The 72,089-nt window shown below is 41.1% G+C and overlaps 1 protein-coding gene across 1 annotated transcript; it reads left to right on the top strand.

Annotated features, from left to right (window-relative positions):
- Window positions 1–47,813: 47,813 nt before the first annotated feature.
- On the top strand, window positions 47,814–67,890 carry PAX1 (paired box 1). Its single transcript, XM_058178470.1, has 5 exons — window positions 47,814–47,961; window positions 49,604–50,257; window positions 53,081–53,226; window positions 54,193–54,418; window positions 66,692–67,890. Exons 1-5 carry the CDS (start codon window positions 47,958–47,960, stop codon window positions 66,790–66,792), a joined length of 1,131 nt encoding a protein of 376 aa, XP_058034453.1. The 5' UTR covers window positions 47,814–47,957; the 3' UTR covers window positions 66,793–67,890.
- Window positions 67,891–72,089: the final 4,199 nt, after the last annotated feature.

Here is a 72,089-nt window from a genome sequence, read left to right as displayed (position 1 = left end):
TATGGTCAAAATACTCACTTGGCTAATAATTGTGCACACAGTATATGTTAGTAAAAGCTTATTTTGGAGGGCAAACCTAAAATAATTTTTGTGAATTTGATTCTGCAAATTCCTCTTTTGCCCAGGCCAAATTATTGGCCTTTGTTTTAATATATAAGAAATAGCAACAAAATGAATCTTTGGAATATAACCAGAGCTCAAAGATTTCATTTTTAAAAAATGGAAAATGTATGAGGCAGCAGGTGACAAAGATACTCAGCCAAGCCTCCTTGCTGTTCAAACAGAGGGAAAAAAGCCAAACAATCCCTTTTATCCCTTCCTTTGCTGAAGATTGTGACACTGCCTGGTATTCTCCGAATGGGGGGATGGGCTTCTCCTCACTATGCAGAACTGCAGCTTTTCATTTTCTTTCTACATGATGGATCATTTCTATATCTTGGAGACAGATGAGAAAAAGAGTCTGAGTAAAAGTCTGGAAAGATCTTACATATCTCGAAAAGCCATTAAATTCCTGGTCCTTCCTCATTCATGCACTGAAGAAGATCAAAGGCAGAAATTGTCTATGATACCATACTGATGGGTCCTGGCCTCAGTGTTTGATGGGACAGAATTTCTAAACAAATCATATTGTGCTAACCTCGCCAACCAATTCAGTGATCTGAGAACTCACTTTTGACAGGCACCTACTTGTTTCAGTATCAAAATGGAGATAATATCTAGTTTTCTAATTACCAATCTATCTGGAATTTCATTGGATTAGAAATTCATGCAACCATGAAATGGCAGTAAAAAGATACAGAAAAGTCTAACCATTCATCACCATAAATTTCATAACTTGGAGTTTTCCAGTTTACATCTAATGGCTTTAATCTAGCGTAGCAATCCATCTCTCTTTAACCAAAACAATATTCAGATGGGAAGCCCATAAATCCAATATGAACCAAGTAACTTCTGCCCTCTGGTTTGGTAATGAGTGTTATGATACTGAATGCAACTTATTTTCATTATGACTTTTAACTTGTAGCTTAAGAAGCATAATGATGCTTTTAATTAAGAATTTAGATTCAGGAGGGAAAAAAATCCATTGGGGGGGGAAGTCTGTTTTACCATATATAATTCCTTGGTTTATTTTGCACATTTGATTTATCATTATCAAAGTCTTGCACACCCATGTATTTGAAAAAAAAAGAGCATTCTTTGCAAAACTACCGGTACTTTTTTCTTTAAAAAAAATCATGCCAGCCTTTAAGCATATATTTCCTAAAGACACAAAAGCTGAGTGTTTCCCATTTACACTGTGCAACAGGGCAGTCTCTCAAAGATTTTAACCAAGCAGATGACTTGATGTCTTACTCAGCTCATTTGTGCTCATTTGTGACATGAACCAATAAAACATTGTTTATTCAAAGCTCAGAGGGGCTCATGATGACTCTAATCCCTCTGTAGATAGCAAACAGATAGCACAGACAATCACATTTTCCTTACATGAGAGAATCGACTGCAGAATAGAATGAGCACACAGCAAGGGAAGCCTGTTACTGTGCTAATAGGAAAGGAGCAGGGTTGAAATGCTCCCGGTTCAGACCGGAGCGGCTGATCTGGTAGCGATGGCGGCGGGTGGTTCAGAGACCCTGGAGCAAAAATCCCTATCCCCCCCGCCCATGCCCACCCAATCGCCTGGTCACCTGCTTGCCCGCTTGCTGCTTCTTTCCGGATTGCTCACTTTTACTGCCCAAATAGTAGAATGGGTTGTAAAAGATGCTTTTAAAAGGTAAAAAAAGAGGCTCTGACGATCACAGCTGAGCTGCACGATCGTGAGAGCTTTCTTTTAACTTTTAAAAGCATTTTTTAACAATCTATTCAGCCGAATAGGTTGTAAAAAATGCTTTTAAAAGGTAAAAAAAGCTCTGATGATAACAACTGAGCTGCACAATCATCAGAGCCTTTTTTTTACTTTTAAAAACATTTTTTAACAACCTATTCAGCCGAATAGGTTGTAAAAAATGCCTTTAAAAGGTAAAAAAAGGCTCTGATGATCACAGCTGAACTGTGTGATTGTCAAAGCCTTTTTTTTTACTTTACCGTGTGCTGTTCTATTTACCCGTGTCTCCTTTTGGCATGCACTGCACGCGCACAACTCACATTTGGTGCATGGTGTGCATTGCGCATGCGTGAACACAGCATGGATGCATAGCCAGTGAACCGGTAGTAAACCAGATTTCACCACTGGAAAGGAACCATTTTAAATGGGTAACTCAAGTTTTGATTCCTCTACTGGATATAAAAACTGTAAGATGTTAAAAAGGATCATGAATACAATGCAGCTGGGTTTTGAAAACTCATATGGATAAAGAAAAGTTATTTGTACCAATGCATACCATTTTGACTCTTATGAGCACCTCAGTTTGGTGCAGCATAATTGGTGGATGAACAAACAATGCATTTACTGTTTTGCCATTTATGTAGAGCAGTGGTGTCAAACTGGTGACCTGTGGACCAGATGTGTCACGTGCAGGCCACGCCCACCCCAGCTCCGTGAATGGGGAAAACGTCATGAAATGTCCCGTAACGGCAACGTGATGCAGTGAGTTTGACACTTGTGATGTATTATTATTATTATTATTATTTATTCGATTTTTATACCGCCCTTCTCCCGAAGGACTCAGGGCGGTGTACAGCCAAAAGTAAAAAACAGACAATACAATATACAATTTAAAATACATACAATACAATGTAGAGCATTTCACACTATGTTGTTTTAAAATATGAAAACAATCCATGCTTCCCAGTAAAAAAAATTCCAAGGTATGATATAATAGCATTATATTTGTGTTTTTTCTTCTTCCCTCCTTTTTCTCTACCTGTTTTTTTCATTTTCACTTCTTTTTTCCTTTCTTTAATTTTTCTTTCTTTTTCATTATGTACAGGTATCCTCATTTAGTGACTACCTCCTTTAGCAACTGTTCACAGTTACGGTAGTGATGAAAAACTAACTTTCTGATCAATCCTCATATCTATTACTTTTGCAGGTCTATAAAGCAAAGGAAAGCTGAAACAAGATCATAAGTATACTTAGTGACCGCCTCATTAATTAACTGTCCCAAATGTAGTTGCTAAATAAGGACTACCTGTAATGGAAAAAATTATATTTTCTTAAAAAATATCAAATGGATTTATATTCTGAATGCCCCTCTACAAATAGAGACATTAGTTGTGAATACAGCCCCTGGCACCTCAATAGTAATTACTTTTAATCAGACTGACCTTTAGTGAATTTTTCAGCTGCGGTTTTAGATTTTACTGAATTTATGTTGGGTGTTTATATGTTTTATCAGATGTTTCCCATGCCTTGGGAGCAATTATCAACCACTGGATACATAACAACTTACCTCAAATGCAGATCATTTATTCACCAATTCGACAGCATGATTGCCCAGAAGCCAAGTGCCTTTATTTTCTAAAATCTTTCCAAATCACAGCCTTTTGAAATGCAACTGCATAGAAAAAATCAACATGTAATCTTTAATTGAATTAAAGCTAATAGAGAGTAGTTATTTGGCTGAAATGTTGAAGTCAGAGGATATTTTAACAAAAGGCTAGAGTGCCATCTTCTGGCAGATTTCATAACTATGTTCATCATGTAAAGTTTTAGCATCTAATACTACCGGTAGTTGGATTGCTATCTGTGACTCTTTTCTGGGTATCCACATTTTCTATTCCTTGCTGAGTAGCTGCTTCAATAGAAGGATCAACTGCCAAAGTGTGCAGTAACTTACAATTGCTCATATAATTTAGTCCTCAATGATATTCTAATTATCAACTGAATAATATTTTCTGCTGTATGAATTGGCACACTGCATCATAGAATAGAATAGAATAGAATAGAATAGAATAGAATAGAATAGAATAGAATAGAATAGAATTTTATTAGCCATGTGTGATTGGACACACAAGAAATTTGTCTTGGTGCATATGCTCTCAGTGTACATAAAAGAAAAGATACGTTCATCAAGGTACAACATTTACAACACAATTGATGGTCAATATATCAATATAAATCATAAGGATTGCCAGCAACAAGTTATAGTCATACAGTCATAAGTGGAAAGAGATTGGTGATGGGAACTATGAAACGATTAATAGTAGTGCAGATTCAGTAAATAGTCTGACAGTGTTGATGGAATTATTTGTTTAGCAGAGTGATGGCCTTCGGGAAAAACTGTTCTTGTGTCTAGTTGTTCTGGTGTGCAGTGCTCTATAGCGTCGTTTTGAGGGTAGGAGTTGAAACAGTTTATGTCCAGGATGCAAGGGATCTGTAAATATTTTCACGGCCCTCTTCTTGATTCGTGCAGTATACAGGTCCTCAATGGAAGGCAGGTTGGTAGCAATTATTTTTTCTGCAGTTCTAATTATCCTCTGAAGTCTGTGTTTTTCTTGTTGGGTTGCAGAACCGAACCAGACAGTTATAGAGGTGCAAATGACAGACTCAATAATTCCTCTGTAGAACTGTATCAGCAGCTCCTTGGGCAGTTTGAGCTTACTGAGTTGGCGCAGAAAGAACATTCTTTGTTGTCCTTTTTTAATGATGTTTTTGATGTTAGCTGTCCATTTGAGATCTTGCGATATGATAGAACCTAGAAATTTGAAGGTTTCTACTGTTGATACTGTGTTGTCAAGTATTGTGAGAGGTGGAAGTATGGAAGGGTTTCTCCTAAAGTCTACCACCATTTCTACGGTTTTGAGTGTGTTCAGTTCCAGATTGTTTTGGTTGCACCACAAGGCTAGTCGTTCGACCTCTCGTCTATATGCGGATTCGTCATTGTCTCGAATGAGACCAATCACTGTTGTGTCATCTGCGAACTTCAGTAGCTTAACAGATGGATCATTGGAGATGCAGTCATTGGTATACAGAGAGAAGAGAAGTGGGGAGAGCACACAGCCTTGGGGGGCCCCTGTGCTAATTGTACAGGTATTTGATGTGATCTTGCTTAGCTTCACCTGCTGCTTCCTGTTTGTTAGGAAGCTTGTGATCCACTTACAAGTCTGTTCCGGTACCTGTAGCTGGTTTAGCTTAGTTAGAAGAATGTCTGGAATGATGGTATTGAATGCTGAACCTTCTTAGTTATCTGCACTACATATTTTGTGCCAAGTCAAATAGCATTACATTTCATAAACGAGAAAAAACAGACAAAATACTGTCTTCTGATATTTTGGGACTATTTAGAAAAATATTACATCATTGTTTGTTTTGCCCAAGGATGTTGAGCTACTCTGCATGTCACTGGGTCCTCTTAATTTATCTGCCTCTGCATAGCATCAGTTTTGTTATTTGTGTTAATGGTTGGAATCGTGTACTTCACAGAATCCTAAAAACCTTTGTGCTTAGCCAATGGGTGCAAACTGATAGAAAGAGTATCTCACAATCCTGGTACTCCCTCATTAGAAATTGTGATTGCCAAGTGACAGCTGCCTGTTAGCTCCCTTGGAAATCAGTTATTATTCCTTACCTTGATTAGAATTTCATCATTCCTCATTATTCTCAGCCACCAGGATATGTTTTAAGGGGAAAATATATTCATTTACATTTCTGCTCTACATGAATCAATCCCATTACTACAAAACTACTATGAAAGAATATATATATTTTGGCTGTAAGCCTGGAATATTTTCAGTTCAGTTGCCTGTAAATAAAATTCAAGGCACAGAGAATGTGAGAACCAATCATGTTTGAACCAGAATTTAGGATGCTGCATAAATCATCTTTGGAGAGAATTGTATCCTCAGCTATGATCAATCGATTTCTTGCAAAGAAATCTTGCAAAGTATTGTGGGAAGAGAAAACTCGCTATCCAGAGGGAAAAAGTATTCTGGGATTCAGAGATCTGGTGCTGCCTGGGAAGGGGGATAAAGACAACCCCACCCTCTCCTTAGCTGTAGAGTTTGTCCCATAGAAAAGAACAAAAAGCAAGCTTGAGGGTGGGTATGGCAAGAAAAGGTGTCAAATCTGGGAGACAACACAGAAGTGAGAAAGGAAACCCCAAAACAAGCGCTTCAACTGCAATCTTTGGACAACAAAAGAAAAAGCTGCAAGTCTTGGAGCTGCAAAACTAGCTCTGCTGAGAGTTGGAGGAGGAAGAGAATCTCCAAACTCAAAGCACGCCTGAAAGCCAAACCAGGCCCACTCCATGCAGCAGCCCAGCTGCAGAGTTCTACAAGCCACTTCCAAGAACAGGGAACTGGGAGTGCTGGGAATGGGAAGGAGAATGAGAAAAACCCACTCACAAGTATGTTGAGGAGCAAAAAAGGGTTCACTGCAAATAGACTGAGACGGCCTACAAAAGCTGAAGGTGGGAATTTGGGGAGGGGGGAATGAAAAGATTTAAAGAGCTAAGAAATAGCTGGGGGAGGAAACCATAGTGCTACAAATGTAGATATAGGAATATAAGCATAGAACATAGACATAGAAATTACCTTAAATAAGGTACCTTAAATGTGATACAAACAGTTATAAACTTATAATAATAGGAAGTCAGTAAAATAAGATATGTAGGAAAATAGAAGCACCTAGAATTAGCATTACATTTAGAAGTAAAGGAGTTCAGTTTTGTACATAAAAGCAGTGTTTGTGAAAGAAAAAAAATACAGTCTTTATGTTTGATCTGCAGCATATTAAGAAAAATCCTAACGTATAGTATTGCAACATTGTCACCTCAAGAAATGATCCAGTGCATATTTGCCCCTAAAACATCCTAAGAACGCAAGCCATCATTGTTGATTCTTTCCCCTAATGACTCGGTGGTGCTAGTGATGGTGACATGGATGTAGTTGGCTTAGAGTTCTGGAGAGACTGGTTGCCATAAGGATGCAGTAGCTTAACTGTTTAACTGGTAGCTGAGTTGGATACTAGCTTTTGTGGGATTTATCACTCTTTACTTGTCACATTGGATCCCTGAACCTGTGGATTTCTAACTGTCTTTACTATCTCTAATAATGCCTTCTATATTATCAATTTTTCTGTTATGAGATGCACTTGGATAGACAAGGACTAAAATTTATATTCAGTGATTTTGAAGCAATAGCACCAGGGGTGAAATGCTACCGGTTTGGATCGGTTCGACTGAACTGGTAGTGGTGGCGGGTGGTTCGGAGAACCGGTAGTGGCGGCAGTGCGAGGCTCCGCCCAGGCTGTCATTACTTCCTGATTTTTTATCCTCTGCGCATGTGAAGAAGGCTTTGCGTATGCGCAGGGGGACCAGGTGCACAAGTGATGCTGAGAGTGCACTTCTGAACCAGTAGGGAACGTAAGTAGATTTCACTCCTGAATAGCACTTAGAGTTAAATGCCACCTCATAGAGCTTTACAGCAGTTTACAATGTCAGCATATTGCCCCCAACAATCTGGGTTCTCATTTTACTGACTTGGAAAGGATGGAAGACCCATGGAAGATGGGTCAGCTTTGAGCCCCGTCAGGATCAAACTCCAGGCTGTGGGCAGAGTTTGTCTTCAATAAAGCATTCTAACCACTGTGCCACCAGGATCATGAATGGGTTTCTCAGGACTTCATGATGGATAGCTGGGCTGACTTGACATGTGTTACCAAGAACTTCTTGGGCTCAGAGGGGAATTCCCCTTTCATACACACACTTGTGTTTTGAATGTGGCATCAGACATAGTCTCAAGGCAAGTGTTGTCCTTGGGTTAGAGCTAGGTATTGTTATCAGTGAGCCTCTTGTGGCTTCCAGAGGTATCTGCAAATAACTGAATGTGAGGCCCTATTTGTGTAGCTGAGCTTTAGCGAACAGATGAGATTGTTTCTATTGACTACCTTCTGTGTTACACACTGACTTGTTGTCGTGTCCCACTCCTCCGCTGACGGCCGGGTCAGGGAAATCCGAATCAGGCTTGCCTCTGCAGCTCTGCCCAAAGTCCTAGCAAAGTCCTCAGAGCAGGCAGGAGACCAGTAAGTGACTTCAACAAGATAAGTTCGACTTTGCCTGACTCAGAGACTGCCAGAAAGCAGATCCTTTATATAGGCCATGGGGTGTGGCTCCATGACTCAGCACTCATTAAGGCCTGCCCCACCCTTCCTTCTGTTGCCTCCGCCTATCCAATCTTCTGATGCGAGGGTCACTCCAATCAGCTGTTGGAAGTAAACTTTCCTCAGGCTCACATGCTGTGGAGGAGGGGGAGGGGTCTAGCTGCTCCGTTTGCCTGGGCATGGAGCCAGGGCTGGGGCCGGGGGATGCTCCCTCCTCTGCAGCCTGCTTGGGCATGGAGCCAGGGCTGGGACCGGGAGGTGCCCCCTCCTCTGCAGCTTGTCTGGGCATGGAGCCAGGACTGGGGCCGGGAGGCATACATTCCTCCGTGTTCGGGAGCAGATAAGCAGACCCCGGCTGCGGTGAGAGCAGACAAGACACAACACTTCTTTGCCTCAGCTGCTCAGTTAAATGGCTGGGCTTGGAGTGGAGTTAACTTATACTACATGGAAATTTCAATTTGCTGTCCCTGTGATTTTTCTCCTTCTTCTTTTGCCCTTTCCCAGGAGTGGGAGGAATGGAGATTTTGCCCTTTCCCAGGAGTGGGAGGAATGGGATTTTGCAGTATCCTTCTCCCAGTAGTGGGAGGAATGGAGATTTTGCAGTATCCTTCTCCCAGTAGTGGGAGGAATGGAGATTTTGCAGTATCCTTCTCCCAGTAGTGGGAGGAATGGAGATTTTGCAGTATCCTTCTCCCAGTAGTGGGAGGAATGGAGATTTTGCAGTATCCTTCCCCCAGTAGTGGGGAGGGAATGAACATTTTGCAATATCCTTCCCCTGCCACACCCACCAAGCCACACCACACCCACGATGCCATGCCCACAGAACCAGTAGTAAAAAAATTTGGATTTCACCACTGACCAGCTGCATTTTTTTCTGAACCACAAAGCTCTACTCACAGTCATTCATTCCTTGGTATCTCTTGCTTGTCTCAGACACCATGTTGGGCTATCCTTGAAGGCCAATTGAAAGCTCCAGCTGACCCAGAATGCAGCAGTGCAGGTAATTATAAGCACTCCTCAATTTGTCCATATAATATTATATCACAAGTTCCATGTGTTAAGCAATAGTCTTTGTAATGTATTTGAATTTTAGGAAGGAAATTTGGGCGGGAAAATGCACGTTGCTGATTGGCTGATGCCTCAGCCAAAATACTATTTAAAGAGGGGTTTTTGCCTGTTGGCTTTTGCTGGGATCACAATAAACCAAAGAGCTGTTGTCACTTGTATCGTCTCCTGCCTCTTCATTGCCCGAACTTAACAGTCTTCATCCATTTGTATATTATATACAAAGTCAACTTTATTGCCCCCCCCCAACAATCTGGGTCCTCATTTTACCTACCTTATAAAGGATGGAAGGCTGAGTCAACCTTGAGCCTGGTGGGACTTGAACTTGCAGTAATTGCAAGCAGCTGTGTTAATAACAGACACCAGAGGTTCTGACAGGTTCTGGAGAACCGGTAATGGAAATTTTGAGTAGTTCGCAGAACCGGCAAATACCACCTCTGGCTGGCCCCAGAGTTGGGAGGGAATGGAGATTTTGCCCTTTCCCCAGGAGTGGGGAGGGAATGGGGATTTTGCAGTATCCTTCTCCCAGTAGTGGGGAGGGAATGAACATTTTGCAATATCCTTCCTCTGCCACACCCACCAAGCCACACCACACCCACCATGCCACGCCCACAGAACCAGTAGTAAAAAAATTTGGATTTCACCACTGACCAGCTGCATTTTTTTCTGAACCAGAAAGCTCTACTCATAGTCATTCATTCCTTGGTATCTCTTGCTTGTCTCAGACACCATGTTGGGCTAGACTTGAAGGCCAATTGAAAGCTCCAGCTGACCCAGAATGCAGCAGTGCAGGTAATTATAAGCACTCCTCAATTTGTCCAAATAATAGTAGATCACAAGTTCCATGTGTTAAGTTCGGGCAATGAAGAGGCAGGAGACCAACGAGTGGCAACAGCTCTTTAGTTTATTGTGACCCAGCGAAAGACAACCGGCAAAAACCCCTCTTTAAATACTCTTTTGGCTGAGGCTTCAACCAATCAGCAACGTGCAATTTTCCCGCCCAAAATTCCCTCTCGAAGTTCAAAATACATTACACTCCTTCCCTCCCAGAACGCTTTGTACCTCTATTTACATAATATCTACATGCTATCTCTCTACGTAGTCACGCAGGTAGACAGGGCGTCTCCTAACTCTTTCTGACCTGCGCAGTTCATTTTCTGGGAGAGAGTCGAGCTGGTCGGAGGGACTGTTTGTTCCTCCCCGCTCCTCCTCTAGGCCGTCCGCCCTGGATTATTGGCTGAATCGTTCCTGTTGCCTTCAGGAGGAACCGGTTGGTGTCGCTGGACTTCATCGGAATCAGATAAGTCCTCCGCTCGCCTCGGGTTTGAGTCAGCTGCAGATTCAAACAATTGGTAGTCAGGGCCTGGTTGTTTGGTTTCTAATTTGTTTGGTATATGTTTTCTTAGCTGGTCTATGTGGCGTTTCCATACCCGGCCGTCCTCCATGTCTACTACGTATGATTTGGGTCCGGTTATGCCCAAAATTTCCCCTTTTAACCATGTTGGGCCCTCGCTATAGTTGTGTGCCCATACTAGGTCACCCACTGTCATTTCCCTGGTTTTTCCTTGAATACCCTTGTACCCGTCTGGGGTATAAGTTGGGTTTAGTCGGTCTAGCGGGCACCTGAGTTTCCTGCCCATTAAAAGTTCTGCTGGGCTGCAGCCAGTTGTTACACAAGGGGTCCTATGTTGGACGGCCAGGAAAGTGTCTATTTTCGTTTGCCAGTCGCCTGGACTTATCCTAGATAGCGCTTCCTTGGTGCTCCGAACGAAACGTTCTGCAAGTCCGTTCGTCGCCGGGTGGAAAGGCGCCGAGAGGACATGTCTGATACCCTCTCCCGCTAGATACCCCTCAAACTGATTTGCCGTGAATTGCGGGCTGTTGTCAGAGACTAGGGTGTCGGGCAGGCCGTGTGTTACGAATAGATGCCTTAGGACTGTGATTACTGCTTCGGCCGTTGTGCTTTTCATGAGGATTATTTCCAACCATTTTGAGTAGGCATCTACCACAATTAAAAAGGTCTGCCCATGGAACGGCCCCGCAAAATCTATGTGAATCCTGGACCAAGGCCCCTGGGGTTTCTCCCACTCTAACTGGGGCTGTAGGGGGTAGCGACCTCGATTCTTGGCAGGATTGGCATTTCCCTACCCTGTCGCTGATGTCCTTATCCATTAAGGGCCACCATACATAACTCCTCGCTAAACTCTTCATCCGCACAATCCCTGGGTGGCCCTCATGCAACAGTTCCAACACATTTTCGCGTAATTTTTCTGGGATAACTACCCTATCCCCCATAACAGACACCCCCCTTGAACAGACAGTTCTGATTGTTTTTCGCAAAGTCTTTGAACGCTCGCGCAGCGGGCCAACCCCTTTGCACCCAACCGATCACAGTCCGAATTGTAATGTCTCTATACGATGCCCTAGCCACCTGCTTGGATGTGACTGGGCCAGAGTCCAAAGAGTCAATTAGTAAGACGGGTGTCCCCGGGGTGGGGTCCTCAATTGTCTCTGGTAGAGGGCATCTGCTCAGAGCATCCGCATGCCCTAAGTCTTTTCCTGGGCGGTAGAGCAATTTGTAGGAGTATGCTGCTAGGAAAATAGTCCATCGGGTCAGCCTGGGAGAAAGTGCCACGGGTGTTGGGCGGTCACCCGCTAAAAGCCCTAGAAGGGGTCTGTGGTCCGTGACTATCTCGAAATTTCGTCCGAATAAGTATTCGTGAAATTTCTTAACCCCGGAGACTATGGCCAACGCTTCCCTATCTAACTGGCTGTAGTTCCTTTCCGCAGAGGACATAGTCCGGGAATAATACGCTATAGGGGCTTCTGTTCCATTCGGTAACCTGTGGCTAAGCACTGCCCCCACCCCATATGGTGAAGCATCGCAAACTAGTACTAGTGGCAACGTGCCATTGTACTGGATGAGGAGGCTATCGCTGGACAAAAGGTTTTTTACCCCCTCAAATGCCCTAGCCTCTTCTTTTCCCCATGACCACACAGCTTTTGCTAGCAACTTATGTAGCGGCTCGGCTACTGTTGCTTTATTCTTCAAGAATACCGATAGAAATTAACAAGCCCCAAGAATGCCTGTAATTCTGTTTTATTTTTGGGGCTGGGGCCTTTCTAATGGCCCGTACCTTGCTCTCCGTGGGTGGATCCTTCCTGTCTATCCTGTATCCTAGGAATTCTACAGATTTCACCCCAATATGGCATTTGTTGAGCTTAACCTTAAGCCCGCAGACCTAAAATGCCCAACACCTTCCTTAGTTTTACCCCGAGTTCCTCTAAGTTTTCAGCTGATACCAATACATCGTCAAGTATGGTACCACTCCTGGCAGGCCCTGTAATAATCGCCCATTAGGTTCTGGAAGAGCCCTGGGGCCACGCTAACTCCGAACTGGAGTCGCGTACATTTGAAAGCCCCACGGTGCGTGACGATTGTCTGCGCCTCAGCTGTGCTGCTATCTACAGGTAGCTGCTGGTAGGCTTGGGCCAAATCGAGTTTGGCGAAGACCTGCCCTTGTCCTAATGAGTGTAGCAGATGTTGCACCACTGGAACGGGGTATGCACTTTTCTGCAACGCTTTGTTAAGCGTTGCTTTGTAGTCAGCGCAAATTCGGACCGAACCGTCCGGTTTGACTGGGGTTACTATGGGTGTCTCCCATTTTGCATGGTCGACTGGGACTAATATTCCCTGGCTTACTAACTTGTCCAATTCTCGGTCAATTTTAGGTTTTAGGGCGAATGGAACCCTCCTAGCCTTTAACCGGATAGGGGCGACTTGGGGTCAAGGTTGAAAGAAATAGGGGTCCCCACGTACTTGCCCAGGCAATCCTTGAATCGTCCTCGAACTCCTTCAGTAGTTCGTCTCTGAGGATGACGTCGCTCCTGTGGACCCCGGTCACTCCCATACCCAAAGCTCGGAACCAGTCCAACCCTAGCAAACTCGGTAGAGTTCCGTTTACTATGGTGATCGGCAGGGTCTTTGTGAATTGTCCATATTTGACTTGGACGGCTGTAGCTCCTCGAACAGGGATCCGATTCCCCTGGTAGTCCTGCACCCTCAGCTTCTGGGTTTGTAGCTGACGTTTAGCGATCGCTGGCAAGTCTCTCACGATGGTGTCCCAGGACATAATTGTGATTGACGACCCAGTGTCTACTTCCATGGGACACGGCACCCCTTCAACGTAGACTTGGGTAAATATCTTCTTCTCTAGTCGTGTCGATGCGTGGCCCACTCTCACAGTGGTCTGGTTTAACTTCGCGCCCTTTTTAAATGGACCAATCCCTGGCCGCTTCGCTGCTCCCGCGCTCTGATTGGTCGGTTTGAATTTTTGGCGGGAAGGTTGGGGGGCTCGGCAGGCCCGAGCTATGTGTCCTTTTTTTTCACACCGCCGACAAACCGCATCCTTGAATCTGCAGTTTTGCCGTTGGTGTTGCCCCCCACAACTCACACATTCGTCCCGGTCACCTCTCTCCAGCCTCCCGGTGTGGAACACCTCTTCCTCTTCCTCACCTTCCGATTCGGCCTGGACTTCCTCGCTGTGGACCGTGTAGTCTTTGTCCCGCACCCTGCGCGTTTGGCTTTTGCAAGGTCTCCGCCGCCTTGGTGGACATTTCATGAGCTCTGGCTTCGTCCAGGGCTATCGCTAGAGTCAGGTTGCTTTTAGACAGCAGCCGCCTTTGTAGTCTGATGTCTCTGACCCCACAAATGAGCTGTTCGAGGAAGGAGTGCTCGAAATCTCTGTACTCGCAGTGGTTTGCGGCTTTCCTCAATGCGGCCATGTACACACTTATTGATTCGCCTTCTCGCTGTACCCGTTGCCTCAATTCGAACCGTTGGACGAACTTTGAGGGTACCGGTGCGTAGTGCGCTCGAAGTGTTGTTTGTAGTGTCTGCCACGGTACCGATTGTACCGGCGTTGGTTCTGAGAGTGACTCCGCCGTATCGAAGACCTCTGGACCGCAGTGGCTCAGGAAGTATGCTCGCCCGATTGTCCGAGACTCCTGTAGTTCGCTTCGAGGAAACACTCGAAACGAGCCATGAACGACCCCCATTTTTCCTTGGCTGGGTCGAATGGCGCTGGCGGCGTGTAGCTGGACATTGCTATTTTCCGCCTTCGCAAACTGGCTGGGTTAAGGAATTCCTGGTTCCTTCAGCTCTTTCTTTTGATCTCACTGCCTCAACATCCCACCTTCGTCGCCAATGTTAAGTTCGGGCAATGAAGAGGCAGGAGACCAACGAGTGGCAACAGCTCTTTAGTTTATTGTGACCCAGCGAAAGACAACCGGCAAAAACCCCTCTTTAAATACTATTTTGGCTGAGGCTTCAACCAATCAGCAACGTGCAATTTTCCCGCCCAAAATTCCCTCTCGAAGTTCAAAATACATTACACCATGGATTGCTAGTGGGCTTTCAAATACATTTTAAAGGCCTTATTATAATCTATAAAGCTTTTTTAGGGCAGGGCCTAGTTACCTGCAGGACCATCTGTCTCCAATTATTTCTGTCTCTCCAATTATATCTGATAGTGCCGGCATCCCTTCTCCTAAGAAATGTCATCTTATGGGATTCAGCAGATATGTCTTCTCTATTTCTGCAAATGTATAGCATTATTTGGGACCTGGATAGCCCCGATCTGCCTGCCTTTTGTAAGGCCTTGAAGATCTGGTTTTTCTCCAGGCATTGGGTCAGGAGGATTTGAGAATTGGCTGGTAAAATAGCTTTATTGTTGAATTGTCCTTGGTGAGCTTTGTTGTTTAAATTGTATTATTATTGTTTATTTTTAGGGTTCTATTGTTTCAATTATACACTGCCCTGATTCATTTCTGAGAATGTGGCAATATCAATTGATTAAATAAATAAGATTAACTTGCATTTAAAAATCTACAAGATAGATGAGCATCAGAGGGTTAACTTACAACTTCTGACTGTGCCTCCATTGTTCAGATAAAATTGGCCACCTCCTTTTTTTCTTCTTCTAAAGGATTCAGGCAAAGCCAAGATTAAATAAACAAACCTATTGCCGTCACATCTGGATTTGCTGTCTGTCATATTCTTACTCCTATGGATTTGGTTTGATTCCAAATGAATACAGTATAAGTATCATAAAGACAGAGCTTTCCCCAGGCTTCCATTATGCAAGCTGACAGCTGCTATCATATTATAGTTACTCGGCCATGATCTCTGGTGTGCCAAACATCTTCTACCTTGATAAACATTCTTCAACATGCCTGTCACAGATATAAGGTGGAGCTTATATAACCTGTGCTATTTATGTAGCTTTCCCCTTTTTGTTGCAGTAACTACCGGTACTACAGATTCTTTAAGTAAATAAATAAATATCTTGATTTAGGAGATCCAAAAAATATGTAGGAATTCACAATAGTTGAACTTATCCTGATTCAGTGATATACCTACTGAACCTGAATTTATTTTGCTGGCACTCTGCTAAAATGTAGAGTGGTGTAGAATAACTTAGCAGCCTCTATTTACTGTACAGTAAACTTTAGAACTAATGCTGGAGAAGTAAATAAGCTGCCAGTTATCAAGTGGAGGAAGGAATCTGATTGCAGCTTAAATCTGCTTTACATAGGAGTGGTAAATTACCCTAGTTCTATTACTGACCCTACTGGCCCTTTATCACATTTCATATGGTAAAGTTGTCTGTCAGTTGAGCTTCTGGTTCTTTCAGGGACACAGCCATTAGTTTTCATGGAAGTGCTAAAATGGTGGGCCAAGGTATTTTCAGCTTTCTGGTCTAGACTTCCCAGATGTCCCACATTAAATACTTAGTATTTAATGTGGACACAGACAGTCCTAGACTTCCCAGATGTCCCACATTAAATACTTAGTTTTCTAGATAAAACAAGGTTGACTAGCAGTAGCACTACTGATATGCATCTTGTGTTTCAAGATACAAATGAACATAAAGCAAAAAGAAGAAAAATTCACCAGGGAATCTTGACATTTGAAGGTGTCAGGACAGTCCTCTGGCCTGCTTTACCTTTCCAATACAGAGCTCAGCGTTCACAGTTGTTAGAAGAGCTCACAGAAATAAATGCAGCATTTCAGCTCAGGGAAATGCAGAATCGAAGAAGAAATTATGAGCACATGTCTTAGGTTTCCACAGATATATAAGGAGCAAAGTAAAACTGACATCCGTATTTCCTGCTGTACTTTATGCACCAATTGGAAAGGGGGAAAAAAAAGAGAAAATGCAAAAGAGAAAGAAAAGAAGACAATTTCCCAAGATTCTGTTGTGTAATGACAGCAAATGTCAATTCTTCACATTCAAGGGCCTGAGTCATAGGCCTGTGTTCATTGTTTTATAATGACTATGTCACCCCCTTCCCTTTGTGAATGAATGAGCCACCCTAAATAATACACCACGAAGAGCAATGCCAGATTGGTTCACACCGTCGCTGCATGTACAAACTGGGTCGTAATGTTTTTGTATGAACTGAAAATGGCACTCTGCCAGAAATGTAAGCTATGGTTTTACTGAGTTTTCTCCACGTGCAACAGCATTGTCATAAGAAACTGTTTATTCTGAGTTATACAAACTTTGCATATCCCTTCTTTCAATCGCACCTGAACTCCCTGCAAGAGTCAGTTCTATAATTAGATCAGGGAGGTGCTATAGGAGTAGAGCAGGAAAGGTTCCATTCATGAGGGAAGCTTCCTATAAAAGACCACTGGAAAAGCAAAGGCCAGTTGAGCAAAAGAGAGTTGTTCTTCTGGAGAACCTCCCTTTGAAATAATGAACATTTCCTGGACTGTCACCTCAAATTGCTACTTACTCATTATTCCTTTGGATCCTCAGGGAATTAGCACTTTCTCCGCTAGCCTCTCAGCTATGGAATGAATATAGTGAGTCGCTTCACAGAGTCATTGAAGGGGTTACTGAGTGGCACTTGCAATCCTCTTAAGTTCTCTTAAGGATTGTAGTACATTTCTGAATCAGTACACATTGATTGCTGGGTAGGACATTTCATGTGCTATGAAACAAGCAAAGGTACTGGAAAACAGCTTTCCACATTAAACACCTCCCCCTGTGCCTTCCAGAAAGGAATAATATTCTTGTGATGGAAGAAAGGAAATGTAGGAAAACAGTTAAAATTTATTGAAGGATGAGCGAATTAATTTGTTTCTATGTTTAAATATTTCGTATGATAAAATAAAGTAGTTCATATGATCAAATAAAATGATAAAACTAGCCTAGCAATCATTATGAGTTAAAACTGGGTAAGATGGTGGTCAGACTCCCTTGTTGAAATGGAGCTATCGGAAAGGAGAAATAGCCTCTCCTCAGCTCTTATTCTGAATCTCTTGTTCTTTGTGACATCTTCTGCCCATATGTTTTGCAACTTTAGGAATCATGGACCTCAACCCCCATAATGCCCAGCCAGCATGAAGAATTCTGGGAGGTGAAGTCTATGAATCTTTGTCGAGATTTGGAAAGACTCATCTAGATATTTATTTTTATTTTATTTATTTGTCAAATATGTATAAGATAACAGATATAAGTATAAACATGATTATGAATACAGGATAAGGATATGAATAAATGCAGACAGTAGGACAGGAACGGTAGGCCCATTGGTGCGTTTATGCACGCCCCTTACAGACCTCTTAGGAATGGGGTGAGGTCAACAGTAGACAGTCTAAGGTTAAAGTTATGGGGTTTGGGGAAGTACCCACAGAGTCAGGTAGTGCATTCCAGGCATTGACCACTCTATTGCTGAAGTCATATATTTTCTGCAATCAAGTTTGGAGAGGTTTACCTTAAGTTTGTGTCTATTGTGTGCTTGTGTATTATTGCAGTTGAAGCTGAAGTAGTCATTGACAGGTAGGATCTTGTAGCAGATAATTCTGTGTACTATGCTTAGGTCAGATTGAAGGTGTAGAAGGAAGATAGTCAAACTACTAATCAGATCCATGGAAGAATGGTATCACATCTCACAAGGGGTGTGTTGTGCCTCGCCCGCCCTCCTCTCCTCAGCCGGGCCCCTCCCATCTCCTGCTATCTGAGCCAGAGTCTGATAATGAAGAGGAACGGCCTTGCATGCCTCCAGCCCCCAGCCCTGGCACCATGCCCGGACAGAATGAGCAAACAAACCTCCCTCCTGGAATAGAATAGAATAGAATAGAATTTTTTATTGGCCAAGTGTGATTGGACACACAAGGAATTTGCCTTGGTGCATATGCTCTCAGTGTGCATAAAAGAAAAGATACGTTCATCAAGGTACAACATTTACAACACAATTGATGGTCAATATATCAATATAAATCATAAGGATTGCCAGCAACAAAGTTATAGTCATACAGTCATAAGTGGAAGGAGATTGGTGATGGGAACGAGGAGAAGATTAATAGTAGTGAAGATTGAGTAAATAGTTTGACAGTGTTGAAGGAATTATTTGTTTAGCAGAGTGATGGCCTTCGGGAAAAAACTGTTCTTGTGTCTAGTTGTTCTGGTGTGCAGTGCTCTATAGCGTCGTTTTGAGGGTAGGAGTTGAAATAGTTTATGTCCAGGATGTGAGGGATCTGTAAATATTTTCACGGCCCTCTTCTTGATTCGTGCAGTATACAGGTCCTCAATGGAAGGCAGGTTGGTAGCAATTATTTTTTCTGCAGTCCTCTGAAGTCTGTGTTTTTCTTGTTGGGTTGCAGAACCGAACCAGACAGTTATAGAGATGCAAATGACAGACTCAATAATTCCTCTGTAGAACAGAATCAGCAGCTCCTTGAGCAGTTTGAGCTTACTGAGTTGGCACAGAATGAACATTCTTTGTTGTCCTTTTTTGATGAAGTTTTTGATGTTAGCGTGTGAGCACGAAGCCAGCCACGTGCTAGAATTGCCGGCAGCAGATCAGAGGACGGAAAGTCACAGTGGACGGATCCCCGCTTCTGGAGAATGGAGAGGCGACGTCAGCAAAAGGAAGGGAGAGGCAGGCCTGGATAAGTGCTGAGTCATGGAGCCACACCCCATGGCCTATATAAAGGATCTGCTTTTTGGCATTCCTTGAGTCAAGCAAAGTCTCATCTGGTTTGCTGAAGTCACACCTTGGATTCCTGCCTGCCCTGAGAACTCTGACAGGAATTTGGCAAAGCTGCAGAGGCTTCATGGCCACACTTGATACAGACTTCCCAGACCCGGCCATCAGAGGGGGAGTGGGACACGACAGGGTGTGCTATCAAGAAGGCAACCCTGCTTCAGAGTTTTTCAAACTGTGTTCCAGGAAACTTGATGGGGTTCTGTGCACGGCTAAGTAGGGGAGTGTGTGGGGGTGTCTTCACTTAAATAAGCTAATTTTCTATCACTAGGGTGCTGGAAATATTTTTTTTAAAATTAAAATGTTCAGTGGTCTGAAAAGTAACTCACGTGCTACTCCACTTGCACAGCTGCTTCATATTAAAAGGCAAGCGGGAGGGTAGCCATGCAGCTCCTCTACAAACTGATATGCAACAAGGGCTGTGCTGTGCACATGAATATTTCAGGCTCCTACATTAGGTTTCGTTGAATGCCTGTTATAATGGAAAACACAACCTGGTATTCACATAATACATTATGATGATTTATTGCAGCCTTTCCCAATCTGGTGTCCTCCAAATGGATTGCAACTGAAAATCCCAGAAGGTACTGTGGGTCCTTGTGAACATCAAGTTGAGTACTCATTTAATGAAGAGCAATAAAGGAGTCTCACTTTAGTTGCAAAATCCCTTGCATCACATTCCGCTATAACAGAGGCGCAACTACAAAAGAGGCCAAGCAAATAACTGTATTGATTATATTTAATCGTTAAGTATACTTTAACTTCACTTTGATCAGAATTACTATACATCCCATAGGCTGATTTCTATATATATGCGGCATAGGATGTTTAGCTCTAATCTGCAGTTTGTAATCAATCAAACCAGACTGCAGGTTTTTTTTTAAATTAAAGTTTTATTAAATATACAATTTAAAAACATTAGACATGGTGCGACTAGTCTGGTACCTACTTTTCTAACACTTTTTCTTTTGTGTAGATTACAATATAACATCATGCTTATTCCGTATATACTTTTTTGTACATTCAATCACACTCCAGTTATATACATATTCCCTTCATATCTATTCAAATCCTATTTACTCCTTTCTATTATTTCTTATAATATTTTATTTATTTTCCCCCCTATTTTTCACTTTGTTTCTAATTCTCTGTCCTTACATTCTTCCTTTTCTCTAGCCATTTATAAAACATATTCCAGGTTATATAGAATTCCAATTCATCTTTATCTTTGAGCTCCATTGTTAATCTGTCCATTTCTCCACAGGTCAATATTTTATTGATTATTTCTGCCTCCTGTGGGTTCTCTCTGCATTTCCAATTTTGTGCATAAGTCAACCTCGCTGCTGTTAATATGTGTATAATAAGATATATTTCTTCTTTTTTGTAATTATCCCTTACTATGCCCAAAGGGAAGAGTTCTGACATCATATCTATCGTTTGGTTTAGCATCTCTTCTAGCCACTGTTTTATTTTAAGCCAAAAGTCCTTGACTTTCGGGCATCCCCATCACATATGATTAGTAGGTGCCTAGTGTTGCTTTGCATTTCCAATATTTCGGTGAGCAATTTTTGCATATCTTGGCCAGTCTTGTGGGTGGGAGATGCCACCTACAAAACATCTTGTATTGATTTTTTTTATATGCGGTGACTAGGGTAAGCTTTCTATTCCTCTTCCTTAGTTTTTGCCAGCTATCTAGATTGATACCATATCCAAAATTCTTGCCCCAGGTGAGCATGGTCTCTTTCATTTGCTCTTCTATCATGTCGTAATCCAATAGATATTTGTATAATTTCCTAATCATCTGCATATCTGCCCCTTGTAGGATTTCATCCAATTCTATAGGTTTGATCCTTATGCCCCATTCATTTTTATCTCTCACATATCGGGATTGGATCTGAAGGTATGCCCATCATTCTAGTTCTATCCCTTCTTCTTGTAAATCCTGCCTAGACCTCAGCTCTCCTTTTTCATTCAATATGTCTTTGTACGTAATCACTCTTCCTAATTTCATGAAATTTGGATGTACAAATATCTCCAGGGTCAACAGCCAATTGGGAATTTCTATATAATTTTGTTGCTTAATTTTTATCCATACATCCAATAAAGCTTTTCTGATGAGATGTTCCTGGAAGTATTGGTGAGCTTTATATATCCCTTCCCAAAGGATCATGTGCCACTCCATTTGCATGTCATCCATGTGAGTCCTGCTGCCTGGTAGTATTTTTCCCAATCAGGGAGTCCGAATCCACCTCTTTCTTTCGAGTCTTGCAATAATTTCAATTTAATTCTGGGTTTTTTCCCTTTCCAAATATATTTAATTATTATTTTATTTAAATTTTTAAAAAAGTCTTTTTTCAATCTTATTGGTATGATTTGAAATAGAAAGAATATCTTTGGCAGTATGGTCATTTTGACTGTCACGATTCTCCCCATGAAGGAAAGTTGCAGGCTTTTCCACCTATCCAAATCTACCTTGATTTGGTCCTCTAATTTGTTGTAATTGTCCTCCTTTAAAGTAGCGCATCTTGCCATCAAATTAATACCTAGGTATCTCACTTTCTTTACCTCTCTTTATTTTAATTTTCTCGATCAATTCTTTTTCTTCCATTTTACTCATATTTTTGACTAAAATTTTGATTTTTTCCTTGTTCACCTTCAAACTTGCAACTTCCCCATATTCACCCAATACTTCCATTAACCTCTCACCCAATTGTACAGGGTCTTCTAGAATGAACACAAGGTTGTCAGCAAATGCTTGCACCTTGAAAGTTTCCTTTTTTATTTCCAGACCTTTTATTTGTTCATCATTTCAGATAATTCTAGTGAGTACTTTCAGGGATAGGACGAACAATAATGGTGATAATGGGCATCCCTGAAACCAGACTGCAGTTTTGATTAATGAAGAATACTGCTTAGCACTAGTATGGAATAAGTTCCATTCAATGGAATGAAACTTTTCTGAACGAATGCATAATACTATGTAATAATCATAAAAATAATTATATGTAGTTCTTTGGAAGTAAACAATATATGGGATTGCTCTGCCGGTGTATGTTTTGGCTAATTTTTGTTAGGTCAGGTAGAGCAGTGGTAGTCAACCTGGTCCCTACCGCCCATTAGTGGGCGTTCCAGCTTTCATGGTGGGTGGTAGGGGTTTGTCTGATACTGAAGCACTTCCTTTTTTTAAATTTAATTGACTTTTTAAAAAATTTTCATAGCGTTATTTAAAAACATTTTCATTAGGTTTTCATAAAATTCCCCGTGACAATTTAAATTTTTGAAAATATACTATTTGTATTGCCCATGGATAAGTTTAGTTCACGTTACGTAAGTGAAACTAAATGGAGCTATAGTGCGACCGCAAACAAAAGAGCCTCGTCCCAGAATAGCTTGCACATCTCCCCCCACACCATCCAGCTGTAACAGACAAGCAGAGCTGGTAGCCGGCGTCCCCCCACCAAACCCAATCCATGATGCGCGAGAAGCATGTGCAGACGACGATGCATGGAACCGGTGGGCGGTTAGAAAATTTTACTACTAACAGAGATACAAAAGTGGGCGGTAGGTATAAAAAGGTTGACTACCCCTGAGGTAGAGAATAAATGAGAACTTTATTTATTTGTTTGGATATTATATTAATACCCCACCTTTTCTTCAGGAGCTTCAGGCAATATACATAGCATTGCTTCTTCTGATTTTTTTTCCCACAATAATCCTGTAAAATAGGTTGGGATGAGAAAGAATGACTGCTCCAAATTCACCCAATGAGCATCTGTGGCTGATGGTAGACTAGAACCCTTGTCTCCTCTTCCAACATCTTTGTAACATTGACTCTTCCAGTATGTCCCACAATAACAAACTTAGTAGACTGGGGTAAGAGAATGACTGGTTCAAACACCCCCAGTGATTTTCCATGATTGTGGGTTGGAATTGAATGTGGCTCTTCTAAGTTCTGGTCTAAAACTTTAACCACTAACCCCTATTAGCCTTCATATTCATATAGTTTTTTTCATTTCTTAAAACACCTGGTTCAAATACTGCAGCACACGACTGTACCCATATAAATGTACTGGAAAAATGCCCTCCTATATCATGAGGACACTATCAATTGGGCAGTTGTCCTGTACAAACTCGTTTTAAATGAATAGGAAAGTATTAAAATTAAAGCCTGAGACACATACTATACTATTACTACTAAGTTCTGAAAAAAATGGATAATTTGCATTAGCAGTATTACAGGTAGCTGCATGAATTATGTTGATAGCAACACAAGGGTAGAAATGAACAAGCTTAAACATAGATCATTACAATCCCAGTTCAAACAAATCAAAAAATTTTCTTTGCATTTCAGGCTGAGCAGGTTTTCCTTACACTGAGGTTGATATCATCAAGTTTCAAATGTATATACATCTATTGACAAAGATTTTCTGGACAAAAAGTTGTTGAAGGATGACATATTTGTAGAAGAAGTCATCATAAGGTGAACAATATTAGGTTGAGACTGTTTTTCTATAGAATAAATACTCCCATCATTTTATGATTATTAAAAAAAAACATTCACAGATGAAACCATGAGAACATTCCACAAAGACATTATACAAGCCTCGTTGAAATGACTGAAAAATGCTACAGCTACATGAGTCCGACCAAAATAGGGTGATTTGTATCTGTATGTATTTCTTGTCTTTAAGTTAATCTCTGGACTATTTTAATAAAATAAACAATTAAAATACAATCTGATACTCCTTTATTTTGAGTTACATCCTATGACTTATGTTCAAGAAGATGGTAATCTTATAGCCAACCCCATCCTTAACTACTGCGATCCTATTGCATAAGTACTCACTATTACGTGAAAAGTGTAAAATTGTAGCTTCAGTGCAGTATTTATCGTACTTAGCATTATTTTGAACGCGTAGGACTTTCAGCCATGATCCTAAGTGGCTAGATGGTATGATGTTGTCAGGTACATTCCAGAGGTTTAGGGACGAAAGCTTTAAGAAGCTGCAAAATGTACACAGTTGGTTAAGTAAAGAAACCTCTGTTTGACTAAGATTAGAACGGCCCATAGTTGGGAAGTTGAAGTACAGAGAGGATAGGGGGTGGGTGGAAATGGAAAGAGTAGCACAGAATTGGCAAAAGAAAGAAAGAAAGAAAGAAAGAAAGAAAATTTTAAATATAGCAGGAATTTAAACTAAAGTGCAATTAACAAGAAGAAATAGGATTACATTCATGCCTACAATATCTAGCTCATGAATCCCAGGAAAAAAAAGTCAGTAAAAAAAAATGCATGTTTATTTTCTAACATTCCCCCACCCCCAACCAGGTGAGATCCGCACCCATCCTTCGGACTTTCTGAAAGGGCTTGAAGATCTGACTCTGCCAGCTGGCCTGGAACCCCAGTGGGGGAATGGAATCTTGAATAAGGTTAATGGATTAGGGCAGGACCACACCTCTTCCCCATGCACGCTTTCCCCTCTTCCTTTCCATTGTGGTAGATTGAATTTATCTGAATTTTGAATTGTATGGTTCTTATTTATTGTTCTATTCTATTCTATTCTATTCTATTCTATTCTATTCTATTCTATTCTATTCTATTCTATTCTACGACAGTAAGCTGCCTAGAGTTGTCTTGACAAGATGGGTAGCATAGAAATCAATCAATCAATCAATCAATGTCTTGAAAAGGGAAAGACTTGGAATGAATTGTCAAAAATTATAACAAGTTCAAAGAGTTTTGCATTCTTCACACAAAAGCATCAATGTTCATTTTTACTAGTTGATAGATTATGGTAATGACACTTTTTGTGTTATATTTGATTGCACAGAGATATGTCTTTCTTATAATCTTCGTCATGCTTCTTTTTAATGCAAGATTATCACCTTTTCTTGAACTTAACTTTGGGAAAATCAAATCACATTTAGTTACCAGATTTAGGACTTTCTGTCACTCACACTTAACCATCACACAGCCATGTCCTGGCAGCATCATTTGTCTGTCATGGCCCTATGACATTGCCTTCATCTCATCCCCAGTTCATAAGTGAGACGGGTTTAAATCATCCTTAGCAGTGCTGATGTTAAAGTAATCTGTTCTTACTTAAGCCACCAGCATTCAATGAGAATCACAAGATACATTAAGATATATTCGGCCTTGGAGGAATGGCAGTTGACTGCAGCAATAGAAGCAGAATTTAGGCCAGAAATGAGGACAGTGAGGTTCATGCTGGCTTATTCTGCTAATGCAAGGCTGGGTGGATAGTAATTCAAGTGAGTAATACAGAAAACACCTTGGACATAAAGAGGGTTAAAACGGGGAGCGCATCTTTATTGTTAACTTGCAGAAGACAGCGGAAAATTGTAGATTGGCATTGTGAGTGGGCAAAGAAAGATGAGAAGATAAAGACATAGCAAATGTAGTCCTTGAGAGAGTGGAGGAGAGGAGAGAGTGGATGCTTAAGTGGAGATTCCGTAATAGAAATGTTGGTATCCGCAGATGATCTCAGGGAGGCTCTGGGATGGGGGCAGAGAGAATGTAGAGGGGGAATGTAGGGGTGGACGGGAGGATCACAGTATATTGGACTAAGATAGCTACAGTGGGAGGCAGTAAACAATATGTTTCAGGGAGATGGGGTGAGTGGAAACGCAGAGCCCACCCACCTTTTTAACATTTTGCTCTTATCCTGGGATGTTCAGACATCTGAAGACCTTGGGCTCAGGCTGATATATTTTTTTTCCTGCATCTGTTCTAGTTTCTTTGAATCATTCTTAAAGTGTGGCCTCAGATTTGGATATGGTACTTGAGGTGGGGTCTAATCAATATAGAATAGAATAAAAGGATTAGTTCCTATGACTTGTCAACCATCCTTCCCACGAATAACCTAAAATGATGACTGATTTATTTAGAACAATGTCATTCTGTTGACTCATAGTCATCCTGAGATCAGCTACAGCCCTAGATCCTTTTCATATGTATTGTTGCCAAGTCAGGTATTATCTTACCCACCCAAGTCTCTGCTCATTTGATTCCTTTTTCCTAACAGAAGAATCTTACATCTGACTCTCTTAAATTCTATTATTTATAGTCCATTTTAATAACTGAAGAGTGGACAAACTGCAAGCTCTGATCCACAAAGAGCCTCCTTCATTTGCACAACAAAGCACAACTGAGCTCTTCCAAGTGTGCTTGCAGAACTCTTAGCCAGGAAGGTCAAAGGAAGACAGTGGACTCAGCAAGCAGATCTGATGTCTCATAAAAGAATAGCAACCTGTTTGTCAGTAGCAATGAGATTTATTAGGAAGATGTAGTTTTTGCTGTGGGTGAAAAACCCTTTGGTTGGCTTAGAGGACTCTGCATCTTGATTTGGCTGTTCAGTGGAAGGGAGAGGAGGCCTGTCTTAGATTCATCTCTTGACAGAAGCCGTTCCTTCTGGTTTGTCAACATGGCTTCAACGTCACATGGAAAAACAAGGAACAGGGAGTGGAAAGTGCTTTAAATACGAGCTGGAATATGATATCCATGTAATTGCCATTTTTATAAAAATAAGGTTTAATTCAGAGGTAATTCTGAATCTAAATGTATAGAAAGTTAAATATGGTCAGTTTTCTGGACGGGGAATATATTTTACAGTACCTGAATATATTCTTCTCATCTGTTCTCAGTTTTACATAAGCTAATAATTTTGTGGAACAATTTGAAAACTTCATTATGACCAACAGTATAATTGCCATAGTGTCAATCAGATGATTAGAAAAAAAAAGACAGGAGTAATATACAGATATTTAAAATAAAACAAATTACTAAGTGTAAATGAACAAATTAAAATATCATCAACAACATTATCATGTCATTACTGTATCTCTTCTGATTAATGCTGTCATCATCTGCAATTTATTTTAATGCCATAAAGGTGCTGTGTTTTCTCAAACTGAGCTCCTGTGACATTGACTGAGGGCTTGTGACCAGCAAGACTAGTCCCCTTGGCACTTAAGCCGGATAGAATGCTGCATTTAGAAGCTTTTATAGTGGTGAGGATGTATATTTTGATCCATTATGGCTTCAAGCACAAGTAGGCAACATTATGCCCCCCACTCTCACCCACACCCTTACCCTACATGCCCTGGATTATTCCTTTGGTGTTTGTCCTATCCCATCTGACTCAGGGTTTTTTCTAATTTATTTTACTTTTAAAAAGCAGTAGATAAGAAGTGACATTCTGCTAAGCAAAGTGCTACCACTTTTGCTAACTACTGTACATTTCTGGCATTACAGGGTTCCCAAGTCTCCATAGGTAATAAAAATGGTACTTAGCTTCTCAGAAAAGAGAAGGAGAAGGGGAGAGAAAGGAAGGTAGTGATCAGTATTCTGGGGAGGCTAGAAGAGCATGCACAGTGGTGGGTTGCTACCGATTTGCCCGGTTCAGGCGAACCGGTAGCAGCAGCAGGAGGAGGCTCCGCCCACCCACCCGGATGTCATCAAACACACTCTGCACATGCACAAATGAGAGAACCGATAGCAAAGGTAAGTAAAACCCACCCTTGGGCAGGTGGATCGTGTACTAGCTGTTCACTATCTGTGTATGATTTTATGATTGTCTATTCCCATTGTGGTGTCCTCTTTAATAAAGTACCTAATGCATGAGCTCAGAATTCCAACCAGCCCTCAATATTTGCCTATTATTTCTCATTTAAAGTATTTACATGTCTGTACAATTTGATAAACTACAGGTCCTTCCTTATCAGTACACTGAATAGTGATTTGAATTCTGTCAATTTAGTTATTCAACAGGGTCTGTTGTCCTGAGTTCTGATACATGTCTAATAATTGATAGGAGGTAAAATAATTTTATTTATTGGTTTATTTTTATTTGTGGAATTTATTTATTGCTTCAAACAACTCAGCCTTTGGGTGATAAAATAAAAGCATAATTTTGAAGGAACTTCTTAGTAGATGAAAGGTAAGAGCACATTTTCGTCAACAGATATTCCTTTAATCTTTCAAGCTTCTTTCAAGTTTATAACATGCCTTCAAAACTGTTTATCATATTTATAGCTTCCCTCTGAATTCTTTCCTATTTGCCTGTTTCCTTCTTAAATTATATCAAGTCATTCTGGATGCATGATGACGCAAGTAAAGACTTAATGAATTCCATGTCAAATATTAATGCTGTCCTTCTCCATCTATGCTTCTCATTGACTTGAATTTTGTCTCAGACTAATTTCTTCATTTATCATATAATTTTTACTTGGCTGTTCTTAGGTGCATCTTCTTTATTGCTTGCTTCAAATTTTTGCTGTCAGTGTCCCAAGTCATCTTTAGCCAAATGTAAGATTTAGAGGAGCCTCACTAATACGCTCTGGTAGTCGATAGCTAGATGAACTATGACATGGCAGAAAAGCATCTTATGGTCTAATACATAGCTGCTTTCAATGGTAAAAATAAAGGGAGAAATTTGATACTGGAGAATGTGTGTGTGTATTTTTTTTAAAGTTTTCAATTTTATTTTACATAAACATATCAATGGATGAACAGTGTAGCACCTGGATGCCATACATTCTAATACAAATAAAAGTAGTAGAATTAATCATAGTTATTACATTCAAGCAATTTATGTATTTCTAATAATAATACACATTTATATTAAGTTATAGTTTATCATTATTTGATTATTCCATCTTTTTATATAGTGATCTAATGCCACTCACCATATTATTTGATCATATATAATAATGCCATTCAATTTCTAAGCTTCCCTCTTCTTATTGCTTTTATTTTATTATGTAAAAATGTATACACAAATATATACATATTCTCCTTTTCTCTTATTTTAATCTCTATTCTAACTTCTAATCATGTCACCCTTTTTATTAAAAGACATTTTCTTTCTATCCAACATTTCTCACCCACTTTGGTGTTTTGAATCCTGTTCATTTTTAATTTACCTCCAATATTTCACCCTTTACATCTATTTGTATTAAAATACAATCATTCATTATTTCATAATTCAATGTTTCAATGCACAATTCTAATACCAATCCCAATATTATTTAGACATATAAAATTATTCTGATCCTATTCTTTACAATCATCAAATCTATATAATTCTGATAGTAATACATATGTTTATATTAAACTATATTCTTTTATTATTTAATTGCTCAGTGTTTCAATATACTATTGCAATGCCAATCACAATATTACTAAATCATACTTAATAATACCATCATTCAATCTCTAGTTTTCCCATTTTATTGTTACTTTTATTCCATTATATAAAGGTATGTGTATACAAATATTTCCTCCTTCTCTTATTTCTACCTAACTTCTAATCATGCCACCATTCTAAAAAAAGAAGGGAAAGAGAAAAAGAAAAGCAAATCAAAACATCAAAGAAAAAAGAGAAACCCTTTCTTTTCTAACCATTGTCTCTTGCCCACTTTAGTACTTCAGTTGCTATATTTGACTTGCCTCCCAAATTCCTCTCTTGGATCTTTATCTCTGTCTGCATCTACTTCTTGACTATACAATCTAAGTATTTCTTCCATCTCTACCCTCTTCCACTCCATAGCTTCCAAAGTATCTGCCCAAGCCGCTATCTCCTGTTCAAAAGTATCTTCCTTATCTCCAATTCTCTTTTCAACTCTCTTAAAATATTTTTCCCCTGGTTTAATTCATCAATCACTGTTATTCTTCTTTTATCTGCTGGTTCTTCAGTTCTATCTTTTCCTCCATTCCTTCTGTTAGCTCCTCCCTTTTGTGAGCATCTAGATTTTTACTCGTCATCCCTCATATAGTATTTTATGTTTTTTCTATAATCTCCCTAAATCCTTTCTCCATGATGTCCTTGTGCTTTAGAAAATTAACACCATCTCCTTCAAAGTTGTTTTTTTTAAAATCCCACTTTTGTCCAGTAGTCCAAGGACCATTTATTCAGACCTAAAATCGCCCTTCAAGAAGTACACTGATCACAGTTCCCTGTATCCCATAGGAAATCAATCAGTTCCATTAAAATAATCCCAGAAGTTATCAAAAGCTTCTTTACATCCCCTTTACAGGTTCAATCTTCTAGCATAACATTCAGGGTTCACTTTAATTAAATAACTTCCTTGTTCTCATATTTGACTCTCCAGTAGGCATAGTTAGTTAGATGTAACCCAGAAGATATTTTCACAATCCTTCATATAAGTATTCCCAGACTTATATATTTTCCTTTCGTCAGCAGGTGGCACTCTCAACTTAAATTTCAATGTTGCCACTACTCAGTCTAATTTTAGTTATTTTGATCATAATTTTAATTGTAATTCAATTATAGAAGCAGGATAATTTTTTTAAGTAAAGATTTCCAGCATTTTAAAATGCCTTTCCATTACCACGTCTTCCCCGTTTAAGAGTCCAATCTTCTGTACTTTTAGAAATTTATTGTTTCCTCTCTTTAGGTCTTTTCCTTCTAGTCTGGTATTTTTCTCAGAATGCTTAATCTCCACTTTAACAAGCAATTGTGAGCAGATAGTTCTAAATTGTTCCTTGGGGTTAGGTTATAAGTAAAAAAGGAATCCTCTCCCCCAGTTCCAGTCACTATTCACCTACTTTGCTCCAGCACCAGTCTTAGTTGTTCCTCAGTTGTCCCAGCTTCATGGCAGCCATCTTTTGGCTGCCTCTTCTCCTCACTGTGGCTGAGAGGGGAAAAAAACCCTGGGTCAAACAGGAGAGTTGCAACTGTCTGTGACCTCACAGGGCACCCCTCTTTGCTTCACTGCCCCAACAGGGTGGCTTTGGCTCCTTTTGGATCCCACCAGTGGGGAGAACTCAGCACAGGAGCGTGGAGACCTGCTCTTTGTGTCCGATCTCACCACGATGTCAACCAGAAGCCTGAATATCTCTCTCTCTCTTTCTCTCTCTCTCTCTGTGTGTGTGTGTGTGTGAAAGAGAGAGAGAGAGAGAGAGAAAGAGAGAGAGAGAGAATCAGTCCATCTGTGCCTGTCACTTCTTCACTGAATTCTTCTAAATTATTCATTTATTTGATTACCATCTTGCCTTTTGATCCAAATATGTCCTCAAAGTGATTTACATAACATGTAGGGATAATAGTGACTTTAGAAGCCACTTCAGCTACATAAATGCTACGAGACAAGCTTTGCTAACTTTCTCCCCAGTTTTGCAGATTGTTTCAGATTGTCCAGAAATGAGGGAAGTGAAAGGAGAAAAGGAAATTATAAGAGGGAAATATACAAAGCAAGCTGCAGTTTGAAAAGCAGCAGGATGCAATATAAAAACTCCCTCTAGTTAAGCTTCACACCTGGTGAGTTCACAACAGTGTGGTTATAGTTTGTTATTGCTTTCTTTTGGGAAGGTGCTTCGATCTTCTAGATTACCATTTGAAATTCTCTGGTGGTCCCCCAATCAAATACTAACCAGGTTTGATCCGCCTTCATTTTTTTCAAGATCAGCCAAAATTGGCCAGAAGTACTGTTGGTGCAGCAGGAAAAGTACAAATTACTGGACTGGTTCTGGCTCTGAATGTATAGATACGGTCCCAGAGGCAATTCTAAAACCAGGAACATGAGAAATAGGCAGCATTATCAAGGTCCTGGATCAACATGGGCATCTGTATTATCCATGAAAAGTTTCTCTGCTTTCATGGAAGCTGAAAGTGTGAATTCCTATGAAAAGGAGATGTTATTGATAGATTGCAGCAAAAATTATGTTTATGTTCTGAACACTCCACATTTGTGGCTTAGGGCCAGGGCTACTGTGAAACAGACTCAGGAATCAACTCTAAGCTGAAAAACAATGCTACTTTGCCTCTGCATTGGGAAAGAGATGATTCTGTTGTTAGTCTCTCTAACCCCCATACCTTTTACCTTAAACTGTCCACCGTGAACCTTGCATGTTTTTTAAGAGGTCCCTAAGGGGGCATGCATAAGCGCACCAGCATGCTTACTGTCTCTGTCTTACTGTCCCCATTTATATGTACTGATTTTATGTTTATGTTTATCGCTATGTTTTGCTTATTTATATCCATTTATTTGTTCCAATTTTCATGTGTCCATGTCTATGTCTATACTGATACTTGTTCCTTGTCTTTGTTGGCAAATAATTAAGTAAAATAAATAAATAAATATTGAGCATGGCAGCATGAGATGCCCCACAGAAGAAATTGCCAAGATGTCTTCATGCTGCAATTAGGAGGACGTGAGTTTAGAGAAAGAAGTACTTGATTTACTTTTACCAGCATTAGCCAGAAACTAATGGCAGAGATGAAGCACAAACAGCTCTCTGGGGAAATCTGCTGCTTATTGCAGGAGAATCCCATTTGCGGTATTCATTTATTCATTCTGCTTCTGAACAGCCCCAATCAACTCCATTCCACATTCATTCCATTGTTACAATAGAAACCATGCAGAAGGCATCCATTTAGAGCTACAGAAGCAGCAGCAAATGAAGCAAGCATTGGGAAGGCCTCATCCAGTTCCATTGCTGCTGGCTCATAGAAAAACAGCCCTTTAGCAGTCGCCAAACCTTCATACTGAGGAAGTAGAAAATGTGCCCTTCCTGCTAGTGCCTTGGGATATTTTTTGAACCTAATCTCATGAGTCAGAAAGTAAGTATCAGTGCCATGCTAGAAAAGCACCCGGAGAATAGCTCCATGATCCCTCATGCTTATGACTGGGTGTGTTTCAATCTCCTGTTTCCTCTTCTACTCAGATTTATTCTCCACACTCTAACTACCATTGCTTTAAGACAGAAACAGATCTTTATTTTTCCTGGAAAAGCTGTATCTACCAACAAAATGATCTTATGGGATGGAGGGCAGGGAGTTGAGAGATTGATAACTATGTTATCTAATTAGCATTTATGATTTATCAGAACCCTTCAGAAAGAGTGTTTGAGGGATGGGTTGAAGCTTAGATAGTTTGTTTTCCTTAATTCTTTTCTCTTCTTTTTGTTAGATGTGATGTAACTAAATAGGAATGTTTTCAAGAGCTTGGAGGGAACAGACTTCTGTTTCTGTGTTCTTCTCTAAACCTTGCTTCTAAGTCTTATTTAAAGCAATCCATATTGTAACCTGTAATCACAATTTTCCACGTCTTTTCCTAACCCTTCCTTTTCTACGCCAGTCCATTCACTTGGTCCTTCTTATCAAACTATGATCCTTAAGATATTGCCCATTTTCATTTACCAGACCATGCAGTATGGCCAACAGAATAATTCCATATTTGCATCAATAGAAATGCCACTGTGATTTGACATAGTGAATTTTTATCAGGACTTTTTTTTTTTTGTTACTGAAAATGTTCCAAATGGTCACATTGGATTGTTTAGCTCATTTCCCGAGGGCAGTAAGCAAGCCGTGTGGCAAGAATTAAAGATATGAGGTTGCTTTCAGTGCTGTTTGGAGCCCTGCCAGACCACAGTCAAGGAGAAGCTGGTAGCTTGTTTCAATCTGTGGTGTTGAAGTGTTTCCTTGCAATTAAACATGTTAAAATTAAATAGAAGCAGTCATTAGACTGGTTGATACAAATCCATTAGACTGTAGACAATAAATTATATGAAATGTTTAATGCTTTCATTATGTCTCAAACTGGAAAAAAAAGTTATCATCAGCAATTTAAAATAATAGGATTTAATCCCATTAAATCCAATCATTTCAGACAAATATTCTCAAGGACAGGCCAATTGGTATAATTGCTAAGAGATGATGCTGAGCAACACTCTGGTGGTAATAGGTAAAGCTTTCTCTCAGCTTCAGTTGTGCATAGTTGTCAGCACTAACTGCAAGGGCAAGACAAGGCTGTAACAAAATCTAAGAATGTGTCCCAACTTGCTTTTGGCCATGACAGAATCATTCCTTGACATCAGCAATTTTTTCCTTTGTGCCCATGTCTTTGTCTTCGTCTTATTTCCAGCCATTTGTCCATGAATGAGGCATGTTTTGGAAGTTGTTAACTGTACTAGAATCAAACCAGACTTTCCTTTCTAAGCCAGTCCACCCGGCCCATAGCAATTTCAAGGTAAGCTAAACCAGTGCTTGGAAGTGACCTGGAACAGAGACAATGGTTGCAATGAGGGATCTTTGGTACACTCTGAATTTGCTTTCTTGCAGACATTCATTATCCAGACTAGGTAACCTCATGAGTGGGGTTTACTCTCAACAGAGCTTGCCCTGTCAGTGTTGGTGAGTGGTTTTGGTGGTTCTTTGGTTGGGCTGTTTACTGTTAGCTTGTTTGGTAGTTTCTTGTTTGGGGTATTGTTTACTTCTGGATTGTTGGCCTGAGATTAATCTAAACTTATCTGGGTGTTGATTGGGTTCTTTGTTCCCATTTTGCCTTATGGATCGTCTCTTTTGCACATTACGTAGATATTGTCTATTGATGGCCTATTTGTCAGAATAGACAGAGTCCAACCATCATTTCAATTCCGAGCTCCTCCTCAAAATCTAGAGTCTTGCTGTGTAGGGCAGAAGTTGTTTACTTGTTATTTCTCACTTATGGAGTCTGCCTGGAGCAAGTTCCAGTTTACTAGATTCAAGCGCTAGCTGTAAACATTAGATACAAATCCTTGTAGCAACATTTAAAGAAAGGAAAGAAGTGGGGGGGCATTTTTTCCCTATAGAATAATGACAGAAGAAGGAAAGGAGCTGAACTGGAAAAAATATACAGATAGTCCTTGATTTACAACCACAGTTCAGACCAAAATTTCTGTTGCTAAATGAGACATTTGTTAAGCAAGTTTTGCTCCAATTTACGACCTTTCTTGCCACAGTTGTTAAGTGAATCACTGCAGTTATTAAGTTAGTAACATGGTTGTTAAGTGAATCTGGCTTCCCCATTGACTTTGCTGATCAGAAGATTGCAAAAGGTGATTACATGAGCCTGGGACACGGCACCCGTCCTAAATATGAACCAGTTGCCAAGCATCCAAATGAATTTATTTCAAAACTTTGGGTCAGCACAAAGATAGAAACTTAATGTTATATAATATATCTAGAGTAGATGTGTTGTTTCTAAGGTCAATTGATTGGACTTTAATGAATATCTTGAATCAAAAATTAATAGTTTGATTGTTAAGACAATGCTTTATAATAATTTTCATTATATATTTATACACTATTTTGACCCTCAGGGTTAAACTTTTGACCTCAAGTTCAAATTACAATCAAATAGTACAAAACATATAAACTATGAATGAAATCCATGCAATTAAAATCAAAACTCAAAATCCACTCATTTAAATGGCGAACAATTGAAAGGTTGGCAGAAAAACATGCTTTTGCTACCTTCCTAAATACAGTACTGGGAAGGAAAGCCCAAAACATCTCCTTATGGACTGTATTCCATCATTTGGGGCCACACAAGAGAAGATGCTTTCCACAGTCATCAGCATCACTTCCCTACATCATAAATAGATTTTCATGGTGCTTGGCACTTCCCTTCCCTTCCTGCTTCTTGAATCAGTTAGGCCCCCTCCAATTAGCCAAAGGGGGAACACCAAAACCAGATGCACTTGGCTGCCCCATAACATTTCTTGTTTTCCCTTATCACACTTTCTTTCCATGGCAAGGGAACACAGTTAAAAACTTTATCCAGCCATAGGAGATGACAAAGTCACAATTTAGGTTGACCACTTAGGGTGACCATGAAGGACAGGATGGGGAAAAACAGATTGTCTGGGAAGCAAGATGGAATTCCTTCCAGTGGGAAACCATCTGTCTTATAGCTGAAGAAGGGATGCTGCAAATCTGCTTGTAGCATTTCGTCTGGTGCGGGAAATAAGATGATGGTTTGCTAGCTCAACTCTCCAAACTCCTCACTATTGTGGTGAAAAGGGGAGAAGGTGATGGCATGAACCTCAGATCAGCATATGTATGTATGTATGTATGTATGTATGTATGTATGTATGTATGTATGTATGTATTTATAGACATTTTTGGAGGGATGCAATTGGGGAATGATGCTGTAGGAAGATGTTCAAAGAAGGCATAGAATGGACTTTTCGTTTGGGGTCTTTGTACTTAGAATTCTCTAATCATAGCAGCATTCCAATTTGATTGATTGATTGATTGATTGATTGATTTACAGATAGTCCTTGATTTATGACCATCATTGAGGCCAAGACATCAAGGAGAGATTCAGCCTAGAAATAAGAAGAAATTTTCTAACAGTGAGAACAATCAACCAATGGAACAGTTTGCTTTTGGAAGTTATGGAACCCTCATCACTGGAGGCTTTCAAGAAGAGACTGGACTGCCATCTGTCAGAAATGGTGTAGGGTCTTCTCTTGAGTGGAGGGTTGGATTAGATGGCCTACAAGGTCCCTTCCAATTCTGTTATTCTATTCTAAATATTTGTTAAGCGAGTTTTGCCCTATTTTATGACCTTTCTTGCAATAATTGTTGTGAGTCATTGCAGTTAAGTTAGCAACACAGTTGTTAAGTGAATCTAGCTTTCCCAATGACTTTGCTTGCCAGAAGCTCACAAAGGAGATCACAAGACTCTGGGATACTGCAGTCGTCATAAATACATGCCATTTGCCAAGCATCTGAATTTTGATCATGTGACCATGGAGATGCTGCAATGGTCATAAGTGTGAAAAAAGGTCATAGGTCACTTTTTGTAACTTCGTTGTAACTTCAAACAGTCACTAAACAAATGGTTGTAAATCAAGGACTATCTGTATTTATTTGTACACAAAAATCCCCAATGAGACAGTAACAATTCTTCTGGTCTGTATGACTTCCACTCATTGGGCAGAAACTGCATCCCTGAAACTGCATCCCTTTGCCCTTCAAAGGAAAAAAGAAGGAATGTGGCACATACAGACCTAGAAAAAAAATCCTAGTTTGTTTGCTGAGTGATGGGAAGTTTTTTCCCCAAGCACTTTGTTACCTACCTACTCACACAAACTAAGACACAATTATTACACAATAGGACAGGGATTGGCTGTGGGGAGCAGCAAGTCTTATGCTGGCATAGTTTTCTTGTGGCTAAAAGACTGCTAGATTAAACTTTAACCGCTGTGGAGAAGAGTTCTCTGCCCCCCTGTTTGTTTTGTTTCTTGATGGGAAGAAAAATAATAAGGTTTAGCTACCAGTGACTATCCCATCTGTTATTAACCGCATATTTCTTGTCACTGGTCATTCACCCTAATTCTGCAATCTTTTAAAACCTGACTGTATTTCCACATCACCAGGTAAGAGGGGCCAAAAAAGCTTCCTTCTATATAAAGCCCCCTTCAGGCTTTCAGACAGTCTGATGTATTTTGCCATAAGAACCAAATAGGAACTTAGCATTGTTCCTCTATCACAGTTGCAGCAAATTAATTCCAGCAGGCATTGCTGAAGATCTCTGGTTCATACATCCTTCTTTAATAAGCACAGACCATCTGCGAAGCCGGGGCTGCAATGAGAACGGCAACGAAGCAAAATAGAGTCATGCCACATGCTAGACAGAGCTGGGATTTTCAGGTCTTTCCCTTAGGTTTTCAAGGAGGAGGATTTGGCAGGGGACCACAGTTATTTAGAAATAAGTATTCTAGGGCTTACATTTTTTATACAATTTACATTATTTCCATATATTTCCTACTTTGTAACAATAGAATGCCAATCAGTCTCTTTCAGCAACAATGGAAGTCAGGGCACTATAAGAAAAGAGACATGCAGATGGCCTCTGCCTGGGATAAGTGACCATCATTCTCTCTAAGTTCAGGCATTCTGCTTAGTGCACACTATCAACGCATAAAGCAAATATGTCCATAGTTACTGAGCATTAATTAATCTCTCCTTTTGCTCCTCTGCAAAATTTTCTGGGAAAGTTATTAAACACCACATAATGGCCTGTAAAAAAAAAAATTTCTTTTAAACTATCCCCGGTTTCAGAATAATAAATAATAGAGGGAGGGAGGGAGGAAGGTAGTTGAAGTGGCAGCCCTGTCCAGTTCTGTGATGTCTTTGGTGCTCTCTGAGCTTGGTTGTTTTCTTGCAGTTGTTTCCTTACCAAACTATGATCGTTCAGAGAGCACCAAGGATCTCACAATTCAACCCTGGGCTACAAAAATAAGAGTAAATGTAGTGCCGAGTCCCCATCCAGTCAAAGCAAACTTCCATTGGTAACTTGACAAAGTTGGCCAGTCTCTACTGCTTGAAAGCTCCTAGCATTAGAACGGCCTAGTTTAGAACATTATGGGTACTGACTTTTTATTCTCTTATCTCATGGAGTTGACTGACCTCCTTTTAAGATCATCAGAGCCCATGGCTAACATCACATTTTTCAGCTCCATGTTGTTCATCTTAATTGGCTGTTGTGCGGAAAAGTTGTCTCTCTCTCTGTCTCAGCTTTTCCCAATCCAGTGCCTTCCAAATAAACTGGGGAGGTTGATCTAAGAAACTCTAAGGAATGCTCACTTGGTTCACCCCTGCTCCCCATCTCTAGCAGCCCTAAGGAAAGGGACACACAATTTGTTCCACATATACATACACTGACCAGCTGTAATTTGGGGGAAGGAGTGTGAGCACTTGGGCTAATGTTTGATCTGCACCTATTTTGAGCCTTTTGGGATGGCAAAATGTCCCAGCAGCAATTCATCAAATCGGTGCATGAAAATGGGCTTCCTGCAGCATAAAAAAATTGATGAAAATTATGGTAGTTCTTTGCAGCACCTCTTAATACAAAACAATCTTTTTTTTTTTTGCAAAAGGTCTTTTTGTAGCAAGAGAATCATTCAGATCTGTTTAAACTGTTTTGTCTCTTGTAAACTACCTTGAGAATTTCTAGAAAGACAATTGTTCCCGGCAACTCCCAGGAGTCCAATCTGATTCCTTAGCACTTAAGAGTTATGGCTCTAAATGAGAAACTTATTTGGAGCAATTAGTCCTTGCAGGGTCTTTCCCTCACAAATACCAACATCTTTCTTTGAGAAGGTGGCTTGCATGAAAGGACTTTGATTGCATTGAACAAAATAGGCAAAGGTATTCTTGAACCCTGATTGGTCCGTGATGTAGAAAAATGGGCAGCAGCACAACTTGTTGTTCTAAGGATAATCTTGCATACCACAGACCTTAAAGTTTTTCCAACAACCCCACACCATACTTATTTATCCTCCCTAGCCGGTAGCACTTTACAGTCTTCCAATCCTGGATCAGAACAACAGATTCATGTAGTCCCATTTTAAACAAAATAGTGCTTGTTGTCTACTTGATGCTCACATCTTCCTTCTGCTTATAAAAAGGTTTTACTTTCCAGTAATCTTCAGCAAAAATCGACATTTCCCCATAGACACTAACAGCTAGAAAATACTAGCTTTTAAAGATTGATGGACATTTAGCTATTGAATTCGGGTAAGCCAGCCTGAGAGAATGAGAGAAACAAGAGAATGGGAGAAACTGGAACTTCCTAGAACTAGAAACAAGTTGCCTATCCGCTGCAGGATTTTAAGTAAGTTTGTTTTGGAAGCACCAACACACCCTTCTTAAACTCTTTCATTGGGATTTGAAGGCATTTTTGTCTTCCACGCTCTGGCAATAGGCTGAGAGGAGAATTCGGAGCGAGTTCACCATTTCCCGAACCGTCCTCACAGATTCGCAAAGCACCTCCGAAACCCTGGACGGTTCCTGCATTTGGCAATTCTGCCAGCAAACGGGGAGGTTTTCGATCGCCTGTAGCGATCCAGAAGAGATAGGAGAAGTGGAAGGGGGGCGGGGTAAGAGGAGAAGCCTTCTCTCTCGCACGTCAGGATTCTGGATTCTCATAAAGTTAGTTCTAGAAAGTTTCTTTTCAGCGGTGTTTTCTAGGGAATGAGCCAGATTTCCGACAGAGGGCGACAAAAAACTGTTATTATCTACTCGTATCCTTTCTAGCTATGCCCTCTTGGGAAGGATTTAGTCTGGGAAATCACCGATTTTTCTTTCACATCTTCTCTTAACAAGTGTTCTTTGCAACCTCTTTTACTTCGGCGAATATAAAGATCACACGAAATGGATTTTCATGATTTTTTTTCATTCGTTCTTTTAGGGAGGTCGCGATTTGCCCTCGCGGTCCATCCGAACCGATTGGATAGCCCGAAAACGATGATTAATGAGGAAGGAAGGAAGGAAGGAAGGAAGGAAGGAAGGAAGGAAGGAGCCCAAATCATGTTCTGGAGCGGATGCTTTCTTTCTTATACAGTTGTACAATTATATTAGCGGAAGAAATGAAATTGGTGCTGAATCTAGTTCAACCAAGAAAAGAAACCAGAAATGCCCGCAAAACAATTAAACATTGTTTAATTAAACTGGTGTGAGCGAAGGACCCTGGTTCAGAGGACCGGTGGTGCTCAGGTGAGACAGACCGGTTGCCAGACTTCTAGACTGGAGCGCCCATCCACCCCCCGGCTGAGTTCAAGAGCATTTAAAGGGGCGCTTGGAGGGGCCAAAGCTGGAGTGCCCTCATCTCCGCCCTCTTCAAATCATAGTAACGCGGAGCCAAGGCAAAGTTTGGCCAGCTGGAGATGCCGGGCGGGGGCGGGGTGGGTACTTTTCCCTTGAGAATTGGGCTGCCTTAGGTGACGCGTGTCTAGGACAGCCACAGATGGCGAAGAAGCAGCCGCCGCGGCAAAGGCTTGGAAGCCACAGCGGCCGTTCTTGCCTCTGTTTGACTCCAGAGACTTTCAGGCTTCGGGGAAACCTCTTCGCTCTCCCGCTGCCTGATACCAGATCCTTGGAGTGGCGTCCTTTCATAAAACTAGGACGCGATTTCGTTGACTTTCCAGTGAAATTAATCGAAGGGGGAGATTGACAGGGTGGAACACTTTCATCCGACGGTTCTGGAGATGTCACTGAAAATCGGGAGGATCCGAATTCAGCAGAAATTTTATTGGAGCGCTGATAAGAAAAGTTGGATTTCTCCGAGAGAAGACTTGCTTGCTTGCTCACTTGGCTGAGGCCATCATCTCGGCAGCTGGCACCCCAGAGTCCGGGTCACCTCTGAGTGAGGCACCCCATTTGACCCGCGCCTCAGCTTCACAGGCTGGGCAGCCAAATGAACCACGGGCTCTCCTAGAGCTCAGCCTGGAATCCGGGACTCCCACGCACAGAGCCGCCACTGTCCCACACCGGCTGTCAACATTCAGTGGAGTTCATGATCCACCTAGGAGGCTTCCCCGAATAAGAAGGAAAATACAAAAATAGATTAGTATTTCTTGCACCGGAAAATCGCGCCCTAAAAATGTGCCACTGGGTGGGGTGGGGTGGAGTGGAATCCCTCGTAGAATTGGAAGAGCTGCAATTTAAGGCACATTTGGGGTGCAGAATAAAACTAAAAATTCAACCCTGGAGCTTTCATCTCTTACTTTCCTTCATTAAAAAAAAAAAAACTGGTCCTGGGAATAATGCTCAAAGACTGGCAGTGGAAATCGCCAGCTCTTTGTAAGAACTTCTGCGCAACACTTGGCAGATGGTATTCTTCAACTGCGTACAATCGGGTGCTCGTGGAGTCCACGGTAAGAGCCGCTGGGCTCAAAAAGGGCCTGGCGAGGTGACCGACAGTAACAGCGCTGGGCAAAAAAGCCCCACCCTGGTTATCAAGCGTGCAGGATTCTCTACTCCGGGGAAGGCACACGGTCCATCAGTTCAGAGAGGAAGGTCGTAATGAAAAGGAATGCCTTCCTCTGAAGGCTGCGGCCCTGGACCACCCTCCCTGCCGATGGAGCCGGAAAGCAAAGAAAGCCTTGAAGGCTGCAATCCTATTCAAGCTTTCTTTGTGGTAAGACCCATGGGAAGCAATGGAAATTATCGCAGCCGAACGTGCTGCAGGCCTGCGAAAGCCCAGTGTGGAAGGAAGGGATTTGCCGAGGATGCGTCTCGGGCCTGACTCGTTTTAATTTGACGCACCGAGTATTGATGTCCGTTCTGCCAGCCTCATTCTGAGCGCTTACAAAAAAGACCCCCACCACCACCACCACCACACACACACACACACACACACACACAGAGAGAGAGAGAGAGAGAGAGAGAGAGACGCATACGCCTCTGTATGTGTGGGAAAACCTGCCTGGACCATTTTGACGTTTTCAGTCATTTTATGTCCGTAAGTTATGCTTGCTATGCAACGCCTGGAGTTTTCAGTTCCCCCTTGTTCGAGAATCCGGATGTCCAAACAACTCGCGCTAATGTCCCTGGAAATCCTTTCTCCGACAGTGGCCCTCCGTTGCCACAATTCATTAAGTCTCTTCCGACAAGTTTCCCTTGCGAAACCTTAACTTCCTCCGAAAGTCGCCGGTTTATCAGCGCAGGGAAGATTAGACAGTCCCTGGCTAAACAAGCATCTGCGTATGAAAAAGGAGCTGCCACAAGGCCCGCGGGAGATAAACTCGTGCAGGAAGTGCACGAGAGGAAAACTCTCAATCCCACCGCCCCCAATCCAGAGTCCCGGGGATAAATTCCCAAAGGGCTCCCCAAAATAGGTGGTAGATTACACATCCCTTCTGTGGAAAGTAGGAATTATAGGCAGAAAATGGGGCAGAAAAACAATTCCAAGGTTTGAAGCAAAGTTGTAAAAAAGTAATTTTAAGGCCTATAAACAAAAATTAGTTTCATACAATAATATTTGGATTTTGTGTGATCATACTTTCTGACACAAAAATGTTGGGTGGTTAGCTATCAATTAAAAGGCATATTAAATTGACCTCTCCCTCCCTCTCTCCCTCTTCCTCCTTTCGTCCTTCCCCCAACGCATTTCAGCTACTGTAAAGAAGAGCCCAACGAACAGGATATCCGGACCAGCCCCTTTGGAAGAGTCCCACGGAGGAGGTGACCTCACTAAAACAGCCCTTTCTTCAGATGCCACCTGTCTTGCTTTCTTGAAGGGAGGGGCATCTGAGGAAGCGTGCCCAATGACAATCTCAGAATCTTGGTAGGAAGACCTTGGAATTATTACTCATTACTCATATTTATGTAAGTCCTTAGTTTTGGGGCCTCGGGACAACTAGGAACCAGTGCTGATAGAAAAGGGCAACCAGGAGTGGGCAGTCAGACCCAACTACTGGCTAGCTGCTCTTTAGGATTAAGTATCTGGGTCATATTCAAAGGCAGCAGCTCCACACATTGCAATGGTCCAGAATAGTCATTGCTAAAATATGAAAGAATGTTGCAAGGCTTATCTTGGTCTACATGTTTCCTTAATATCAGCCTAACTTAGTAAAAGCAGGCTGCCTAAACCAGATACTGTGACAGCGCAGGAACCAAAGATACTCACCAATTGATCCATCGGGTCAGGGTATCTCAGGTTTCCTCTTGGCCTGGGATAGACCACGAGATTTGAAGGATTTGGGATAGCTAGGTTGGTGTTACCCGAGTGTGAAAAAAATGGTTGAAAGCTGTTTTGTTCAGGCAGAACAATTAATGAAGTCATTTGGGTCAGTAACTATCCAACAATACTCAGGCTAAGTAGCTTTGTGTGTGTTTGTGTGCATGTGTGTGTGTTTTTGTGTGTCCCTTTCCCAAATAGGGTGAACTCCACTTCGCCAGACAGAGGAACCACTCACAAGCATTATCTCTGACTTGTCTAATCAAGTCTCAGTTTATTAGACTTCACCTGGTATATTATCTTGTCAGGCAAGACTAGATCACTGACTGCCACACCTATATTTGATGAAAAGGAGAAGTAAAGCTGGGTGTCACCGCGTATGAGTGACTGCTCAGCTCTCATCACCGGATCACCTCTCCCGCTGGTTTTGTGTGAAAAGAAGGGGGGAATCAAACCGAGCCCGGAGCAGAACTGCCACAGAGGTGGGGGCAGTTTCTAAAGGAATTCCAAGGATTCCAAGAAGGCAATTCCTAAAGGGCAGGAATGGTTGGGAGTAACTTTTCTGATATGTTACAAATAAAGCACCTTCGTATTCCAACTGTTTTGTTCCTGTGTCCCTCTGCGTGGGGCAGATTCCTGCACCTGTCCTGCAGGTGACTGCTAACAATCCCAACCACCTTGCAGGATGCCAGCACTGGGGGTCTCTCCAAGGAAAATGTCTTATTTCCCAGGAGAATAGAGAAAACGACACCCATTGAAAAAGATACGGCTGCTAGAGTGAGAGGATAAATCCTCCCTCCCACGAAGTCTCTTGGTTCCCGGGAGGTGGGGCGGAGGCGTCCGCTGCGGCGCCCAGGGTCTCTGGGACCGAGTGATCTGGAGGGGGCTGAATTCCGAGCTCCGCCGGGGCGGAACCCAGCCAAGCCCTGCCCCGCTGCGCCTCCCGGGACATCCCTTGGAGGTCGGCTGGACTAGGAACTGCCGGCAGGAGCCAATGAAGGGCCGGGGCCGCATCAACGGCACCTCCGGCTTGGTTTGCGAGTTGCGTTAAATTGAGCCAAGCTGAAACGAGGCCGCGGGGCGTACTTCCTTGGCGGCCGATGTGGAGGGCGGGTCGCGGGTTTAGCGCGGCCGCGACTCTGAGCTGGTCCGGGAGCTCGGCTTGCTTCTCGATATGCCCGGCCGGCGAGCTTCGGCGGGCGCCTTTCCTCGCCGGCCATGGGTAAGGAGCAGACGGTTGGGCGGCGGGGGGAAGGAGGGGGAGCCCGTGGCCTTCTCTGGTTGTTATCCGCCGGGCAAACGGACAACCGGGAGGGAAGCAATCACCGCGGAAACCTTAATCGGCGCACCCGTCCCAAGGCCGCTCTCAGTTGTGGGGCAACTTCGCGAGACCGTGGCACTGATCGGGTCCCGATCGGCAAGAGGAGCTCTCTGCCGCGGTAGGAGGGCGGGGAGGCCTGCCAACCATCCAGAGCAAGAGGGCCTGCTTTGCGCATCAGGGCCGCTGTTTTTCCCAGGGAAGCTTCCGGAGGACCGAAGCAAAGATGGAGAATAAGACCCTCACAGAGTTCTCACGCGTCCCGTCTGAGCTTGATTAATGCCAAAAGGGCTCGAGGAAACTGGCCCTGGGAATTGCTCTCAAAGACGAAATCCTACTTTGTTGGAAAGACCTTCAGCCCAATGCCCGCAAGTCACAACAGTCCAAATGAAGCTCAATCCGGTGCTTGTTTAGTCCGAAGTCAAAGTCACGAACGAGTTCAAGGCAAGAAAGTGCAGATTTGATGTTACAGCCTTAGATGATCACACTCTCCAGGTAATAAACCGGGAATTGAGGAAAAACGACACCGTCCGAAATAAAAATGAATAGGAGAAGAAGAGGCTGTACTGCAACATGGAAAGAATGAAGCTAGGCTAAGGGTTGTTCTGAGCAAATCTTGTGCACATTTAATGAGAAGAAATAGATTCCAATGAAGGCGCGGCCCTGGATTACCCTCCGAGGAAGGAGAAGGAAACCTCGAAGGCTACAATGCTATGCAAGCGCTCAATGGAAAGCAATAGGAATAATTGTTAAGGGGGGGAAAAAAAACCTGCCAAGCACGCTGCTGGCATGAAAAAAGTCACCATGAAAGAAATTTGTTGAGGATGGATTTCGGGGCCTGGCTAATTTTATTTTGATGCTCAGTGCATTGATTCCTGCTTTCCCACCCTCATTCTGACTCTTTTCAAAAAGAGCCCCTCTTTCTCTCTCTGTATGTGTGTCCTTTGCAAAAATAAATAATCGATACCCTCGTCTGGAACATTTTGCCACTTTCAATCCTTTCATCTGCCTAAGTTATGCATGTGAATAAAGTTTACACCAAAGAAGGAAGAGAAACCGCAGATCTAGGGACCGAATCAACCTCGAATGCCCAAAGACCTTTCTAGAGGCAGACAGGTGACAAGACCAGTCCTCGTGTGTCTTGTCAAATAAAGGTTGCACACGAAATCCGTGGCCCCAACCCTCACCCATTAGCGTTCCCAACAAGTTCAGTGCTGCATAATTGCTTAAGTGAATCTTTTTTCTCTTTCTTACCTGTCTATCCGAATAGAAAATTTCAGTCCGTCCATTTCCTCGGTTTTTCAGACCCATCCCCTTGTCCCCATCCTGATTTCCAGATAACCCGCGCTAATGTCCCAGGCAACGGGTCGCCACTGCGACTCATGGATGCCGCAATTCATTAAGCGCCTTCCACAGGTTTCCGTGCAGAAGCCTTAGCTTCTGCCGAAAGCCACCCGCAGTTCTACAAGGCTGTCTCCCGTGGCCTGCAGTCAGTGCAGGATGGTTAGGCGGTCCCAGACTAATCAAGCAATTGCACATGGGAAAGCGTGCAACTGAGGAGGGTGCCTCAAGCAACCACGGGAGATAAAGTCCTGCAGGCACCGTCGGAGTGCGAATCTCAATTCCACCCGGCTCCTACACCAGAGTAACGCGAATAAAGCAAACTTAACACCTAAAAGAGACTCCAAAAACCTCTTTTATTATACCTAGATCCTTTAGAAAAAGAGGGGCGGTATAAGATATATGGTTTTTTCCAGTAAGTACCCTTATTACTTCCAGAGTAAATTTGCATTAATGGGATTTTGCTCGAAAGGGCTCATTAGCTCCGAATTCTTTACACTTTTACGAAGATGCATTTTTTGAGGTTTCGAATGTTTAATACCAGGGGTGCTGGTGGTAATGTGGTAGTTATATAACCTTCCATCCACATTTCCTGAAGAGTCCGAAAGTATAATTTCACAGGAGAAAAATGACTTTTAAATTATGATTCGGAGGATGCTCGTGAGAAACGATTAAAACAGGCAAGAAGTTGGAGACCTATCAAAGCCACCGTTATTCTGAGGAATTGAGCTGGGATGCAATTTTTAACTTGCAGCCTCGCAGTCGGTAAAACTTCACAGCACGGAGGGGGGGGGGGAAGGGAAGAAAGGCCTGATGGTCATTATCTGGCAGGAAATCTGAACTGATCTCATGGAGAGATAGTATCTTTTCCGGCTCTCCGTAGCTTGCTGGACTCTAATCTCTGCAGGGTGTGAGTGGATGTGCCCAAAGCGGAGCAGGGTGGTGGGGTGGGGAGACTAAGAACCAGGCAAGGGGCTATTTGCCTTTTCCTCCATTGGTGTAGAAATGAACTAATGCGAAGAGTCCTCCTTTGTTTTTCTTAAACTCGGGAACCCAAGAAACTAGTGGGGCGCCTTTGCAGGAAAGGCCGTTATCCCTGATATTTCCAAAGCCCCTTTGAAATGAATAGGAAGGTGCACCCTAAAGGGCTCCACTCAGACCTCAAGCTCCTACTGTGTTCATCCGACGAATGCTGAGACGCAGCAACGGGTGCAAGGAAGCGCCGCAGACTTTCCTCGAGGTTCCCCTGCCCTGCAGGTGGCTACTGATCACCTTAGCCACTTTGCAAGGCCGCCAAAAACGGGGCTCCCTCAAATAGGCGTCTGTCTGTATCCTTGAAGAAAAGCGCCAGGGACGATAGTTTGCTCAAGCCCCCCCACCCTCCGTTGAAAAAAAGTTAGAAGGGGGGGGGCACTCCTCCCTCCCTTCTTCCCTTCTCTTCCACTCAGAAGCCTCTTGGTGCCGGGGAGTTGGGGCGGGGGCGTCGGCTGTGGCGCCCGGGGTCTCTGAATTGGAGTCAGCTGGAGGGGGCTGAGCTCCGAGCCCCGCCGGGGCGGAACCCAGCCAAGCCCTGCCCCGCGGCACCTCCCGGGGCCTCCCTTGCAGGCCGGCTGGACCAGGAACTGCCGACAGGAGCCAATGAAGGGCCGGGGCTGCATCTGCGGCACCTCCGGCTTGACGTGGGAGACGCGTCAAGTTGAGCCGAACTGAAACCGGCTCCGCCGCTTCCCTCTCGGCAGCAAATGTGGAGTTCCACGCGCGGGTCTAGTCCGGCCTCGACTCCCAACTGACCCGGGAGCTCGGCTCACCTCTCTATGCGCCGGGCGGACGGACATCGGCGGGCGCCACTTCTCGCCGGCCATGGGTAAGGGCGGGCAGGCGCTCGGGCGGCGGGTTGGAAGGAGGAGGAGGAAGAAGAAGAAGCCGTCTGGGCTCTCGCGCTGCTCTTGGCAGGGAGGCAGCTGCAGGCGGAGAGGGATCCTCGGCCTCTTCGGTTCTAGGGACCTGGGACCGGCCGCTAGAAAGGGATGCCGGCTGCTCCCGACTGGCAAGGCGCAGTTTCAGCCGCGGTAGGAAGTGAGGAGGCGCTCCTGCCTCCAGAAGTTAGGGGCGGGGGAGGCATGCGGGATATAGTGCCCGCGGGCGGCAGTAACCTTGAGGCGGCTAAAGAGAGGTGGTTTGGATGAGAAATCCGTTTCAAGTAGGAAATTGTCTCTGGAGAACTTCGCTTCTTCTTCCAGGAACTCCAGTTCCGTGGAAAACCCTCTCCTGGCCTAGAGATTTCAATTAGCAATTGTAATTGCTAATTGTAATTTCATTTTTTGTCTTAGGTTTACTTATCTAAGTTGGGCCCTTTTAACCACTTAGTGAAAATAATATAAATCTGTAGATTGTACATATCACTCATATGACCATTATAACAATTTATCATTGCACCATTTCAGAATTATTTAAGATATAGACATATTTCAAAATAAGAATATAATGTGCTTGCCATCTTACAGTATAAGACTGATTAAATATATTCTACATATATTTAGTTTATAAGGTGCTAGATATTGTGGGTAAATTGTTTTCCACAAATCTTTTTTTTTAAATTTTCAGTCAAAAGCACCTTAAGAGATCGCTCGTTTATTTGGCTATTCAGATATTTCCAATTTTGTTGTCTTGAAGGAACTCTGTCCTTTTATTTCAACCTATTAAGGAATCATATATATATTTCCGATTATCTTTCAATGATAGGAATTCATTTCTTTATTTCAGATGTAAACATAGAGTGATAGTAACCTATGGCCAGATGTGACCATAGGTTAATATCATTGAACCCTAACCCTAACCCATTAATATCATTGGCTTTGGTTTAACCTCACAGATTTGAAATTTCTTAAACTATGAGGTTAATATTTACACTTATTTTGACACCCGTTTAGTAAAGCCCTCCAATGAATAGACTAAAGTGCTGGAGAACCTATAGGTGTGAAGACAGCAGATGTACCTGAACTCAGGGGTTGGTATAGGAAAGCACAGGAATTGGCTTTCCTTGTAAAAAGAACTTTGTTGAGAAATTGCCAGAATTCAAGCGATAAATTTAAACTAAAAAGCCTTTATTTATACACTTTTGGAAAGACATGTTTGGGAATAGGACTTAGTCTAGCCAATTGTTAGATTTCCGCGCACATGTAGCGTTTAAACTATAATGCCGAGCCCTTCCACCTTATATATATGTGTGCACACACACACACAGGTATATATATAAGGTGTAATTAATGGAATATCTATCTGTCTATGCTAATTCAGATAACTGATTTCCCAAGGCTCTTTCAATCCATTCCCGTAGCCCCAGGCTAGTCTCTAGATCCGTTCGCTGAACCTAGGCGTAGTAAGAGCCCCCGGCGCTCTCCTCCCAATCTCTCTCGGCCCACCGTCCCCCTGCAGCGCTGCCTACTTCCCTCGCTTCGGTCGCTAGTCCTTAGCTCCCGCTTTCCTTCTCTTCCGGCTCTTTCCAGAGCAAACCTACGGCGAAGTGAACCAACTCGGCGGCGTCTTTGTCAACGGGAGGCCGCTGCCCAACGCCATCCGCCTGCGGATCGTGGAGCTGGCCCAGCTCGGCATCCGACCCTGCGACATCAGCCGGCAGCTGCGGGTGTCTCACGGCTGCGTGAGCAAGATTTTAGCTCGGTACAACGAGACGGGCTCCATCCTGCCCGGCGCCATCGGCGGGAGCAAACCCCGCGTCACCACCCCCAACGTGGTGAAGCACATCCGAGACTACAAGCAGGGCGACCCGGGGATCTTCGCCTGGGAGATTCGGGACCGCTTGCTGGCCGACGGCGTCTGCGACAAGTACAACGTGCCTTCGGTGAGCTCCATTAGCCGGATCCTGAGGAACAAGATCGGCAGCCTTTCACAGCCCGGCGCGCCCTACGACGCGAGTGGCGGCGGTGGCGGCAGCAAACAACCTGCCCCGCAGCCGGCCCTGCCCTACAACCACATCTACCAGTACCCTTACCCCAGCGCCGTCTCAGCCTCCGGCACTAAGATGGGCGGCCACGCCGGAGCGGCTCCCGTCTCCGCGGCCCACGTCAGCCTGCCCCGCTCCTGGCCTTCCGCGCACTCGGTCAGCAATATCCTCGGCATCCGCACCTTCATGGAGCAAAGCGGTGAGTGGATCTGACCCGACCCTCCGGGGCCTAGGTAGGGAACGGGGCGCGATCCAGGTAGAAGCACCCCTTCCAGCAGCCGAAAGGACGGAGCTGCTGTCTCCATCAGGCTCGTTAATACCCGCCAATCCGTTTGCGTGGCGATTTATAGAATACAAAAGAAAAGCAGTCCGTGGTTTGAGTTATGATTTACGGGAGGTAAAACTGCTACGTTCTACCGTAGATCTATTTTGTGAATTTATTTTCAATTAAGAAAGAGGACGGATTTTATAGAAATTTGGGACAGCCTTATTGCGTTTTCTTGCTTTAATTTTATATTTAAGCGCTGTGGCTCTGAAAACTCTGTTTATTACTATAAACAATGTGTGTTTCTATTTGTCTTATGCACGTGCACAATTCCCAACTATGAGTTTATTCCCAACTATGAGGCATGTGGTGGCTAATTATTTAGCTCCTGAAAATCCCATCAAGACTGTATATCTATCACTCATAGAAACCCAGTTTCACTTATAAGGCAAATGAAATTTACTCATTTGAGAAATACTTGATTAATATCATTTTTTCTTAGAGCATGTCCACAGGCCATGCATACTGTGAAGCCTTTGTTCTAAGTTCATAGGTTTTATCATAAGACATCAATCACCAATGCAGGCAGACGAAAAGATCTGGTTTATAACTAGAGACATTTTGAGTGTATCTGGGTTCACGTTTTGGAATTCCCAGGAAGTCTTAACAAACCAATTTTAAATATATTTATTCTAAAATAAGCCAGCATTAGTCACAATTATATTTTATATATTTCTTAGTACTTTTGTTATTCATTTCTGCTCTAAGCAAAATTATATATGCCTTTGATATGCACACCAAATTCAAGAACATATTTTACTTAGTTTGTGCAGCTTGCAATGACCTGCTTCTCCAGGTCATTCAAAAAGACAGCCCTTCATGTGTCTGTGTTGCTTCCCCCATAAGAAGACCTGATCCCTGGGCCATGCAGGCCTGGTGTGGAAGATGACCTCTTCAGATTTTTAAACCCAGTCCTCTATACGAGCTTCAAAACCAAGCAGGGCTTAATAAGTGGCTCTCACATCCCATCTTCATAGTTGCTCATTGCTTAATGTACTTATTGCTTCCTGGGAGCTTTTGCTGCTGCTATAACAACCTGGAAGGACAAAATTCAGCAGACAGAACTCTGGCTGCTGTTGCAAAAAAGGCCTGGACATCTTGAACTTCTTATGAAAAAATGTGGAAAATATTTTCGTAGCGATGAGAGATTGCCAACCACAAACTCCGAGCCTTTACACTCCCCTCTCCCTTTAGAAAAATAGAAAGAAAAGAAAAAGTGGTCTCCAGAAACAAATTCATATCACAATTATTTTCTGAAAGATCAAATATCTGACAGGGGGTTTCTTTTCCACTTCTTATACTTTTACTTGTCTTTCAGTTGTTTTACATTCCATATTTCTGTCTTCTTGTGGATTTTACAATTGCTGAGATCCCAATTATCCACAAACTCTTTCTTAGACAGAGGAGGCTGCTAGTGTTAGGGAGGCTTCTATTTTTAGACTGTAGTTATCGACATTGTTTTGTTACTAGGAAACCTTAAGTTGCCATTTAATTTAATTTAATTGTTGAGTTTGTGAAGGAGAGAATGTTCACTTTGCGGCTTCAAAATGAAATCAGTGAGAGGTGCTTAAAAGTTCTTCTTTATAATTCAATAATCCATCTTTTAATAGATAATTGTGTAATGCTTTCAAAAGTGCCATCCATGTTTTAGATTACAGATTTTCAGGTATTCATGACCCAAGGGCTAATCAATAAACTAGAGATTATACTATCAGATCTTTGATTCTGGTATTCCCAGTGGTAACTATGCCGAAACTATTAAAATGATGCCAAACACAGACTCCTTCCCATTTTCACTCCAAAAGCACTTGGACATTTCTGATCTTTGTATCTAATTCACTATAATCCTGTTTTCCATTTATAGTAACACTCTCTTGAGAGTCTCCTAAATGATATGAGAGCCAAAAAAACCTGGTCCATTTAATGAAATCGGCATGGAGGTGGATAAGTATGTTTTAAATGAAATGCTGGCCAAAGCTGTTTGCAGTTTTAACTGTCTCCTCTCTCATTGCCAACCTTGAGTTTTACCTACTGTGCAGTTCCAATTCAATATGTAGGTTAGTCATAAGACATTTGTGACCCTAAGTGTCTTCTGTAAGCTCAGTTTCCTCTCCATCCACTGATATGTTTTGTTGAAATGCTTCCCACCCAAACAGAATCAGCAGTGATGCTGGGAATTAGTCTTTCATAAATAAATCTGGATTGAATTTATTGCTAGCTTTTTATACAAGGCTAGGGCATTGCAGTGTGGGCAAAATAAAAATCCATTTTATACAAATCCTTTAGCCTTAGGGAACATTAAACCCTTTAGCTTCAGGGAAAATTGAGAAGGGAAGCAAACACTGGGGGTGGAAGGAAGAGATCATCATTGAATCTCCTTCCAGTTCTCCAATAAAGCAAATGTTTGATGTTATCTTTTCCTCTGCAATTTGGCATGAGATTCCTCTTTATCCTAAAAATCCTTAAAAAGCCCACATCCCTCTGATTTGATGTGAGGCCCAGACAATGTCCCTGGAGCCTAATGGGTTATTTTTATTGACCTCTATAGAGACTTCATAGAGCTTAATAGAGATCTCTGAAAAGGTGAGTTATCATCCAGGAAGTAGGTGTGGGATTCAGATAAGGGAGCCAGTGGGTCTTGGGACAGGCCATCACTTTTCTGGCTGCTAATATATTCCCCAATCTCTCCCATCCTAGGTGTTCTAGCTGGGACAGATGGTTCTGCCTACCCTCCCAAACTCGAAGACTGGCCAAGTGTGAATAGAACCACCTTTCCTGCTGCCGGGCACGGTGTCAATGCACTTGACAAATCAGCAGCAGAAGCAGACATTAAATACCCCCAGGTAACAGTCCAGCCCCTTGGGAATTCAGTTGCAGGAAGGGCTGCACAGGGCTGTGTCTTTGGCCAGGAGGGGGGGGTGGGGTGGGGGTGGGCAAAGGAAAAAGAAGAAGCAAAGCAGGGATTATCCTGCAAGATCTGTATCATATAAGGAAAACTATGTTTCTGAAATAGCAGTAAACAGATACTGAGCCAAGATCCCGGAAAACAAAATAAATTGCGATAAAAAATTTTTCCCCACAAGATTATCTTAATCTAGTTCTCCCTTTAAAGCGAACTCATATTAGGGACTGGCAGGCTGATGGCCCCAGGCTGAAGTGGAGGGAATGGAACCCTACTTGATTTCTGTCCTTACACCAAGAACAAGCACAGCAGCATTGTCCCTCAAGGGCTGCTGGCTGCTTTCAAAAAGCAATGGGTGAAGGCCCCAACAAAGACTAATTTCACCTACTTTGAATTGACATTATATGTACTTAATGTGATTATAGCAATGATTACCCCTAATATCAGATTAAAAACACTGTAAATTAGTCTGGCAACCACTGAGGCCTCTGCTTTGTAAGCCAAAGGGGGAAATGACACAGGCACAATCCTAGAGCAGCTTCTGGTTATTGTTATCGCTCTATTTAGCTTTATAATTTCATGAAACGTACTCTTTTTTGGGATAATAATCTATATATTTCCTTGCATCAGCTTCCGTGATTATTCAAACTGAGATCATGAACTGCATGAACTGAGATCAAGAATTACTAGCGCATGTTTTGCTGTGCAGGTTTTTCACATTCCTCTTCAATTTAATTTCATTCTCTAGATCCTTATTTGGAAGTGAAGTGAACTTGAAAAGATAATTTAATTTAGTTCCCCATTCATGTAATTAGAATCAGAGCAGGAATGGCAAATCCATGCTGGAGTATGACCTCTCTTCCTAAAACTCCCCATTTTTCCACATGCATTTTTTTCCCCTTTGCAGCCCCCTCCTGGGCTCTCGGCTGTGAGCCCTTTCCTGTCCCCTTGTGCATATCCATCATCAAACCAACCTGGCGTTTATGGAGGGCCAGGAGGAAGCTACCTAAGTCCATCTCATCACCACTGGCAGACCCAAGGTAATCCCTTGGCTCATCATCACGGGCCTGGAGTAGCTGTTCATGGTACAGAACTGGCTTCCACTGTGGCTTTCAAACATCTCTCCAGAGAAGGTAGGCGAAGATGAAAGGGAGGCACAGCTTTCTTCGGCAGTGGCAAAAAAGGGGTTAAAAAGACTTCATGCACATTATGTTCTACTGTACGTTCATGTCCCCTGTATTTCCTATGCTTATCATTCATTTTGGTGGTTCTGGATTTCTAGTTGAGCTATTCCTTTCTTAGAATGGGCCTGGTCAGTCTTTGTCAACTACTTCCAAAATGTGGCTTTTATGTATGTTATAAAGTATAATTCAGCAACTTTCTAAAAGAGATACTGCATTGGTCTACACAAAGTATTATTCATTGGAGACCAATCAGATAATCAGTTAGCAAACACCGAGTAAAGGATGGCAGGTAAGGGTCTTTTTTTTTTTAAAGTGTATTTTGAAAATGTTCCATACTTTTAACTTCATTGAAACACGGCCTGCTTTCAGCAAAACAACCAACCTCTGTGATTGTCAATTAATGTTATCCTCACCAGAAAGAATTTCTTTCTGTTGAAAGTGCTATTCCTATTCAGTTATCAGAAGTTAAATAATTGGAGGTGCTTTCTGGCTGGGAAAAGAAATCCCATCCTACCTAAATATTTTCTTATCCCTTGCACAGAGCTACTTCTCTTTTTCTTTCTTTTAAAAAACAGCTACACCTTTTATTTTCCTTACCGTTATTATGCAATAGTCACTAGCTGTGTGTGGTCCCTTTTAGGGTATTAGATTGAAGTGTCATTTAGGCTGCAAGATAATTGACACTGATTGATGGCACTGAAATGAGGTGTCCTGCACATGTGAAAGTAGTCTCTAAGACTTTGGAAACAGGAACATAAAAAGGAAGGTGGCGATATAAAAAAACATTGCTGCCTGAGCAAAGGTTGGGTTCTGTTCTATGGCTCTTGCCTTCCAGATAGTACTATAAAGCATTTGTAAGCTGAAGCTTGTCCCAGTCAAAATGAAGGTCAGTTCTCACACATCTCATCTATTAATGTTTCTATTACAGTAATTTGAACTGTGTGGTGCAAATCTAAGCATGCTTCTACAGAACAAAATCTGTAAATTATTTCTTACATTTTCTATGGCTAATACTCTTGACCTAAAGAATAAGGCAACTGTATTAATACATTAACACATTAATACATTATGAGCATATTTGGAAACAAAATACAATAAAATCATTCCTTTATATGTACAATTTCAAATTTATTTTGGACTTTTTAAGATATTTTAGAAAGTCAGAAAGACCTTTTAACTCAAAAGATACATACACATACACACACACATCCCTACCTGACTATAATTGTCAGTTGCTTATACAAAAGAAAAGCAGTCTAGCAAAAACTTCAGTCTTCTAGTCATTCCTATACATTAGTCCCTTATAATGTATTGAGTGAAGTAGCATCAGAGCATTTATTTCATGTTTATTTATGCAGTTCACAAAAGAAAAATAAATAGCTGCAGAATATACCACGTCTCTTCACAAATACAAGAATTAAATTGATTTAAAAATAATAATTGCAATATACAGAAGTTTATTGTTTTCATGGAATAAATCCACCATTAATCTTCACAAAGACATTTTCTAGAGCAATAAAAATATCAAGATTTTAGTCAGTCCTATTAAAGTCTCATTGCCAATAAACTAAGAGAACTGCTACCTTTTAAAAATATTTGAATTAAAATAAATAATACATTTATTTTAAAAATCTGAGCATATTAGATATTACTTTGTTGTTTTATGGATCTTTCCTTCCTGTACGCTTCTTTTCCTTCTCTTCCATGTTCATTGATTCAGATTTTCTTTTGCTGCATACTTATGAAGAAGTAAATCCCACTGAATGATGTATTTTCAAATAGTTCTGCTTTGAATTCTATGTTAGTTTTTCCTGACTAACATTTCTACCTCACTGGCCAGTTTGCGCACTCACTGAATTATAAAACTGCTTTTGATTTGACTGGAGGTTTCCCCCTATTCACAGGGAGATAATCTTCATTTGGAAGGAAGGTAGCATTTACTTGAGTATGTCACATATTTGTGAATTTTCAATTTCTCGATTTGTTTAGTTTGGAGGAGGAAAAAGCATAATTTATTAAAACTAACAATTTTACCTAAAATGTTAATACTGAAATGTTAGTGTCTTTGAAATGTTCATATCAAATTGAGCTTTTTTTTTTTTTAACAGCATGGTCCCTGTGGTTTTGGAAATTAATAGATATTAACTATTTTAAAGAAAACATGGTCCATTTTCCCTTTCTTGTTCTCCTGTAATATAATTTTTTAAAAATCAGCCTTATACAAATTATCCACGGTATCTGGGTGGATAGCTTTTGTGGATTTTTCCTGCTATAAGGATATCTTTTTCATTTTAAAGTGTCCTTCCTCACCTGTAGAAATCTAGTAGGTGCCACAAACTGTTTGGTATTTCCAGTAAGCCTTGCTTCTTTACTGCTGGTAAATGTTGAAGCAGGATAGGCTTAGGGGTGGGACACTGACCTGAAGGAAGTGCCAAGTTAAATGAGGTTGCTCTATGTTGACTTGAGTTTACTTATGCACACTGACTTTAGTAAGCAAAGGTTTTCACAAGCAGTGAAGACTCTTTGATTTTCCCTAAACGTCTCCCAGTTGTTTGGGGATTAGATAGGAAGATGAACTTCCATAAATTCAAAGTATGTTTCTTTTTAAGCTTCCAATTGGTATCATCTGTTCTAGATAAAACTCAGTGGAAAACATATTTATTTTGCTGGGCTTTACAATTTGCACAATCCACAAAACTTGGCAAGAGTACAAAACTGCTTGGAGGAAAGCTCTGATGCCAGGCTTGGAGGATACTGCTATGCCAGGCTGCTGTTTTATTTGAAAGGCTTCCACGACGCAGGCAATGTGTAAAAAATCAATGAAGTGCCATTTGTTTTTAAATGGAGCCAGCAGAAACAATTTAATAAATTAAGCCTAATATCAATTATGCCATCACACATGAGGAATACAGCAAAAATCTAACAAAGTGGTCTGCCACTTAATAAGTGGTCTGCCACTTCAGTCATGAGTTTTGGGCATAACATTTTCTTAGTCGGGACTTATCCTATAGGTCCTGGAAATTCTAAAGCAATATAAACATTGTGAAATCTATACATATAACACTGAAGATTCTTATTCAAAATTTTTGTGCTTCACTATAATTTTCCAGATTACCTCTGTTGGAATATACCTTTCAAGTACAGGTAGTCCTCAGTTTACAACAGATCATTTAGTGACCATTTGTAGTTACAACAGCACCAAAAAAGTGACTTATGGCTATTTTTCATGCTTAGGTCCATTGCAGCAACCCCATGGTCTTGTGATCAAAATTCAGACTCTTGACAACTGACTCGTATTTATGACGGTTGCAATGTCCTGGGCTCATGCAATTACCTTTTGTGACATTCTAGCGAGCAAAATCAATGGGGAAGCCAGATTCACTTAACAGTAGTGTTACTAACTTAACAATTGCAGTGGTTCACTTAACAACTGTGGCAAGAAAGGTCATAAAATGGGACAAAATTCACTTAACAAATGTCTTGCTTAACAAGAGGAATTTTGGGCTAAGTTGTGGTCATAAGTCAAGGACTACTTATAATGTCCAACTGTAAAGTCACAATATATTTAAATTAAAATCACTCACTCCTCCCTTTGTCCTATAAAGCTTAAAATGAAAGTAAATTCCCACCAATACAGAAACTGCACTTACTTGCATTAATGCAAGGAGAGCTGCTACTGAGATCTGTGCTGGTGTGAATACAGAATAACAGAGTTGGAAGGGACTTTGGAGGTCTTCCAGTCGTACCCTCTGCCCAATTTTTGTTCTACAATTAGCCTAAGGATGAATCAAGAGTGTTAAATCTGTTCCTACACTTTGGCCATCCCTTCTTGACTTGAAAGGTGCTCTCCTATACTGCTACCTGTTAAGTTGGCTAATTTAAATAGATGAGATATTCAAGACCAAAAAGCTTCTCTCTGCCCTATTATCTATAATCTTAGATTACAGATCCCAAGAACCCTCATACACTATAAAAGAGCTTTTAGTGCTAACTAATTTAGTTTATTCAAGAGTTGCAGAATGGCAAATGTCTAGATGTATACAGATCTCCTTCATTCAACAAATTAATGTCATGCTTCTCATACAGTTTTTGTAATTCTTGGATGTTGCAAAAAGTGCCCAATCCTTTAAGCATTCTAAAAGTTTCTAAAACCGTTTTTTTATACATATGTTGAGATCCATTTAAAGAATTGTGATATCCACACCTACCCCCTTACTTTTCATCTTATTCTGGGTGGCATCTCCTACTAGACTATATATATCTTCAGCCACCACATTTAAGACACTTGCCAAATTCTCCTCTGCTTATGCATTCAGGGCAAGGGTAAAATCTACTTACCTTCCTAATCTAATCTAATAATTGCTACCAACCTGCCTTCCATTGAGGACCTGCATACTTGTATACTGCACGAATCAAGAAGAGGGCCGTGAAAATATTTACAGATCCCTCACATCCTGGACATAAACTGTTTCAACTCCTACCCTCAAAACGACGCTATAGAGCACTGCACACCAGAACAACTAGACACAAGAACAGTTTTTTCCCGAAGGCCATCACTCTGCTAAACAAATAATTCCTTCAACACTGTCAGACTATTTACTAAATCTGCACTACTATTAATCTTCTCATCGTTCCCATCACCAATTTCCTTCCACTTATGACTGTAACTTTGTTGCTGGCAATCCTTATGATTTATATTGATATATTGACCATCAATTGTGTTGTAAATGTTGTACCTTGATGAAGGTATCTTTTCTTTTATGCACACTGAGAGCATATGCACCAAGACAAATTCCTTGTGTGTCCAATCACACTTGACCAATAAAAAATTCTATTCTATTCTATTCTATTCTATTCTATTCTATTCTATTCTATTCTATTCTATTCTATTCTATTCTATTCTATTCTATTCTAACCGGTTTGGAAGTGCACACACTTCGCTTGCACGTCACATGCGTGCACAGACCTTCTGTGCATGTGCAAAACCTTCTGTGCATGCGCAAAAGGTAAAAAACACATTACTTCCTGGTTAAAACCAGGAAGTAATGACACCCTGGGTGGGTGGACGGAGCTTTGCTCCGCCATCGCTACCGGATCGCCGAACTACTGGCCACGATCGCTACCAGACTGCGCGATCCGGTCCGATCTGGGGGCATTTCACCTGATTCAGGGCATTAGTCTTGGCGATGATGCTGTCTCATGATGTTTTTTTTTTAGGCGGCAGGGTCATGAGATGTCCCCATTGCTTGCCTGCTTACATGCCTATGAGTGCCATTTCAATGAAGTCCAATTACAATACCCTGCAGCCTCCATTTCACCTGGAACTCCACAATAGGACCAAATTGAGGACTTGTACCTTTCCTGGAAAGGCAACTTTCCTGTCAAAAAATCAGAACTTTTCACATAATATCTATTTTGGCCACATGAATCATCAATGACAGCAGGGGCCATATGTCTTTTTTGAAAGCACCAAATATCATCATCTCACAGAATGAATCTTCCTGAAGCAAAATGCAGTTGCCATGGCTGTAGTCCGAATTCAAAATCAATGTGATATATAAAGTCTGAAGGCAATCAGGACTCAGTTACTGATCAAAAGTGGTGGTTGATCACAGACTGTTCATTAATATACCTTAATAACACAGAAAGGAGACACTCAATTCTAGAAAACCTTAGAAAACTTTTGCATGACAAAAATCTGTATCCTCAGTTGTCAATAGTAATAGCAGACAGGACATTTTGCTTTTCTGGTGGGTTTTCCTAGGAGGTAAACTGCTTCCTAAAACTTTGCTAAGATTTGCCCATTTCAAATTGGGTTGATAATTCCCCAGTTAGAAATGCACCACCCCAAAACACAATGCTTGCTGCCAAAAATAACATCATTTATGGAGGAAAGATTCGACCACTGTGTAGCTAAACATTTCTGTATATTTAAGGGAACTGGGATTTTACAATCTGACTTTATGATTCATTCACAGGACCATCTTTCTAGTGTCTTTTGAAATCTAATATGCTTGATATTGCCTATCCATTCCTGAATTTTAGCCAGAAAAACCAAGGCTATCCACCCCATACTGATCAAATAAATGGTGACCTTTCTACAATTTAATGATGCATACAGCAATGTACAAGATTGAAGCTGCAAAAACCTGAAGCTCTTCTTCTATTTTCATCCCTTGCATTTCTGATATACCGGTGACATCTCCTTCTAATGTTGGGGGCAAAGGGCAGCTCTTTCAGTCTGAGTCTTCCAAATTCCCATAGTGCTACCAGGACTTCCTTTGGCTTCAACTTATTTAATCTCCTTATATGTCCTATCTGCTTACAATGTTCTATATAGACATGTTCTATCTGCAGTTATAATCTAAAATATCATCGGGTTATCAAATCAGTTTGATATATTGGTAGGCACATCAGCCCACTGTCACTACCAAAATTGGAAACAATTTAAGGAAATGAATAACTCAAACCACTCTACTGTCCATTTGGTAGCATCAAAGTAAGACCCAACTCTCGTGTTTCAGGAACTAACAAACTGCCTCAGAGTGTGTCTATAAATCTGTCTAAAGGGTCCTTTTCCTTTCTAATTTAAAGTCAAATTCAGCCACCAAGTGAACGCTATGAATAATTGAAAGCACTGTGCTCGGCTTCTATAAGAGGAAAATATCCAAGTAATATTTGGTATTGTGATTTAGTGTCTTGCAAATGGACCATTCCAGCATTGTCCTAATGCACCTAAAACCGTAGCTTAAAATGGTAAATAAAACAATAACTATCCAAGAATACTGCTTTCTCCTAATAAAACTCTAACCCCATTAACGTACACAATTAAACAAATTAATCTAAACTTCTTGTTCCCAATGCAGCAGAGACCTTAGTACAGGTTTCTGACTAATAAAGGCATATCCCAGTGTAAATGTCACTATCAGTAAACAATTATTACCTTGTAGGAGTATCTGTCCACTTTTATCTTCCCAGGTATTTGCACTCATTCATAGCTAAAAAATATCAGGGTCCAACATGATTAAGGGACTGAAGCTTAAACAAACGATTGAGGGAAGTACCGTAGGTATGGTTAGTGTAATAAAGAGACAGAGCAGGGCTGATATGAGCTGTGTTTTAGTACTTGAGGGGTTCTGACAGAGAACAGGGGGTTGACCTATTCTCCAAAGTACCTGAAGGCAGGACAAGAAGCAACAGATGGAAGATTACCAAAGGGTGATTCAACCTAGAACTAAGGAGAAATTTCCTGACAGTGAGAACAATTGATCAGTGGAATGGCCTATCTCCAGATATTGTGGGGACTCCATCACTGGAGGTTTTCAAGATTTGTCTGGAATGGTATAGGGCAGTGATGGCGAGCCTTTTTGGTATTGAGTGTTGAAAAGGTCATGCAAAAACATCACAGGTGCACACTTGTTGGGGCCACACTGTTCAGCTGGCTGATGTGTATGCACAGGCCGGCGTGCGAAGGGATCATGCTCCGGAAAAGCCAAACTTCCAGGTTCTGGCACGCATGTTTGCCCAACAATCAGCTTGCCGGCACACACGCACACACTGGTTTTCAGCACTGCCGCGCACAAAGACAGCTGATTGCTGTACGCACATGCGCACCAGAAATCCAGAGGCCACAGGCAAGGTTGCGTGTGCCAGGCGACATGGCTTTGTGTGCCACTTTGAGCAGCCATGGCATAGGTTCGCCATCACGGTTATAGGGTCTTCTGCTTGAGCAGGGGGTTGGATTAGAAGACTTTCAAGGCTATCCACCCCAGAGTCCCATTACAACTCTATTACTTTATGTTCTATGTCCTGCTTTAAATATCTCTCATGGCTATATTCCCCTTTTACCAGGGGTGAAATGCTACCGGTTCCCTCCAGTTCAGGTGAACCAGCAATGATAAAAACTACCGGTTTGAGTGAATTGGTAGTTTAAAACACTACGGGTTCAAGTGAACTGGTAGATAAAAAAAGTTACCGGTTCCTCTGAACTGGTATTTCCGATGATCAGCTGTGCAGCAAGGTTTAGCTTTGCAAGAAAGCAAGAAATCCTGCTTTGTAGCAAAGCTAAATTGTGCACCACAGCTGATCCCCCCCTCGCTTCTACTTACCTTCCCAAGCCTCCTTTTGGCGCATACTGTGCATGTGCACAGTGTATGCATTTGGTGCGCAGTGTGCATGCAGTGTGCGTTTGGCGCGCTATGCGGCCAGTGAACTGGTAGCAAACCCGTTTAGAATTGACCATTGCCTTTTACCCTGGTAGAATGAAACACATAGGAAAAACTGTCCTCTACTGTACGTCCTTGGGCACTGCTGCCACTCTGGTCAAATCAAATCATTTCTTCCTTGGAAAATTAGTGTTGAGATTCTAAATAAATTCAAAAGTAGAGTTGGTCTAACTTTTCTTGTGTTGACAATTGTGTTAAGTCTTGCCTTGATTTGTTTTTCTTCCTTTCTATCAATTGAGTACTTACATTTCCTCTAATCCATATACAAGTAGCTTTTAAAGGTGTGACCTAGCTGAGAATTAAATAGCCGGTTTATTCATAAAGGAAGTCTTAGATACACATATGACATTGATAAAACTGCTTGTTTAAACTCTTGATATAATTCAGTCAGAGATGAGAATGAGTATTCAGGAGCTTGAGCAAAAAGGGCACTTTTTATTCAAGCTTAATTCTACACAGTTCTTTTTTCCAGCTCATCTTTTTCCATTTTTGTCTTGCCTTCCATATAAGAAAAAAAAATCTTGAAAGGAAAGACCATGCAGGAAAATGTGATTTCTAACAAGCCCTTTAATTATTTAATAGAGTAACGAGAATTAGTCAGCCTAGTTTTAAATCAGTTTTATCATTGTATGTCATTATAGCATTTGGGAAGATAATAAAGCCATATTGACTGGTTTATATGATCTCATGTAATACATTTGCACGAAAGAGATATATATATATATATATATATGTCTTTGGTTATTCGGGTTTTCTCCCGCGTAAAATTGGAAGTGTCTTGGCGATGTTTCGACGAAGTCTCATTCATCATCTTCAGGCTTCAGCTTCGTGCTTCTGGGAGCAATGTGTGATTGCAGCTGTTTCTTCCTTTTTAACTGCTACTGGGGGTTTGAACTGATTGGGTGGGAGCTTGGATGGGGGTATTTTTGTGCTCTGATTGGCTGGGGGTGTGTCCTGTTTGGGTGGGGGCTTGGTTGTGCTGAGCACAAAAAAACCCCCATCCAATCAGAGCACAGCCAAGCTCCCACCCAATCAGTTCAAACCTCCACTAGCAGTTAAAAAGGAAGAAACAGCTGCAATCACACATTGCTCCCAGAAGCACGAAGCTGAAGCCTGAAGATGACGAATGAGATTTCGTCGAAACGTCGCCAAGACACTTCCAATTTTACGCGGGAGAAAACCCGAATAACCAAAGACCTACATACAAACACCCGCGAAAACCTTAGAAATATATATATATATATATATGTATATCCCAATCTATTCTGTAGCCATGTATTTCTTAGTAGTTTCCCATCCAAATATTAACCAAATCCCACCTAGCTTAGTTGTTTCAGATCAGCAGTTTGACTAGGTGCTGCCATCTAGCTAGGATAAAATAAATAATTGTACAAGGATATGAGATTAGGAAGTTGGAGAATGAATGTGTGTGTGTGTATATATATATGTGTGTGTGTGTGTGTGTGTGTGTATGTCTTTGGTTATTCGGGTTTTCTCCTGCGTAAAATTGGAATTGTCTTGGCGACGTTTCGACGAAGTCTCATTCGTCATCTTCAGGCTTCAGCTTCTTTGTCGAAACGTCGCCAATACAATTCCAATTTTACGCGGGAGAAAATCCGAATAACCAAAGACCTACATACAAACACCAGCGAAAACCTCAGAAAACATATATATATGTTTCAGTGTGTGTGTGTGTGTGTGTGTGTGTGTGTGTATATATATGTTTCAGTGTGTGTGTGTGTGTGTGTGTGTGTATGTCTTTGGTTATTCGGGTTTTCTCCGTAAAATTGGAATTGTCTTGGCGACGTTGACAAAGTCTCATTCGTCATCTTCAGCTTCAGCATTGCTCCCAGAAGCACGAAGCTGAAGCCTGAAGATGACGAATGAGACTTCGTCGAAACGTCACCAAGACACTTCCAATTTTACGCGGGAGAAAACCCGAATAACCAAAGACATACATACATACATACATACATACATATATACACACACACACACACACACACACACACACACACACACACATTTCAGTTAATTGCAAAGTTCTGTCAGGAAAGTGGGAAGTAAGCTTGATGGACTGGGTTGTCTTTCCCTCATAGAAAGTGCATGTCTCAATCTTCCAATAGATGAAGTCAGCATAAGCCAAGCCATCCTTCAGTTCTCAAGTCTTATGACAATATTACACGAGAAGCAGAATACTCGTTCTGGGAGAGAACTGTGAAACAAGTTCCCTGACCTTGGTCTTTTCTGACAGATATATGGGGCCAGGCTGAAACTTTTAGTGAGCTATTGGAAAAAACAGTATTTAAACACTAAGTATGCACTCGTTACACGCCTGCTTTTAATGTAGGAAATGAGTAAAAGAAGTTATAGTAACGACTCACTTGAAACAAGCTCACAGAATTAGCAGATCTCATTTCAAAGTAAATAATTTTAGGATGAATGCTGGAGGATTTGAAAATGAAACCCAGAAGCATAATGCATCTTTAGTGCTTCTCAGTTTTACAAATATCTAGGAAATAATATTCCTTGGGTAACAGATATTAAAGTCATTGAGGGACAGCTAAATGGTACCTCAAAGAAGTTCTGATTCTGTTCTTCACGTCTTGACTTCTTCCACCCTTTTTCTGACATTACTTCTAACCTATAAGGCATAATCCAAATATTTTATTAAATATACATTAATAAACATTTTACAACATAATGAAAACTTCAGTTCAGTCCAGGAGTAATAAAATCTTAATAAACCCACTTCTGAAGGGATAAGAATAAACTCAGCCCAAAGACTCATTGCCGGTAAATGGAACTAGAATTATTTCAGGTGAATCAAAGATGTAAAGATGTAAAATTGAAGAAATATTTTGATGGAACAGATCTCACAGCTCTGAAAGTGAAGTTAATATGTATTCTGAAATACTCTGTGGGACACAAAGGACAAACATTAGCTTTTTTTCAAATGAGGGAAGAGCCTTCTTCCATGGGAGTTTGGATCCCAGCCCCAAATTTCCTAAATTTCCCATATTTATCATACATATTCTGATGGTTCTGGGTTCCTAGCTAAGCAATTATTTTCTTTGAACATGCATACTCAGTCTTGGTCAACTGCTTCCAAGTAGTGGCTTGCATGTGTGAATAAACTATCTGAGCAAATACTCTAAAAGAGATACTGTATCAGTTTACACAAAGGATTACTCATTCCATGGGTTATCAAGGGCTGAGAAAAGGATGGCAGGTGAAACACTTTTAAAATTGTGCTAGTGTCCCTTGAACTGCCCCAGAGTTTTATTTTCACTGAGACTTTCAAAAGAGCAAACTCGGTCATACATAATGAAGAGTAGTATCTTTTTAACAAGAGATATTTAATTATTTTTACTATGACTGCTGCTTTATCTAAAGGTGGAGTAGAAATAAAGTTCAAGATTATTTCCTCAGTGGACCAACTGCATGTTTATAATGGTTTCAGGTAGAGACATTCTAATCTGCTTGTAATAACTTGTAACGTATTTAATTGAAAATATATTTATTAAATCCATTGAAATCAACGGAAGAAATAACTTGCTTAATTTTTTTTTTAACCGGGGGCATAATCTGAGCTGGTAAACCTGCTTTGCCATTTCAGACTAGCTATGGTACATTTTTCCAAATAAAGCATTTTTAACAAAAAGAAAACAACAACAAAGAAAAACAGCCGGCGGGGAGAGAAAAACTAGCACAGCAGAAGGAAAACTAGGCGGTGAGCTATAGTTTCAAAGTGCAGGGACTTGTCTCGTATGAAAGGGAGCAATCTGCACAGACACCGGTTCTTCCCCTCCATGAGTACTAGACTTATGCCACGAGTAACCCCAACAGGCTTTGGGACCTTGATTTTTTTCCCCACGAGAACCCCCCGCCCCCGGCGAGTGTCCGAGCCCGGTTCGGTAGAGGCTGATTGGCGCCTGGCAAGGAAGCGCGGGATCAACCCACGTGCCTTCATCTCTCTCTTTGCTCCTTCTTGCAGCTGGGGAGAGAAAACAACAAGCCGCCGGTTCCGGGAGCAAACCTCCAACAGACGTCCTCTCCAGCATCCACGGACTCTCTGTTCCTGCCTCCTCGTCCTAGGAAGAGAAAGGCGGGAAATAGCGTCGGAGGCGGGAAGATTTCGGAGGAGAGTCTCCTTTCTCCCAGAGGCCAGGTTTAAATCGGGAAAGGAGGACCTGCAGCCTATCCAGAGGCGCGCCGATGGGGCGGGCTCCATTGTCTGCCCGCGTTTTCTCACGGCGCCTTCTCGCCCAAACAAACGCGGAGGAACGGGCCCTGCGCGTTGCCTTCTCTGCGCAGGCGGGGGAAGCGCAAAAAAACCCCCCAACGCGTCGGTTTACCTCTCGCCGTGGAGAAATGGAGGAAGGACATATTTTTTTTGATTTACGCAGCCGAGAGTGACCGAAGGAGACCCCGCGCGGTTCAAGAGGTTTTGATGCTGGGGTGTGATGGACGAACTCGTTTAGATGGCGGACGGTGTTTTTTTTGTCTAAGCAAAAGATAGAACAAGGCAAAAGACCGATTTTAAGCCACAACCTTCCCATTGAGCGGTTCTTTGGCCCTGTAATGTACTTCGGGTCTAGAAAGAGGGTGGTTGGATGTATAGTTGTTGCTGGGACTTCGCTGACAGCAAAGTGTATTTTGCGTTTCAAGACACATTACCACTGAAACACTTTCTTGTCTTAGCTACCAAAATAAAAATAAAAGTATTTTTTTTAAAGAAGAGCCAGCTAGGTATTTTCATTCTAGGAGTCTTTCTCTTAAATGAAAAGAGTTACTATCCCATCTCGTTGCACTCTTCCTATTTTAAAAAGGCCTTCAAGATTAAATTCTCCAAAACTGAATGAAGGTTTGACAGTTGGTCAATATGCCGGTAGTTTTTGAACAATTATTCAAATTCCTTCTAATTTAATTGTGAAAAGTTTTAGAACTGACATATAAAAAGTTTCAGTAATTGGCTATATATCATGTTAAACAAACCAATTAACCTGAGCTGGCAAATGAAAAGAAGGACATTGCTCAAACTATTAGCATAGCCTTTCCCTTCTCTTCATATTTCCAAAATGTTTTCCTTGAACAGGTTTCACAAGACTTCTGCCACTCTGCTAAAGTCCTGTTTTGCCAGCATAGACATGCTGCTAACTCCTAATGCAAAATGGCAACTCAGTAACAATCTTTCCTGATTTTATATTTTTGTAACAAACCAATAAAATATGAATAACAATCTTCCTTGTGTTGTGTGTGTGTACTGGGGGATGATGTCTCCTTGAGTGTTGCCACTAAATGTCTTTCTACAGCCAAATCCTAACCATGTTTACTCAGCACCGCAGTAAACTCAGATGACTTCAGTAGATTTTCAAATAGCTGGAACACACTCAAATATTTTAAATCTGCCAGAACTTCAAATTTTATGACTCAGAATTTGAAGCACAGCATTTGAATATGAAATGTACCATTTTATTTCAAAAACAGTTTAGCATTATTGACAAACTTGATTTACATGGATAGCCATCAATTACAACATTCCATAACTTGTTATATATTACCCAAAACAACTGTGTTAATTAACTAACACTATTAGATATTAAATATAGGTACATATTTAAATATATATTTAAATAAATGGAATATAACTATCATTTTAAAAACTGCTTAAATATCAGATGTAAATATATGCTGATCTTCACAGGTAAAAACTGTAAAGTCAAACTTATTTCTCCCCCATTTTATACCGATATGAGAGAAGAGCCAGACACCTTGGTTTCAATTTTTTGTATATTCCCAAATTTCACTGAATCAGAGTTAGTCACTGTCATCTTTCCGCCAAACTTATTTTAGAAGGAAGTTGTAAATTTGAGTCAGGCCTCTGTATATAAGAAAATGTGTATAATCTGAAATTTTTCAGGGGTGCAATGGAATACATCTGTAATAAATAGAGATTTTATTTATTAGTAAGAAATGAGTATCATCCAGTGAGTGAGCCCATAGAAATTCTGAAAGAATAACAACCTAATAACATAACAACCTCAGAATTTAGAAGTTAAATTTGTTCCAATTCTAGAACCATGATGCTTTGGTTCAGTAAGTATTCTCACAATTCTTGATGGCTTGATGAGTTCTTTAATATATTTGGAGATATTTTTCATATTCAGGGCCAGTAAACATTTTGTGATGTATTATTTTCTTATGACTACATCTGGATTTGCAACCAAGGAACCAGTCTGTTAATTAAAATTAACTTCCATGTATGGTTTCACGAAGATGCAATTTGAGACCTGTAGAAACAATTGTATATATGCACACATGCATTCTAACTACTTTTCTTTCTTACTACTTATACATTTAATTATTGAATTTTAGAAAAAAGACTTGAGATTTTCAATCAAACATTTGAAAGGCAGAATATTCCTGTTGAGTGCTGAATATACTCATGCCTTCTTTTAAGTCATTCTCTTCCCTTAACCCCTGTAACAGGCAAGCCAAAACCTGGAATGATGTGAGCACCCGCAACCAATTCTTTCTGTGAGAGATTTCTGGCAGGTGGGGTCAGTTTTGATTTAGAGCTTTTTTTTCTATTTTTAAACTTTTTCAAATCTTGGCGTTTTTCTGAACATGCTGATACCTCCCCTGGCTACTCAGTTGTTCTGTTTACACTGTCTTCATAACTCAGTTCCTAAGTTTAGTGTCTGAATGTATGTAGTAGCTTACTAGTCGCTGAGCTTATTTTTAAAACTATGAGAATTCCTTTTAGTGTTGTAATGTTAGTATAGCTTTCCATACAAATTGTATATAATTTTATTAATTCTGGATCCCTGAAGGAGGGTGGAAAAGGAGTGGAATTACATGGGCATAGATTTGAGTGTATTTATGATAGCTCATCATAGATTTCACGAGAACCAGAGTCTGGTACAGTATATTAACTAAAAACTATTTTTACTCCATTTTAACATCCATTGCTAATGACAAGATAGTTCAGACACAAAATAACTGAATATTTAGAATATTAGTTAAGAGAAACATTTTTCCATTCCCAATAGTGTTGTAAAATTCTTTCATCAGTGTAAAATTTTATCAGTTACCCTAAATTGGCTGCCTTTCCATAGATTGTCAAGCCTTTGTGAAACTTTCTTGTTCCCTTGTGGCTAGAAGGTCCTTGGGGATTCCAGATTAGTCCATATAAACTGATACAAACAAATGTTTTTAATATTTTTAACAGTAAATGTATGCAAGGAGTAACAGCAACACAATACAAATAATAAATAGAGAAAAAAACATTGGTACATTTTTTCAATATCTGACTTGTTTGTTGAATTACCCTCTGTGTGTGTGTGTGTGTGTGTGTGTGTGTGTGTGTGTGTGTGTATATATATGTTTTCTGAGGTTTTCGCGGGTGTTTGTATGTAGGTCTTTGGTTATTCGGGTTTTCTCCCACGTAAAATTGGAAGTGTCTTGGCGACGTTTCGACGAAGTCTCATTTGTCATCTTCAGGCTAGGTGTTTACAGCTTCGTGCTTCTGGGAGCAAGAAGCAAGAAGCAGAAGCACGAAGCTGTAAACACCTAGCCTGAAGATGACGAATGAGACTTCGTCGAAACGTCGCCAAGACACTTCCAATTTTACACACACACACACACATATATATATATATATATATATATATATATATATATATATATATATATATATATATATATATATATATATATATATATATATATATATATATATATATATATATATATATATATATATATAGGTCTTTGGTTATTCGGGTTTTCTCCACGTAAAATTGGAAGTGTCTTGGCGGCTCGAAGTCTCATTTGTCATCTTCAGGCTAGGTGTTTACAGCTTCGTGCTTCTGGGAGCAAGAAGCAAGAAGCAGAAGCAAGCTGTAAACACCTAGCCTGAAGATGACGAATGAGACTTCGTCAAACGCCGCCAAGACACTTCCAATTTTACACACACACACACACACACACACACATATATATATATATATATATATATATATATATATATATATATGCTGCATTTTGTTTGAAATGATTGGTTATGGTGATTGTTCTGTGATTTCCAGCTACCAACACCATCTTCTACCTAAAGTCAATTGGACTGAGAAAATGAAGAAAGTATATGCATAATAGATGCAAGATAGTAAAGAAATACAATATTAAAATGTCAGATAAAAATATCTTTTATTTGAGCTAGATATTTTCAGTAGTCAAGTGCAATGCTAATGGATACCATGTGAATTTGAATAGAATTTTGCTATGTAAGTGCTTTATGTGTGAGCCAACCTAGAGGCAATATAATTTCCACAGTCATATTAATTTCATAATTTTGGATATATTTCTCTGTACGTTTTTGAAAGGGAGCTGATTTAACTGTCTATGACAGTGGTAGTCAACCTGGTTCCTATCGCCCACTAGTGGGCGTTCCAGCTTTCATGGTGGGCGGTAGGCGTTTTGTCCAATACTGAAGCACTTTCCTTTTTTTAAATTTAATTGACTTTAAAAAAAATTTTTCATAGCATTATTTAAAAACATTTTCATTAGGTTTTCATAAAATTTCCCATGACAATTTAAATTTCTGAAAATATATTATTTGTATCACCCACGCATAAGTTTAGTTCACGTTATGTAAGTGAAACTAAAGGGTGCTATAGTGCGACCGCAAACAAAAGAGCCTCATCCCAGAATAGCTTGCGCATCTCTCCCCACACCATCCAGCTGTAACAGACAAGCAGAGCTGGTAGCTTCCATCACTTACAAAGAGCTTTTGACTATGGAAAAAGGGGAATTACAGTTGAAATCTAGGGAGAAATTGAGGGATGAAGGAAGAAATTATACATGGTTCCAGTATGGACAATTGCAATCTAGATGGAAAATAGATCAGAAAATTGGTATAAGGCAAAGTGATGATAATCTGGTAAAACAAATAAAAGATCAAGGTCAACAGCATATAAAGAGATTATATAATGTATTGGTTGAAATTGATTCAGAAATGGAGTTGGTTAAAGATTGTATGGTAAAATGGGCACAAAATTTTCAACAACCTATAATGTTAGAAACATGGGAAAAAATTTGGGTGAGGAATGTTAAATTCACGCAAGCACAAAATTTAAGAGAAAATTTTATAAAATGTTTTATAGATGGCATTTAGATCCTAAAAAACTGTCATGTATGTATCCAAATGTGAAAGCAAAATGTTGGAGATGTGATTGTGAGGATGCTACCTATTATCATATATGGTGGACTTGCAAAAAAGTTAAAGCCTTTTGGATTAAAAATATGGTGGATTATGCAGAACATTTTGAAAAGAAGATCAAGTTTGTTCCACAGTTCTTTTTATTAGGAATAATCTCAGATTGCACTGTTAT

This window comes from Ahaetulla prasina, chromosome 3 (assembly GCF_028640845.1).
Source record: "Ahaetulla prasina isolate Xishuangbanna chromosome 3, ASM2864084v1, whole genome shotgun sequence".
Classification (NCBI taxonomy): Eukaryota; Metazoa; Chordata; class Lepidosauria; order Squamata; family Colubridae; genus Ahaetulla; species Ahaetulla prasina.
Note: the sequence above shows the minus strand (reverse complement) of the source record. Positions and strands in the feature narration are given on the sequence as shown.

Excerpts from the sequence above, each read along its gene's own strand:
- PAX1 (XM_058178470.1), top strand. Across the intron at positions 50,258-53,080 it reads CACCTTCATGGAGCAAAGCG|GTGTTCTAGCTGGGACAGAT; the intron begins GTGAGTGGATCT and ends CTCCCATCCTAG. Across the intron at positions 54,419-66,691 it reads CAAACATCTCTCCAGAGAAG|CTGGGGAGAGAAAACAACAA; the intron begins GTAGGCGAAGAT and ends TCCTTCTTGCAG.